At 33.2% G+C, this 72089-nt stretch overlaps 1 protein-coding gene across 1 annotated transcript; it reads right to left on the bottom strand.

Moving 5' to 3' along the window:
- Window positions 1-59330: 59330 nt before the first annotated feature.
- Window positions 59331-61727, bottom strand: LOC120122206 (transcription factor HHO6-like). The gene is made up of 5 exons (XM_039141406.1): window positions 61422-61727; window positions 61039-61157; window positions 60564-60927; window positions 60036-60112; window positions 59331-59887 (listed from the first exon to the last, which is right to left on the bottom strand). Exons 1-5 carry the CDS (start codon window positions 61633-61635, stop codon window positions 59600-59602), a joined length of 1062 nt encoding a protein of 353 aa, XP_038997337.1. The 5' UTR covers window positions 61636-61727; the 3' UTR covers window positions 59331-59599.
- Between the last annotated feature and the right edge of the window lie 10362 nt (window positions 61728-72089).

Genomic DNA, 72089 nt, shown 5'->3' with positions numbered 1-72089 from the left:
CAAGACATAAATTTTTTTAAGGTTAATGTTGAACTCCTTAGTATTTAAAACTTGAAGAATAAAAGGGACACTCCTCTACGCAAGGGCATAATCAGAAAACTCCATGAAAAACAAAAAGTTGTCGAGGCATATGAGGAATGAAAGTAGTCACAGGATGACTCAACCCAACTAGATTGGGGGTGGAAGGTGTGCTCCCTTTCACCTAGAGTGTGAAAAGGTAGGTGTGATGAGATGACTCCCAAAAAAAAGTTATAAATAACTAGGAGTATAAACTAAGCCTGACAAATAATTTGATGTCTTGACAAACCAGAAGTACTTACTTTAAGTTTTCTAATTACTTTAATGCATAGACTGATTACAATCACACACACACAATAGCAAGAAATCTTGACTAGGGAAGGTACTTTATTGATATGGCAGCCAAACATGTTGAGGCCAACTTTTTGCTGAGGGTTGAAATCTCAAACTACATGATTTTCTTAACACTGCTTTGCCATGACAATTTTAATTTTTTTCTAGCTATTATACATTGCTTGAGGATAAGCAATAGCTTAAGTTTGGGGGTGTGATAACTCCATAAAAGACCCAATTTCTAGTCTTTTCACTTAAGTTATTGCTCGTTTAAACAAAGTATGCACAACATTTTAATTTCATTTAGGTTATATTTGTATGTGGTGTATAAGTTTTGCTTCAGCAAAATTTATTTGGTTTGAATGATGCTGCTGAGGAGAAAGAGTTTGTGTGGATTGTGTATGTGCAGGAAATTTACTGAGAAGAACATTTCAGTCGCACAACGTAATTTGTAAGGGCCAATGGAATAGAGAAGTTAAGGAACGTGGAGGAGCAGATTTATCTCACTGAGGCAAGTTTTATCTGGAAAGTCCAAAGAGGATATATCGAAATCGCCTATATCACATACCAACTGTACAACTTCCTTCACGTGCAAGCAAGCCCTCAAGATTCTGAAAACAACCAGTCGCCTTTCCTTTTTTAGCATGGACAAGAAAATAACAGGTATCTAGGTGTCCTCTATAGCCACTGCCTGTAGCAGAGCGACAGTCATGTCTCGAGAGAGGCCCCGGTTTTAGGAGTCGTTCTTTCTTTGTTCTTAATTTCTTTATGTATTGGGGTTGTATTAAAATTATAATACTTGGATGACTTTTTGATAGCATCATGAACTGTTTACTTGGTGTTAATCTTTGTTTTGCCTAAACAATTATTTTCTACTTTATGAATGATAAATTATGATTCTGCTCATGATTGTTTTGTTCATTGTTTGGATATTTTACCTTGACACTATAAGAGCTTCGAGAGATTGCCCGGGGTCTTGGTGAAACATGTCTTAGTAATATAAGAGAGTCGAGAGATTTCTTTTTGTCTAGATATTGATTCATATATTCGAGATAATTCAGATAGATCTACGTGAACAATGGAATGGATCTGAGATGGTGATGTTCTAACTTGTCTACCTTAGAGATAAGGAGCGGGCTTCAATTGACTAAAAAGGATAGACGCTAAAGTAGGATAGACAACGACTATATTTTACGCTGAGAGGTATTTCTACAACAGTAGTCTGACAAACCAAGGGCAACGTTGAGGAGTATTTTCATAGAAACCGTCTAAGAATACTTAGTAATCCTATCGGGTAGTTTAAGCATGTCATAACAATTCATTATGGACTTAAAATAATTGCTTATCAATACAAAAGATTAGCATGAATGCTCTGTGATAAGTCTGAATATGTGAGGTTGTTTTTAATATATTTGAATCAAAACTTGTCCTTGTTTTGTTTATTTTACTTTGATAGTTTGCGTATTTATTTTGTCTCCACCAAACTTTTCTGCAATCATACTTTACAGCATTTTTTTATATTAATAACAGTTTTCTGTTTGACAAGATAGTAGGAATTAGCTTGTGATAAGTAGTTCTGGTTGTGGTGAAGCTTAAAAACTTTCGACCAATCCCTGAGGAGACTATAACTCACTTACCATATATTACTTGATTCGATTGTGTATACTTGCACATAATTGTTTGCCTTAGCATATACATTTACAAATGATCACATGCGCTATCTCAAATCAAAAGAACCTGACAGATGTAAATGCCACGACAATACATCTTAACTTGAACAGTAACATCGAACCTATCGAATATGCACTACTCCTTTTATTCATTGAAATCCTACCTCAATTTCTCTTAAACACTAAGCTAGATTAGGCTCTATTTTTTAGCTAAAACTCATTGCTCATGTAGATCATCCCTTAGTTTCTCTCGAACATTAAAGATCTATAGCCTAGTTTCTATTGAACACGAAGCAATATACTTAAGAAATAGACACTCTCATGCCTCATATAATCCTAAGTAATTAAGCACAATGAGAAAAAAAATAGATGAACATAAAAACATAAAAAATTCATTAAAACAAGTACTCGATCATCCAAAAAACCACACTATATAAAGCTTAGTTCATGGTGGGGTTCAAAATATCCATAAAAATATTCCAAACCTTACAGCCCAGCAAACCAAGAGAAAAATAAAGCATGAGGTTGGAGAACACTCCCAACCCGTGCTATCGGTTGCTCATTGGCCATTACGAATGTCACCTTAGCGAGTTAACTCCTATCGGATGCCTAGCATGCCACTCCTTTGAGTTTAACCATGGAGGAGACCCTTGAAAAGATTAAAGGGGAAATAAAGTTGAAAGCTTTCTAGCCGCCTTGTTTGGTTCACTCTTTCATTATCTAAAATAATCCTCTCTAGTTTTATGCCCACCTTTTCTATTTATACTATGGGAATTTTTTAGGTTTTAGTGCAAAAATTCCCCTAGTACCCTAAGTTACATTTATTTCACGTGAAAGTAGTGACAAAGGAGGTTGTGATCTCCTCCAAGGTGGTTTGTAGAAGAAAACATGTGAGTGTATACAGCTGGCAGCTCCCATAAAACTATTTTCTTCATTTTTTTTGTTTTTCTGCATACAATAGTTGTCCCATTTTGCCTCGACAATTCTCTTTGCTCACCATCTGGGAATACTGCGACAATCCTCCATGTTCTCCCTCTGCTTGTCAACCTATACATCACCAGCAATACCACAACCTTCCCCGTAATATAACACCATTTAGAAATAAAAATGCACAACAAAGCCAAACCATCAAATGCAATTAAAGGCTCATAAATGTACCTAAATGAACCTATAAGAGCTCTAAGACAGCCAATAACTTAAGTGAAAAGGCGCTAAATATAGCCTTTTTATGGAGTTATCAAGCATCCTATTTCATAAGGAGATTATAACCCAACTTGTCAAGGAAGGCATTTTTGGTAACGAAGTTTTTGAATATCAAGTTCACCCACTTTTACGGTTGGCAATATGTATCCCAATTAACAAGGGACATCTTATTATAGTTATTTGACCTTCCCCAAATAAATCGATGAGCAATTTTCTCTATCATGTCACAAATGCTTTGGGGAATTTACATTGTCTGTATAAAGTAGTTCGGGAATGGCTAAAAGGGTGGCATTGGACAAGGTGATCCGACCAGCTAATGAGAGATTGAAAGTTTTCCATCCATTTAATTTTCTATTCACCTTATCAATAATAAATTGAAAGGTATATGTAACACCCACAAACCAATTCGGGAGACCCGGTTCAATCTGAGGTGTCACACTAGAACCACCAGAGCGACCCACCAAAAAAATCCAAAAAATAATTCTATTAAAGGGCGTAAAATAGTAAAAAAATTATATTTTAAAAGTATAATTTAACAATATACATAAAATAAAATATGTTTAAGACTCAGATATAAAAATAAAATACAACCTACATACCCCCTAATCACATGTATCGTACTCCGCAACCAACACTGGTGGAACTCCTTTACTAATGTCGATAGCTGCACTGGTTCAATTCTTTTAACCTGAAATAGAGAGTAAAAGAGTGAGCTTTGGGAAGCTCAGTAATACATAACTACCAAGTGATGCTGAAGGACGTCCATATAAATGGCAAGCATAATTTTCCTTATTGATTTAGATGTCTACAGATTTTTGTGATGAGCTGATGGTTTCATTGATATTTTAGGTAGTAAACGACATGAAGCTTACAATTCAGAGGAAACGTTTAGAGGACCAGGTTCAGGAGATCAAAATAAGGTGTCTAGTGTGTTCCTACAAAACCAGTGAAAATGTATAGATCTTTTTAGATCAATAATAGTTTAAAACATATTATTAAATCCATAGTAAAAGCATCCAACCGAACACCTTTATGCAGTTCCCCATAACTGCATCCATAAGGACTTATCTTAAGCACACAGCAAAGAGCCAACCTAAGGGAATGCCTTGGGGCCTATGAGCTTACCCAAGGGTCTCCTTAGGCCCGTAAGGATTTACCAGCTTGATCAGAGTTGAACCTCCTTACTCCCAGTATCCTACCCATACAATATCCGGTAGAAATTAGATTTAATAATAAACAATATTATCTGGTTTGTGATCCAGTAAAATCTCGTAAGTGTGATAGCCCTCTACCCGTACACCATATGTAATCCCATGATTTACCCAAGGGAGTGCCTTAGGGCCTCAGAGCTTACCCAAGATAGTTTCTTAGGGCCTCGGAGCCTACCCAAGGGTCACCTTAGAGCCGTAAGGAAGTACCAGCTTGATTAGAGTTGAACCTCCTTACTCCAGCCTACCTAGATAGTGTTCCAATAAAACAGTTCAAGTAAGAACCAATATATCCCCTAATCCATAAATCATGAACGATTATATTTTCTAGTGAAAACAGTAATCAGAGAACACATACCATGTAGCTATGGTTTATAAACCAGTAAATTAGTAAATCATAAGTTTCGGTGAAACGCATTTCAAAATAGATAAAATAATCATGTAGCACATAGGGAACACACTAGATGATTCTATTATTTTCCGGAGGTACTTAGCAATTATCAAGTGGCGACCATAAAACTTCTTTAATTTAATAGGATTTTATAATCAAGATCCCTATAAAAAGGGGTTTGATAGCTAACAGATTCATCAGTCATTCATGAAGTGATTTATCAAGATCATACAATATTTCAGATATTTTTTGGAGGCAATTGAGTATCAGGAAGGCATTCAGAATCTTTTACATCATAACTATTGAAGATTTAGACATAACATGAGTGCTCCCATCATTCAGGCAAATCAGGGGCATTTTAGACATTTGATTTTTGGAGAATTCTTAGTAAATTACTCTAATAAGAGTAGAACGATGATTTGAAGTATTTAAGAATATATATTTAATTATCAAGATTTCAAGTCTAATTGAACCAAAGATTCGAACACTGTGATACTTGTCAACATTTAGACCGTGATACTTTTCTATTATTCACACTTTATTACTGACTGCACCAACTGATCTGATCAACATCAGAATCATCCTTGATTAGTTCTTGAGGAGACAAATAGTTATTCGTTGGTATTTATTTTATTTCCACGTTGTAATAGTATCCCACAATGTCCGATGACTTAGGTCGTGTTCTATAACCTTTAGAGGAGTACATCATTTAGGTTCATCGATGTTCCCATAGTCTATTCAATGACATTCACTTAATCCAAATCATAAAGGAATTTAGGTCATCTTGATATTTGGGGTTATTTTAGTCATTTTGGGGTCCAGACACATTAGTTATTTCAAAACTTGAGAATGATCCATCATTTAAATACTTCAGTGACGTGTCGCACTTCCAGTAATATAATCTTCAAATGATCATTCAAAAACAAAGGGATCGTCTTATTTAGAATTTCTAAATGTAAAAGTTTATTTTTGGGGTTTTTCAAATAGATCAGGAATTTAATCAGTGATTCCAAGGTTTAAGCTAATCAAAATTTGAGTTCTCATGTCATCTCTATTATCATAGTCATCCATAGTCCTTTTTACATTTTAAACATATTATCATCATTCCATTCAATTATGTCAGTGGCATTGCTTCCGATAAATTAGGCTTGAAAGTATTCTAGTTCCTTTAAAGTTCAGGGTATTTTGTTCATTTGATCATTGGATGTTATTTTAGTTATTTCGTAGCTCGATGACATTTCGATAATTCATTTCAATCCAAACATATGCACTTTTTCTGATAATTGGTCAATTACGTCCTTTCTGGGTTATTTTTCACCATCAGAGGAAGTCTTGGTCTTTTACAGAAGAAGAGCATTTTCGTAATTTTACTCCATAGGGCTATTTTTGGTAATTACTTGTCCAAATATTCCCGATATTTAACCTTTAAATAAATTAATCAAAATTTACATATCTTGAAGCCAATTCAATTATTAATGAATCACTGAACTTATAGTTATTTCCGATCGATCTTTCATTTTCACATGCAAGTCATCTGAGTCTTATACAACTTACTGTTTTTTACCGAAATTTTGTTCGAGTCCAATAATAATTAATTTTATGCAAAGGACCAATCATTTCATCGATGCAATTACCAATTATCAACAAGTTCCGGAAAGCATACAAAAGGCAGTAAAGTATTACCTCAGTTTTACTGCTCCATCAATATAACATTTAAACTCCATTCGATCACTCTCGAACTTGAATTCAACGTCTAATAATTCCTCGAATACATAGCAAATGAATTACGTCAAAAATTGAAATTAATTGAGAAACCAAATTGAATATGAAGATAAAACACCGAGAAACAACTTATTGAATGAGAATTTGTCAAGACAGACTTTGGATTCGAACTCAGGACGTCAAAAACATAAATTATGACTTTTCGAAAGCTTTGACTTTTTAGTCAAAGTCAATGGTCAAAGTCAACTGGTCAAAGTAAACGAGTTAAAGTCAATGGGTAAAAGTCAACGGATTGACTTGGACGAGTTGACTCAGTCAAGTTGACTTAGTTTATGTTGACTCAGTCGGGTGAAACAGACCATGTTCAGACTGATTTTACTGGACCGGTTCGGTCCGGCTATATCGATTCTAGAAGCTTCCTGGACCGGCTAGAGAGCCCCATGCGCACTGCCGGCGCATGCGATGACAACGAATGACGTTTCGGATGGCCGATCTTCCCATTTTCATCTACAAGCGTAAATTAACCAATATCAACCCCAAATTTTCAGCAAAACTACGCCTAAGTTACAGAAAAAATAATCTGAAGCTTACCTACACCGATGATGAAGGGATCAGCGACCAACCATTGATATTCGGATTGGGTTACGAGTGCCCGTGGATGGCGAACACAACTTCGACGTCAATGTGGCGTACGAAAGCCTCAACTTGTCGGAATCGAAGAAAAATAGATTTGATGGGGGTTTATTTGTCGCACATTCGAGCTCCAAATCACGATGAACGACGACGTTTCATGATGGGATAAGGGTCGGGTTTTGGTTGCCTGGAAATGATGAGTTTGATACTGGTAATGGTGCGCTCCGAATATGGCCGGTCGGTGAGGATTTTAGGGGTAGAGAGGGCGACGGTTAGGGAATTGGGGGGAATTGGGGAATTTTCAGGTATATCACAGGGTGGTTTATTTTTCATTAACTAGCAAGAATGAGATAATTCAGGGTTAAGTCCCTAAAATTCCTAGAGTTTTGAAACTGAGTTGTAAGTTTCTAGAACTTGTAATTTAGTTCTTTAAATTTACTTAAATCAATAAAATTTAGCCCCTAAATTGGGGTGTGACGGTATCTATGGGAATAAAGGTATGCTTAGATACTTCCCGATATCCTTGGTATGACAGAACCTCATATAGCCACATAGCTCATTGGCTCTATCCTGGTCTTATTCAACCTAACCTTATGTCTTGAGTAAATACTAAAGTGATAAAGCATGGTATGGAGCAGGTTAGTTTGACTTGAACTGGTCTTACAAATTAAAAGCAGATCATTAGCAAATAAAAGGTGGAATAACTGGGGTCCACCTCAGGATAACACATGGGCTCCCGCAAACCAGAATTCATAGCACAATTGATGCTTTGACTAAGTCGCTCTATACATAGAACAAATAGATAAGGGACAATGAACACCCTTGACGAATCCCTCTGGATGGCGTAAAGCACTTCGAGAGAGACTCGTCCATAGAATTTGAAACAAGGTAGAAGAGAACCTCCATAATGATATTTATGGGGTGAACTAGGCATCTTATATCCTCGAGAGAATCAATAATGAAACTTCAAATCACACGATCATAGGCTTTTTCGTGATCCACCTTAACCACCATCTACTGAGTTTTGCCACTCTTCTTAATTATCATTGAATGAACAACTTCTTGAGCGACAAGAATATTATCAGTGATATTTCAGCCAGCTATAAAGCTTGGCTAATATTTTTTTGGAAAGATCACTTTAACCCGATTAGCGATTATCTTCATGATTAGCTTGTACAGGACCGTGCAAAGGCTAATCGGCCTAAAATCAGCAAAATTCTCCAAGCTATCAACCTTAGGGATAAGGACCAGCATGGTTTTATTAAGTTCGGAGTCCATCTGATTACCACTGAAGATTCGCTTGACCCACTCGCACACTGAAGGACCAATAGTGTTCCACTGGTTTTGAAAGAATAAAGCATTTAGACCATCCACACCTAAAGACTCGAGAGGGTTCATATCAAACAGAGCAATTTAATCTCCTCTGAAGTGACCATAGCATTGAGATGAGAAATATCCTGTAGCGACAGACGAGGAAACGCTCCCCTGATCGGGAAACGTGTGTAATTGCAAACATCCTTCCGGTAGAGATTTTGAAAATAACTTGAAGCTTCATAATGAAGAGGCTCTTCCTTATAGTACAACTCTCCACTCCTGATTTTAAGGGCTTGGATATGGTTGTGCTTACGCCAGTTAAGGGCTTTACTATGGAAATACCTAGTGTTTCGGTCACCTTCAAGCAGTCACATACTTTCAGATTTCTGCTTCCAAAGCATTTCCTCGTGATCAAGAGTCTCCTCAAGGTCTGTACGAATTTCAAGCTCTTTGTCAAGAAGATAGACAAAGCTGTGAGTGTCAATATCAAAATGGATCCTGGCAAGTTGGTCTTTGAGCTTCTGTTTCTTTTGTATAATATGACCGTAAAAATCCATGTTCCAGATCTTTAGAGAATCTAACAATTTACTGATAATAGAACTAATATTCCCTTAAAATTCCACACTCCGCGGATTAAAAAATCAAAGCTAGGGTGTTTCATCCACCCAGCAGTAAAACGGAAGGGTTTCGGCAGAAATCTGACTCGGCCTATCTTGGGTCTGGATCAGGGTGGGTCTATCGTCCAACTTGAGTCTAAGAATATGGTAGAACATGGCGTCTGGGAAAAGTCTATTCCAATCATCGTTGGCCACCATACGGTCAAGTATTTCAAAAATACCCCCACAGTGCCATGTAAATCGAGGCCCTTTGAAACCGAGATCTGTAAGGTTATGCTGGTTTAAGAAAATCAATGAAATGATGACATCCAATGCCTCTATTTTCACCTCCCATCTTCTTAGAGTTAGAGGTAATAGCATTAAAGTCTCCCGCCAGGATCCAAGAGACCCTATCTGGTGTAGGACACGCACTAAGGTCGTTCCACAGGTTCACACGTTTCCACCTTTTTGGGGCTCTCATATATAGTAGTGACAAAAATGGTTTATTCTATGAAATGGTGTTAAGCTTTTAATTAAGAATATAATATTATATCGTATGAAAGGGTTAAAATGATGATTTTTCTATGTCTGAGATTTAAGCACCAATAATTGCAAGGTATTTGAACGTTATTGTTAAATAATTAAGAGTTTTTAGAACATATATTATCACTTATAATCACTCTAAGTTAATTAAAAAAGGAATATTGTTGAAACCTTAATTGGGGTCAATTATGTAGTGTTTAAAACTTTGGCACCTTTTATGAATGCTTTAAAAGATATAGGGACTAAGAGCATGTTTTGACTTAAAGTGTTCAGGATTCAGAAAACCCTTTTTCGTTTTTGTTTCCATTCTTTTTTTTTTTCCTTTTTGAAATATAAGCTCTGCACGTTTTCCTTTTTCTCTCTATTGTCGTTGTGTAACTTTTTCCATTCTTTCTTCATCGAGGCTACCGTGGGTCTTACCGTTGGCACCCCGTTATTTGTTGTGCATTCTTTTTTATTCGATGGTCTTAGTTTCTCCATCGTCACCGGTGTTACAATTTTTAGAAAAGGAAAAATTTTGGGTTTCGTTACAAACCTCACCTCCAATGTTCTTTTCCATAAACTGATCCTATTAAGTAATACCTGTGCCATAAAATATTTTTCTACATTTTTGGTAATTTTCTGGATGTCGTAGCCCGTAGAGCTGCCCAAGCGCCCTCACGCCTTGCCATGTGTATGTGTGACTGCCTAGCGTTCAAACCGTTGAACCGATATGCTTGGACCGGTCTTCTTGAAGGGTTTGTCTGAACCAGTCTGCCTAAACTGGTTGAACGAACAGTTGAGTAGACTATTAACCGAATTACACCGTTAACTGAACTGAAATAGACCATTGATTGTTGACTTTGACCATTGACTTTGAATTTTGAATTTTTTAGTTGACACCTACCTCTAAGTTTTTTGATGTCCTTAGTTTGTTTGCACAGTCCGTTTTGTTAAATTCAAACCCAAAAGCCATGTTTTGTGTCATTTATCGCTTATAGTCATAATTAAGTTAAATAAATTTTATGATTTTTGGACTCATTTTTTAGTGTGGTGTTTTAAAGGTTATTACGAGTCTCCGTATCGTTCTTTAGTAGATATTGACTACTCATATTCAGCTCAGTTCAATTTTTCACGTTCGTCTCGGGATAATCTTAAGTGTGTATTAGTGACTAAATGGTCAATTTCTGTTTTGATATATGATTTCTGTACTCATTGAGTGATGTGTTATTTTTAGGGCACCATTCTATAAGACCCAATACTATCGACCGTGGGAAGCATGGCATTTAGCAGGTGTTGATTATCTACTATAGTTGTGTCCCTTGACCTATTTAATATATTTAATATTCTATGTCATTATGTTGTATGATTCTATCTGTACACACTTTCATATTCTAATTATGTTTATATGTGATATGTTTAATTTTTTTTTGCTAAAATTGTATCATTTTTAATTTATATATTGATACACTTTCGACATCTAAATGGGATCCTCTACGGAGGGCAACATCCCTGTCCTACACTATATGAGATCCATACGGAGGGTAATATCCCCATTCTGTTCTATAGGGATCCTCTACGGAGGACAACATCCCCTTCTTGTTTCTGTTGGAGATTATCTTTGGATGGTAATATCCTCATTCTGATTTCTGTATTCTTATTTGGGTACCTCTAAAATGGGTAACATCCCCATCTTGTTTATCTACGGAGGAAGGTAATGTTATGTGAAATTTTTGTTATAAAATTTCTATAATGGATTGTTAATTACTATTGTCTGTGATTTGATTTACACATCATATTTGTCTGAAGTATCTAATATTCGTTATCAATACTTATTGCACTTGAGGATACATTGAGCTTTATAGCTCACTGTTTTAATTTATGTCTTTTTAGATCCTTCATACCTTTAGGATTACAATTGGTACTTGAAGGATCGTCTAGTAACACATTTTCTTTTCCAACTTCGTATGGACGTTTTCAGACTCTTATATTACTTTTTCTGTTAATTATTATTACAAACTTTTATGGGGATTTTGGAATATTATATTCTTACTAATTTTGTATTTTAAACTCGTATTATGTATTTATACTTATTTTCAGATGATGCATGTTAAAATATGAAATTTCATGATTTTTGTTGATCTGAGTTAAAGTGATCTATGAGATTCAATCAAAACGTCCAGGCCGGGTCTAGGGGGTTACATTTAGTGATATCACAACCTAGGTTTAACTCTCAGACTGTGTTACCCGACAAATTTATGTTGTTTTGAAAAATAATTTCTGACAAACATCGATAAAATTTCGAGTATGAGAAATATTTTCTAAAACCTGTTTAGACTGTAAATTTTTGTTAATTGATTTTAATCGTGTTAGTTTTCAAATTGAATATTATGGTTGAGACTTTAGTATCGGATCTGACTTTAGTTTATCTTTACTTTATTTCAAATTATTCAGTAGATAATATGTCGCTCTGTGAGGTTAACATTCTTCTGCGTCATCTCGTAGAAGTGTAGCGATCAGGGTCGTAGAGGCCGAACGACTGATAGGGATAGAGATTCTCTAGTTCTTGAGGCTGAGACATGTAAGGGCGTACTCAAGTGTCTGATTCTTCTGATCCAACTAAGCATATTCCTGCCACTGAGGGTAAAACTATATATGGGTGTTTTAGAAGATGTTATTATTGGTCGAGCAGTGGTTCGTTTACTTCAGAGGTCAATTAGGGTATAACATCAATTATGTTGCGTAACAAAGTAGAATATTTTAGAGGGAGCACTCGAGCATCCCATATATTGGGGAGTATTGTATTAAGGAAACCGAGCATTTTTTTGATGAGATAGATTATCTTGAGGATCAAAGATTTCAGGCAGTGGTTTAATTGTTAAAGAACGATGCCCTAAGTTGGTGGAATTCAATGAAAATGACTACTCTGAAGGATTAGTTGACCTATGAGCTTTTCCATAATGTTTTTCGGAGTTGGTTTGTGGGTAACTGTTATCTAAAAGACCAAAAACATGAATTCGTGGATCTGAAGCAGAGGATATGTCAGTTCAAGATTATGAGCTAGAACTTCTACATTTTAGTAAGTATGCCACTAGACTGATAGCTATCGAAGAAAACAAGTTCTTATTGTTTGAGAAGGCTCTGAGGGTTCTTCTAGTTCTTGTACTGGTTTTAGAAAATGTTTGAAGTATGACAATTCATGATTTGAATGTAGATCTAGACATGTCGATTCTTCTGATCGATCAAAGATTAGGGGTGTTTCTTCTACACGACGAGTTGTTCGTAATTGTTATTTTTCTAGTGGGCAACACGATGGGGAGCATCATAAGAAGTTAGAGGAATGTTTTAGATGTGGTTCTACTGAACATTTTCTGAGATCTGCAGCCTGCTTCGATATATCAGACTCCTACTTGAGCTTAAGGATCATTTTAGATAACAAGAGATCGTATTCAGAGTAGACCCACATCATATGGATTTGCATTGAGTTCTTCGAGTATGGGGAAATCTATCTATGGTAAAGGTTTTGTGAGATCAGAAGCTAGAAAGCCAGCTTTTGTTTATGATACATGATGTTTTGAGGATCATGGTGATCCAAATGCCATTGCAGGTACTTTTTTTCATTAATTATATTCATTATTTTGCTTTGCTTGATAGTGGGTTTACTCATTTGTACACTACAAGATTTGTTGCTCACAATCTTGAAATTCTGATTGAACCAACTATCTATCCTATTATTGTCCAGTCTTCTATCAATCACTCTGTAATGATTGACAAAATCTACCAAAACTATCATCTCGAGCTTTGTGAAGAGAACTTTTTGGAAAATATTATGAAACTCTCACTGGATAAGTTTGATACTGTTTTTGGTACTGATTGGTTGAAAGAACAATGGGTTAGCTTGAACTATGAACTTAAGATAGCGATTCTAAACACTATTGATGATAGTGAGGCTGTTATGATCGATGAGCGAAAAAGTGATCTGTCTAATGTGTTATCAGTCTTGATAGTTGAAAAAATGAATCAGAATGGTACTTTAGTTTACTTCTCTTATATTTTGGATTTGAGGAAGTTTACTTTTGGAATTGAACAAATTGGTACTGTAAGAGAGTTGTCAAATTATTTTTAGGAGAGTTGTCTAGTGTACTGCTTGAGAGGGGAGTAGAGTTTGGGATTAGACTATATCTTGGTATCACATCGGTGTCCATGACACCTTATCGCACGTCAACTAAGGAATTGAGATAGTTAAAGGTTCATTTGCAGTAGTTGTTGGATCGAGATTTTATTCAGTCTAGTACCTCCCTGTGGGGAGATCACATGCTCTTTGTTAAGAAAAATGATGGAACATTATGCCTATACATTAACTAGCAGAAGCTGAATAAGTTAATGATTAAAAACATATATCCATTACCCCACATTGATAATCTGTTTGATCAATTCTGGGGTGCAATTGTTTTTTGCAATTTGATCTTTGGTTTGGCTATTATCAGCTTAAGGTAAAAGATATCTTGATTTATTTGAAGTTTGATGATGATCACGAAGAGTATTTGAGGATTGTTTTACAGTTCTTGAATGAAAAGAACCTTTATGCAAAGTTTAGTAAGTGTGAATTCTGGCCTAGTGAGTTAATGTTTTTAGGACTCATTGTCTTCGCTAAGGCTATTTCTGTTGATTTGAAGAATATTGAAGCTATTCTGAACTGGAAGTACCCTAAGAGTGTGGCTGAGATCCATAGCTTCCTTCGTTTAACAGGGTATTATCGGAGGTTTGTAGAGGGGTTTTATATGATTGCAGTTCATTTGACGAAACTTATGAGGAAGCATATGCCTTTTATCTAAGGTGAAGCTAAATAGTTGATCTTTGAACAGTTTAAGTTAGTTTTAACTCAAGTCCCAATTTTAATCCAACCCGAGTCTGGAGAAGATCATACATTTTACAATGATGCTTCTCATACTAGTCTGGGTTCTATTCTGATGCATGATGGTAAAGTAATAGCTTTTATGCCTCATTAGTTGAAGTTGTATGAGTGTAACTACCCTACTCATGATCTAGAATTGCTACATCAGTATTTGCACTAAATATCTGGAAGCATTATCTTTATGGGGATAAGTGCCCTGTCTATACCGATCACAAAAAGTTTGAAATATCTATTCACTTAGAAGGATCTTAATTTGAGACAACGGTACTGGTTAGAGTTTCTGAAAGATTATGATTTTGAGATTGAATATTACCCTGAAAAAACCAATGTAGTTATTGAAGCTTTAAATCATAGACTGAGTACTGATTTGATGGCTATGTTTGCCTCTATGAACTTGTATGAGGATGGTACTTTGTTAGCTAAACTCTGAGTTAAGCCCGCATTGGCAGTTGAGATTAAGTCAAAGCAAACTCTCGATGCATCCTTGTTTTTGTTTACAAAACGAGTTAAGAAGGGTTTTTTTTTCTGAGTACACCTTTGATGAGGATATTGTATTGTTCTTCCGAGGATGTTGTTGTGTTCCAAATGATCTTGATTCGTGGAATACTATTTTGCGAGAAGCTCATGATAGTCCTTATTATATGCATCTCGGTGGGTTAAGATGTATCAGAATCTCAAAGAAATATACTATTAGTCTAATTTAAGAATGGATTTCACTAGTTATGTGGATAAGTGTTTGACCTATCAGCAAGGCTAAGCACCAGTTTTCGTCCAGTCTACTTTAAACCATTTTGTTGAGTTAATCGATCGATGGAATCGGCCAAGAGGGGGGTGAATTGGCAATAAAAATTTGGTTGAAGCTTTTGCAGAAAATTAAAAGTAGTTGCACAGCGATTTACAGTGGTTCGACTTTATCAACCAAAGTCTACGTCCACTACCTTAGCTATCCACACTAAGGATTTTCCAACAAATTCACTAATTTGTTATTTCTTTTGAGGCCAAAGAGATAACCTTACAATTCCCTCAAGAATATACCCCAATTCTTGAGAACACTCTTTTCTCAAAGAGAAGATTACAAATTTGCAAACTTACAAGAAAAACCTCACAAGGCAAATATGTTTGCACAATTCTAGAACAAAGAAAGAATACTCAAGAATAAATACAATTGAGCATAATAAGTGTTCTTGAAAGAAAAATGAATATTGAATGAAAAATAAACTTGAAATGCTCAAACTTGAGGTTTGATGCTTTCTCTTTGATTCTCTCTTGATTCTAGTTGCTTGATATTTATTGTTGTTGATCAATGGCTTCTAAGCTTGCTTAAATACACCTTGAATCACTTCTGAACGTTGGGGATCATTAATGAAGTTATTGGAGCCATTTAAGTATGAAAACAATTAATATTTCTGCTTGGAGCGTTGGGGGAATCAGTACCCCTTCATGGGGAATCGGTTCCCTAGGTGTAAAATTCAAATATTTGACCGTTGAACAGTGGGGGGAATCGATACCCCCTGGGAGGAATCGGTTCCCTCCGAGCATATTGGAATTTCTCGGAGCAAAACCATTCAGGGGGAATCGGTTCCCTCTGGACAAACTGTAATTTTTGGCTTTGAAACGGTTCGAAATACTTTGTAAAATTATTTCAATATTTTGAAATAATTTTAAGATTAAAACTTAATTTTACACTTGAGTAAGGATTAAAAATGACTTTTGAAAGATTTAGAGTAATATTTTGATATTCGAATAATTATATCGAATATACTTAGAAAATCTTTTTGGAAAATCTTAAAATCATTTATCTTAATTTGTTATATCGAAATATCAAAATGTTTTCAACAATCTCCTCCTTTTTGATATAACAAAACATTTTAGTAATTTTAAGATTTTGAAATCAAGTTTTGAAATTACTCCCCCTTACTCTAACACTTCTCCCTTTAAAAACACAAACACTTTAATATTTCTCCCCCTTTTTGTTAAATCAAAAAGACCTTTAAAAGATTTTAAACAAGTCTTTGAAAAACAATTAGCCAATTGATAACTAAATATAGCGTAAGCTGCTAAGATCATAATCAAGAGAAAAATTAGCCATTAGTTCCGTAATTCAATATTCATAAACAATGTGAAATGACAAAAATTGGTCATAATGAAATTAATATGTAAATGATGCAAAAATAAACATTAAGCTCAAAATGAAAGTGAAAATCAAACCAAATATATAAGCATGTAAGTTCAAATATCCAATTATCCAATAAATTCAAACACCCAAAATAAAACAATCCATGAACATCAAAATGTTTCACAATTAAAAGTTCTGAGATCGGGATGATAAAACCATTGACCCTAAGACCGAGTTTGATAAACAAATTACTAAGGAGACAACTATAAACTAAGGTTTCTATATTATTGGAAGGAACAATGTTTATGGAAACTCACTAAAGATGATTTGTGACAGATTAATCTTCTTTTTATGTTGGATACAATATATCCACCATATATCTATGTTCCTAAGGGAGGAGTACCTACCTCCAGATGGTCTAAACCACCAAGAGATCAAATAATGAAGGAATCTATCACGATGAGTTCTTAGGGTACTCTCACTAGCCTTAGACTTATAGGGTGAATCCATAGTCTCTTTTTCATTAAACTTGAGTTATCTAGTCCAAAATGGGTAGCGATTGTGCCGGAGTCAATAAAAATGAATTATCCTAAAAGATAGGATCGAATTCCTATAGTTTCATATCGGCGCTCATTTTAGACACATACCACATTGGAATAGAAAAATGCGGACTAATTGATGATAAACTAAAGGTTTAAGTTTAAAGAGTTTATCAAACTTCTAGGATTTAAGAGTAGGAAGATATTGGAAGTCCATATCTTCTATAGCTTGGATCGAAGGGATACGCTCTTCCCAGATTTTGTTTGACTCAAAACAAGTATGGTACATATGGTATAGATCTTGTCCACAACCAGGTACGTTGAAACAAGAGTTCATAATGGTCATATTTGGGTTATTTGGATTAGGTGGAGGAATAAGAGGTCGATTTTGGCTTGAGATACTAGACAATGTCCTAGGTCGTTTAGGATTTGACATGGTTTAAGAATCAGAATAGAATATGTAACCTGCAAATTTAAACACATGTATGCAATATAATCAAACCCAAAACTCAAATGAGTCCTCAATATTTCAAGGTTCTCTAAACCGAATCCTAAAGGGCAATGTTTTGAAAAACTATTTGGAAAATAATGTTTGAAAATCATAATACGTATAGTTTTTATGAAAACATAATTGAATCAAAAACATCAATTAAAACAAAAATTTTCGCTTTTTTTTTATTTAGAAATTTAAAGATAGTTTTGAAAATTTGAGTGTTTTTGATGAAATTGGTTGTAAAATCATCATATAACCAATGCCCGATGTAATGTTCATCTTAGAACTAATCAAAACTAGTCCTGAGTTCAAAAATCAATGAAATAGAGGATTTTGAAATATTACCTTGAAAATTTGGATTTTAAGAGAATGTGATGTTGTTTGCAAGGATTAGAAGTTGAAGAACGATCTAATTCCGACTTGTATTTGATGATTTTGGCAAAAATGGAGATTTAGAGAGAAAGAGAGGATGAATGGTGTTTAAGAAAGAAGAGAGGTTTTGAGAGAATGGGTTTTCTGGTCGTGATATATCCAGAACCCGTGGGGGTATCGATTCCCTCAAGGAGGGAATCAGTTCCCATTCAAAGGGGGAATCGATTCCCTTATGGGGGTATCGATTCCCTCTGCCAAATATTTAAAAAAATCTGTATTTTAAACATCCAATAGTGCTAAATTAATTAATCCTAGTGGTATTGGCAACTCATATTTCGAAAATTAACTATGTTCAAACTATCAAATTTGTCATTAAACATCATTTGAACAAACAATTAATTTTCATTAATAATCATAAACTCTCCCTAACTAATAACAAGAATGCAATCAAAAATATTATTTTAAGCATTTTTCATTTATTCTTAAAAGTGCTAAAAATTATTTTTAAACACTAAGTGAAGATATGTTAGTTAAACCTAATTCTCTCCTAAGTGTCAAAAAATGTTCCTTGTCTAAAGGCTTTGTAAGGATATTCTCTAATTGATGCAAAGTATCAACAAATTCTAGAACTACATCTTCCTTAGTGACATGGTCTCTAATGAAGTGATGTCTTATTTCAATGTGCTTAGTTCTAGAGTGTTGGATGGGATTTTTAGTGAGACAAATAGCACTAGTATTGTCACACTTGATATGAATGGTACCTACTTCAATTCCATAATCAAAAAGTAGATATCATGATGGATAAGATATTTTTTTTCCATTAGTTATTATTAACCATTCCTTTTGACTTATTTTCTCTGTCTATTATTCTGTATTTACATTTTTTTGCAGTAGATTATTTATTGTGTTATTTGTATTAACTTGTGTTTTTATATTGATTTCTTTTTATTTGCATTGCATGATCATGACATAATCAAAAGGTGTTGATTTGAGAGTGGTCATCAAAGTAAAAGGTTTTCATAATGAACAAAGGGTTTCATGATCAAGCAAACTATAACACAGCTAGGGAATGACATCTGGAAGAAATTCTGAAAATAGTAGAGAGAAATGCACCAAAAAATAATATCTTTGATGAAGAGCAAAAGGAGATACGAGAGATAAGAGAGAAAATGTCCAAAATGATGGATAAAATATATGTTTTGGCTAAAGGAAAAGAGACTTATGCACAAAAAGAGAAAGATCTCAATGAAGATAATCTAACAATGTCATATATACAAGGGACTGCTAATCTTAGCCAATCTGAGAAATCACGAGTAATCACCATTCGTATCAATAAGTTGTTTAAAGATACCAAAGAAATGGTGACAACAGTAGAGGTTCCCGAAGATAATAAGAAATCAAGCAATCAAAATTCATCAGTATTTAAGAGTCTTCTTCCAACGTCGGAGACTCAAGTTCAATACAAGCCAAGAAGTAGCTCTCATTTTGATTATATCCCTATATCAAATAAGGAGTTGTACGAGAATTTACTAGAAGCCCGAGAAATGGCTCCACATTATGTGAAACCTTGGCAACCTCTGTATCTAAATTGGTATGATATCAATGTTCGTTGTGAATATCATGCTGGAATTCAAGGACATTTCATTGAAAACTGTACTACCTTTAAGCATCGAGTCCAACATCTTTTGTATCATGGAATCTTAGAGTTTACGATAAAAGATCAACTTAGTTTGGTAATTGATTATATTGCTAGATTGATACCAAAAGTGTTCAAAGCTAAGGGTACCAGTAGGGGCATCCATAAGAAAAAAGATTTGCTGAAATACGAAGCTCAAATTTGTCATTTGAAGATTGAAAATGATAAACTACGTGCAGAGATGGAAGCCAATAGTAATAGTTTTCAAAGGATAAGTTTAGCCTTTAAAAATATCGATTTAGGAAACACCTCTCCGAGGAGTGGGCCACAGGGGTCACTAAACTGAAAAATGATGTTGAGCAATGGAGAAAGAATGGCAAGATGCAGGAAGTTCAAGTGAAGAAGTTTTCTTATGATTTACTGATTGCAGAAGAAAAGCGCGATATAGTCGTCATCGATTTGGGAAGATGTCAAGCCGAGAATCAGATGTTGAATGTATATATAGCCAACATATAAGCTTCATATCAGCTCCGCCAGTGTGAGATTGATGTTGATCTAGAAGCCATTAGGGCCAAGAACAATACATTAATGAAGTTTGTAGATGATTATGGAGATCTTGTACAAGGACTTCTTGACCATAAAGATTCTTTTACAAGGGAAAATGAACAATATTGTCTACAACTCCGAGAATTAACACAAAAGATGCAGGAAAAAAGGCAATGTCATGAAGAAAGTTGATGATCAAGAAAACAATGTGGCTCATAAACTGGTTGATTTAGCTGGCTTTACGAGGGAATTAAAACAGATTGACAACTCAACACCTGAGTATGAGTGGAAGCTAACTTGGCTTTTAAGAGAAATAAAGAAATTATGAGTGAAAGTTATTCTTTATATGTAAAAATTTTGTTTGATGTACCAAAACCTTTTGTGTTCAATAAAAGTTGTTTTAAGATGATTACTCTTGAATAACACATTTTGTATACATACACGCATATGTATCGCATGATTTACATTTTCATTTCTACATTTTCATATTTGCATTATCGCATTTACATTTTTTCACATCTATATGTCATACATTGCATATTATAATATCATGCCTCAATCATGAAAATGTGAGAGTAATTTGTGAAGAATATTATGACGAAAGTTTTGAAAGCAAATTAAAGTCACTATAGGTGTGTCTCTAAAACTGATTGAAAGCAATGAATGAAATATTAACACGTGTAAATAGAATCGAGAGAATCTAGGAACAACTGGTAAAGACTCAATAAGAAATGTTTGATGAAGCAAGAAGGTACCAAGTTGAGTCCAAGGAACAGATGTCCAAGTTGATGAGTATGATGGTTACAGTAATATATGGGGAGAAAACATTAGAGAACCCTATTATTCAAGAAAAGATGAAGATTTCAAGTAAGAATCTGAATGTTAGTGATATAACTAATACAATGATAACAAATGACCGATAACCTGTTGGGGAGTGTGGTAATCCACTTCAACTCCAAAAGTTGGGTATACTTTCAGAGAATGTGATAGATATCATGATAGAAAAAAGAAAAAAATGGAGGGTAAAACTTCTAACAGAAAGGTTGAGCCTGAATCAAAGAAAATAAGCATGGAAGAGGTTCAAGCACCATTAAAGAAGACTAAACATCTCGGTGATCAATCACAAGGTCTTCAGGATAGTCATGGCAAGGAGAAAATAAGGTAAAAAAGTTTATACCCAATTTGCCTTCATTTTCGCACAACAAGTTATATTCCAATTTGCTCCAAGATCAGTTGATTGCTCCACGTCTGGCTAAGCCTTTGCTGCCCCATTATCCGAGTTGGTATAATGAGAAAGTTACTTGTTAATATCACTCAGGAGCTCCAGGGCATTCCATTGAGAAGTACAATAACTTCAAACGACAAGTCCAAGATCTTTTGGCTCATAGATTTATACATATGGATTATGAAGATTAGTTTGTTTCGGTCAGACAATTGGGAGTTAACCCCCAAAATAAAGTTGATAGGGTCAAAACGAGTAAAGTGCATACGAAAGAGGACGTTAAAAGGGAAATGAGCAAAACCAAGGAAAAAAAGGTATTTAAGGCATAGATAAAGGGATCAACTCTCAATACCTCTATAATGCTAAATGATGAGAAAGAAGGTAAATGAGAGGTAGTTCGAGATTGGCCGCAAAAGATGTATTGGAAAAATACGAGCCTTAAAGTTTTTCAAGTGCCTATTTCTGATTTGTTATCCACTTTAATCAAGGGTCAATACCTTACTCCAAGGCATTTAAAAGTGAAGACTAGCCCATTTGCATATGGTTATGACCTAAATAGTGCTTGCAATTTTCATCTGGGGGCATTGAGCCATCACATTGACAAGTGCATACCATTGATGAAAGAAATTGAAAAACTCGTTGACAAGGGAGTATTGACACAAGAAATGATCGATAAATGGGGAGTAAATGAGGATAAATACCCTAGTCCAATTACACACCCAATATTCTATGAGTAATGTGGCATTCTAGATAAACAAGTGGAGGTTGTTATCTACCACTATTGTACCTTGCATTTGCAGAGTCTTGTTTGAAATTTTTTTTTCCTTTCTCAGCTTTTTGTAAGGTTATATAAATAAATTTTTGTTCCTTTAAAGATGATGAGAATTGAATCAAATTTGCAATCTTGCAGTTCTTTGAATATCAAGTGAATTAAAAACTCTTTAAGTGATTAGAGTTATAAATCTTTGACAAGGTGACAAGGTTGAAAACTGATAAAACAAGGACCCTTGAACTTACCCCAGAAGAAATACACTCAAGCACCATGCCCTTCTCTTACAAATATAGCCTTATTCTCTCACAAGGAAATGAACAAAAGGCTTGGTATTTAGATATACATAAGAGCGGACAACATGAGGCATCTCTTGTGTATGACATTGCAAAACTGACTAGACTACTCTTCTTTTGAGGACGTTTAACGATGATCTTAATCTTCACAAATGGAATGGTAGAGTGGTTGAGAACTGAATTATAAATATGAGATTGTCTGACCATCAAAAAAGACACATAGGCTATAACAGGTTCTTCTCGATGAGCTTAAGAAATTCTAATCTGAATACTCAAAAGGTTGATAGATTTGTTATTATTATATATTATACAATAAAATTGAGCTATTCCACTAAAACAATTGGTTATAGAGGAAACACAAAAGCACTAGCTTTATGAATAGATTGTATTCAAACCATGACATTGCTCGGGTATTCGATAGTTTGGTGTTTGCTCCACTGTGATTGTCAAGTCGAAGACTTTGTGATAAGATGAACCCTTCAGCTATCTTGATAAAGGTACATTACAATAAAGCTGGTTTCAACTAGCCAAAAATGGCAAATTAAATTTATTTGATGAGGAATTTTAGTAAAATGGACTAAAGGAGTTGAGAAACACATGTTATAGTCAACCTCACACAAGCATTCAGGAATTTTATATTTAGACTGATGTCTCTGTACTACCTCTCCGAAGGAAGTTTGCAAAGTTTGAACAAATGAAAGATTTCAGAGAACTAAAATAGAAGCATTCTAGAAAGTCTAGTAATTGATTATGCTAGTTGCGTCATTTTGTCCGCATCCGATTAAAATATTAAGCCAAGAAAGTGGGGCATGGTGAAATGTTCACAAGGACCAAAAAAATAACATTAAAGAGTTGTTGATTGTTTTGATACTCTCTGATCTCATGTTTATGATTTGATTCATTTGTGAACCTAAATTAAGTAATACTTAACAAAATTCTCTCATTCTTTGATTTTTTTTAAAAGAAATGAGAAAAACATTTTCAAACAAGACATCCTCAAATGTGAAAGGTCCTTAAAGCAGATGATCACCCTATTCGAAAGGGGCACATATCCCAGTGCATAGCAAAAATGCAAGAGTGTAACTAGTCAAGAAGTAGATGATCGCCTTATTCAGAAGGGGTACATATCTCAAATCATATAAAAATGCAAAACATTTTTGTTAGAAGAATTTATTACTTCTTAAATGTGTGTGGCAACATAAAGAGAAGCCATCAAGCTACTTCTGTTTAGTGACGCCAGAATGAGAATATTCAAGATTAAGATATTTGGGGCACGAAAATAGCCACGAGTACCCACATTGGCGTATTACACAAACCAGACCTCGTAAGGATCATAAGATTCAAATCAAATAGACATTAAGAGTGAGCCTTACAACTTGGAATGTTGGGGCATTTTTAAGCCTTATATCAGCAAGAAATAATGTTGGGGCATTTTGAAGGCCCATATCGTCCTGCAAAAAGATCATTGAATTAAGTAAATATTTCCAATGAGATAGAAAGGTATGAAGAATGAAAATGGTAAAACAGTGACAGTAGAGCTTATCATATATGATTATTTTGTCCATCATATAGTTGCATTATTCTGGTAATTTCACCTACATTAATGTTTGCGAGCCAAAGTGTCCCACATGTATTCCCCTTGAATTTTGGTATTCTTGTAATACAAAAGCTTGAAACATTATGCAAAGAGCTTCTCTGGTTGAAAAATTTATGCAGAAGCCACAAGAAATGATGAATGTGTTGTCAAACATTTTACAAACCAATAATTATGGTGATGAACTAATGTTGTAATCATATGGTGTTTCCATATTTTACCAAGATGAAGGTTACCTTCTACAACTCCTGAGGTTAAAAGTAAGAAATGGTGAAAGATTTCTTTCCACATAAGAGGAGTTGGAATTCTTTTAACAGCAAGAAACTAGTAGAGCCAACTAAGATTGAACGATGGGTTGTTGTTAAACCTCTCGGCATAATGTGGTATAAATAGCCTGGTTCGAGGTTTGACTAAATGTGGAGACATGAAAGGAATTAGGATAGACCCTCTATTTGATATGTTTCAAGAGTCAAATTAGAGCAGACATTGTTTTCCCAAGGTAGTCGATACTCTTTTCAAAGATAAAAGCTTTATTGGATTTCTACACAAGCTCGGGTAAAGAAAACCAATCTTATCAGGAGAAAAATTCGTTGGAGGTAAGAAGAAATTGACACATATCAATTTTTGCAAAAATACACAAAAAGTAGGAAAAGAATAAAGATTGCTTTTGCATTCATCCCTTTATGGATGAAGAAAATATGCATTCATATATGATACATGAATGTGTTATTACATCATGCATCATTTCATACATACATAATAAATTTCTCCTCATGATAATGTATGCAAGATATGTTTTGAGAAATTTTTGTTTATCTTAAGATAGTTTATAGTTTCTCTAGAAACTTCAATCATGGATTTTGGGAACATATCTCTAGGAAACTCAATATTGTTTCCTAGATTCAATCCTTGACTTCCTTGTAAAGAGAAATTAATGTTTTTTTATCCTTGACTTCCTAATAAAGAGAAGTCAACCTTTGTTATCCTTGACTTCCTCGTAAAGAGAAGTCAACGTTTGTCAATACTTGACTTCCTCGTCAAGAGAAGTCAACCTTTGTTATTTCTAACTCCATCGTAAAGAGGAGTCAATTTTTTTTACTTCCTCATAAAGTGAAGTCAATTTTTTATTATCTCTAACTCCCCAGATGAGCCAATCTTTGACTTCTTCATGAAGAGAATTCAACCTTTGTTATTTTTTATTCCCAATAGAGTCAATCCTAAACTTCCTCAAGAATATAAGTCAATTTGCAGATTTGGTCTTCCTGGCAAAGCAACGAATCAAATCAACCTCGAGTCAGATCTTTATGGAAGAGTAGTGGAACAGATTCATCTCATCCTAGATTTGGTCTTCCTGGTAAAGAAACAAATTAAATCAACTTCAATCTTAAGCATTCACGGATGGGTAGTGAAGCAAATCAATTTAAGCCTTCACAGACGGGTAGTGAAGCAAATTAATCTTAAGCCTTCACGGACTGGTAGTGAAGCAAATCAATATTAATCCTTCACGAACTGGTAGTGAAGCAAATCAATCTAATCCTTCACGAACGGGTAGTGAAGCAAATCAATCTAAGCCTGCAAGGACGGGTAGCGAAGCAAAGCAATCTAAGCCTTCATGGTCTGGTATTGAAGCAAAGTAATCTAAGCCTTCTCGGACAAGTAGTGAAGCAAATCAATTTTAAGCCTTTACAGACGAGTAGTGAAGCAAATCAATCTAAGCCTTCACGAAAGTGTAGTGAAGCAAATCAATCTTAAGATCCATTGAATAAACAGTGGAGCAGGCAAGTCTTTTAGAAATTGATCTAATTATTCGAAAAAAAGGCATAAATCCAGTCTTGTCTCCCTGAAAGAAGAGTGGAACATAATTATCTTCCCTTGGATTCTATCTCCCTGAAATAAGAATGGAGCAGATCCATTTTATAAAGATTTATCGAGTCTTATCTCCCTGAAAGAAGAGTGGAGCAAATCCATTTTCCAAAGATCTCTCGAGTCTTATCTCCCTGAAAGAAGAGTGGAACAGATTCGTCTTCCCTTGAGTCTTATCTCCCTGAAAGAAGAATGGAGCAGACTTGTTTTCCAAAATTGATCTAACTACCCGAAAAAGAGGAACAGACCAAGTATGATCTCCCCTAAAAGAAGAGTGGAGCAGATTTCCCATCAAAACATGAAGTCGACTGGATGAAAACTCATTGTCTTTTCGTCTTTGCCCTATTCTTGTTGACATAAGAATGAGCAAAGAGGGGAAACTGTTGACAGTGGTTTTCATCCCTTTTTTCTTATTATATTATTACTATATTATATTATTATTATTATTATTATTAATTCAAATTTACATTACAGGCCCAAATAAAAACCCGAGGCCTATGTTACAAAACAACCTAGACCCAATTACAAACCAGATCCAACCTGAAGCCCAGATAACCCAATATATCCAAAACCCATTTAGAGTTTTTACTCAAGGTCTCAGCACCGCTAGCCTCCTTATCCGTCCGATCAAGATGGAGATGGAGGGCCCAGATTCATCCAGAGGAAACCCTAGGGTTTCATCCCTAGGGTTATGCTAGCTGCCTCCGCCTCCAAGTGTTCCACCTAGCAGTTGCCATGAAGCCGTCGCCTCAGTGGTCGGATCCAGGAGATCTGGGTTCATTTAATGCACCCAGTCACCCCTATGCTGAGTCACCACCATAGCTCCTATCAAAATGGTGTACGATGGGGGGCTATAAAAACCATTCACATGTAAAAAGAAGAGAGACAACAACAGAAAAAAAGGACGGTAATAATTCGAACCAGAAAATCAGTAACAGAGGGAAACCAGAGAAAAACGGAGCAAACAAAAATAACCAAACCACTCGAAAATAGTAGAAAAATAAAAGAAAGAATGAGAGATCTTACTCATGTTAGTCGAAGTTCTCCAAACCGCGTGGAACCGCCATATTTTCGTAGGTATTTCCTTAGATCTACAGAGTTTGGAAGGGTTTTAGGCTAAGAGGGGCTCGGATTTGGGTTTAGGACTAAAAAGCTTCAATTTTGGGTATTTTGTCAAATTTACGGTGGCCGAAGGTGGTCACCGGCGTCGGTGTATGGCGGTCAACCTTCCCTCCGACGAGGGAATTAAGAGAGAAGTTAGAGCTTGTCTTAGAGAGAGAATCAAATTTGAAAAAAAATGAAGATTGAAGGCCTTTTAGGTTGGCTTAAAGGGTATTTATATCCCTCCTCAAACGATGTCGTTTTAGGAGGTACTATCTGCGTATTTTGAGAATGGGTAAACCCCGTATACGATCCATTTACTTTGTAAACCTTTCAATTTAGTCACTGAATTCATTCTTGTGTATTTTAATTTAGTCTTCAAATTTTATTTTATTTATATTTTAGTCACTAACAGTATTTATATGTATTTTGGGTAAAATATCCAGTTTATTCCTTGAATTTTAATATTTTTAATTTTTAATATTATTAATGGTTTATTTACAATAGTGGCCTTGAACTTTTGGAGGTAAGAAGAAATTGACACATATCAATTTTTGTAAAAATACGCAAAAAGTAGGAAAAGAATAAAGATTGCTTTTGCATTCATCCCTTTATGGATGAAGAAAATATGCATTCATATATGATACATGAATGTGTTATTACATCATGCATCATTTCATACATACATAATAAATTTCTCCTCATGATAATGTATGCAAGATATGTTTTGAGAAATTTTTGTTTATCTTAAGATAGTTTATAGTTTATAGTTTCTCTAGAAACTTCAATCATGGATTTTGGGAACATATCTCTAGGAAACTCAATATTGTTTCCTAGATTCAATCCTTGACTTCCTTGTAAAGAGAAATTAATGTTTTTTATCCTAGACTTCCTCATAAAGAGAAGTCAACCTTTGTTATCCTTGACTTCCTCGTAAAGAGAAGTCAACGTTTGTCAATACTTGACTTCCTCGTCAAGAGAAGTCAACCTTTGTTATTTCTGACTCCATCGTAAAGAGGAGTCAATTTTTTTTACTTCCTCATAAAGTGAAGTCAATTTTTTATTATCCCTAACTCCCCAGATGAGCCAATCTTTGACTTCTTCATGAAGAGAATTCAACCTTTGTTATTTTTTATTCCCAATAGAGTCAATCCTAAACTTCCTCAAGAATATAAGTCAATTTGCAGATTTGGTCTTCCTGGCAAAGCAACGAATCAAATCAACCTCGAGTCTGATCTTGATGGAAGAGTAGTGGAACAGATTCATCTCATCCTAGATTTTGTCTTCCTGGTAAAGAAACAAATTAAATCAACTTCAATCTTAAGCATTCACGGATGGGTAGTGAAGCAAATCAATTTAAGCCTTCACAGACGGGTAGTGAAGCAAATTAATCTTAAGCCTTCACGGACTGGTAGTGAAGCAAATCAATATTAATCCTTCACGAACTGGTAGTGAAGCAAATCAATCTAATCCTTCACGAATGGGTAGTGAAGCAAATCAATCTAAGCCTGCAAGGACGGGTAGCGAAGAAAAGTAATCTAAGCCTTCATGGTCTGGTATTGAAGCAAAGTAATCTAAGCCTTCTCGGACAAGTAGTGAAGCAAATCAATTTTAAGCCTTTACAGACGAGTAGTGAAGCAAATCAATCTAAGCCTTCACGAAAGTGTAGTGAAGCAAATCAATCTTAAGATCCATTGAATAAACAGTGGAGCAGGCAAGTCTTTCAGAAATTGATCTAATTATTCGAAAAAAAGGCATAAATCCAGTCTTGTGTCCCTGAAAGAAGAGTGGAACATATTTATCTTCCCTTGGATTCTATCTCCCTGAAATAAGAATGGAGCAGATCCATTTTATAAAGATTTATCGAGTCTTATCTCCCTGAAAGAAGAGTGGAGCAAATCCATTTTCCAAAGATCTCTCGAGTCTTATCTCCCTGAAAGAAGAGTGGAACAGATTCGTCTTCCCTTGAGTCTTATCTCCCTGAAAGAAGAATGGAGCAGACTTGTTTTCCAAAATTTATCTAACTACCTGAAAAAGAGGAACAGATCAAGTATGATCTCCCCTGAAAGAAGAGTGGAGCAGATTTCCCTTCAAAACATGAAGTCGACTGGATGAAAACTCATTGTCTTTTCGTGTTTGCCCTATTCTTGTTGACACAAGAATGAGCAAAGAGGGGCAACTGTTGACAGTGGTTTTCATCCCTTTTTTCTTATTATTACTATATTATATTATTATTATTATTATTATTATTATTATTATTATTATTATTATTATTATTAATTCAAATTTACATTACAGGCCCAAACAAAAACATGAGGCCCAAGTTACAAAACAACCTAGACCCAATTACAAACCAGATCCAACCTGAAGCCCAGATAACCCAATATGTCCAAAACCCGTTTAGGGTTTTTACTCAAGGTCTCAGCACCGCTAGCCTCCTTATCCGTCAAATCAAGATGGAGATGGAGGGCCCAGATTCATCCAGAGGAAACCCTAGGGTTTCATCCCTAGGGCTATGCTAGTTGCCTCCGCCTCCAAGTGTTCCACCTAGCAGTTGCCATGAAGTCGTCGCCTCAGTGGTCGGATCCAGGAGATCTGGTGAGTCACCACCATAGCTCCTATCAAAATGGTGTACGATGGGGGGCTATAAAAACCATTCACATGTAAAAAGAAGAGAGACAACAATAGAAAAAAAGGACGACAACAATTCGAACCAGAAAATCAGTAACAGAGGGAAACCAGAGAAAAACGGAGCAAGCAAAAACAACCAAACCACTCGAAAATAGTAGAAAAATAAAAGAAAGAATGAGAGATCTTACTCATGTTAGTCGAAGTTCTCCAAACCGCGTGGAACCGCCAGATTTTCGTAGGTATTTCCTTAGATCAACAGAGTTTGGAAGGGTTTTAGGCTAAGAGGGGTTCGGATTTGGGTTTAGGACTAAAAAGCTTCAATTTTGGGTATTTTGTCGAATTTACGGTGGCCGAAGGTGGTCACCGGCGTCGGTGTACGGCGGTCAACCTTCCCTCCGACGAGGGAATTAAGAGAGAAGTTAGAGCTTGTCTTAGAGAGAGAATCAAATTTGAAAAAAATGAAGATTGAAGGCCTTTTAGGTTGGCTTAAAGGGTATTTATATCCCTCCTCAAACGATGTCGTTTTAGGAGGGACTATCTGCATATTTTGAGAATGGGTAAACCCTGTCTATGATCCCTTTACTTTGTAAACCTTTCAATTTAGTCACTGAATTTATTCCTGTATATTTTAATTTTGTCTTCAAATTTTATTTTATTTATATTTTAGTCACTAACAGTATTTATATGTATTTTGGGTAAAATATCCAGTTTATTCCTTGAATTTTAATATTTTTAATTTTTAATATTATTAATGGTTTATTTACAATAGTGGCCTTGAACTTTTGGAGGTAAGAAGAAATTGACACATATCAATTTTTGCAAAAATACACAAAAAGTAGGAAAAGAATAAAGATTGCTTTTGCATTCATCCCTTTATGGATGAAGAAAATATGCATTCATATATGATACATGAATGTGTTATTACATCATGCATCATTTCATACATACATAATAAATTTCTCCTCATGATAATGTATGCAAGATATGTTTTGAGAAATTTTTGTTTATCTTAAGATAGTTTATAGTTTCTCTAGAAACTTCAATCATGGATTTTGGGAACATATCTCTAGGAAACTCAATATTGTTTCTTAGATTCAATCCTTTACTTCCTTGTAAAGAGAAATTAATGTTTTTTTATCCTTGACTTCCTAATAAAGAGAAGTCAACCTTTGTTATCCTTGACTTCCTCGTAAAAAGAAGTCAACGTTTGTCAATACTTGACTTCCTCGTCAAGAGAAGTCAACCTTTGTTATTTCTGACTCCATCGCAAAGAGGAGTCAATTTTTTTTACTTCCTCATAAAGTGAAGTCAATTTTTTATTATCCCTAACTCCCTAGATGAGCCAATCTTTGACTTCTTCATGAAGAGAATTCAACCTTTGTTATTTTTTATTCCCAATAGAGTCAATCCTAAACTTCCTCAAGAATATAAGTCAATTTGCAGATTTGGTCTTCCTGGCAAAGCAACGAATCAAATCAACCTCGAGTCTGATCTTTATGGAAGAGTAGTGGAACATATTCATCTCATCCTAGATTTGGTCTTCCTGGTAAAGAAACAAATTAAATCAACTTCAATCTTAAGCATTCACGGATGGGTAGTGAAGCAAATCAATTTAAGCCTTCACAGACGGGTAGTGAAGCAAATTAATCTTAAGCCTTCACGGACTGGTAGTGAAGCAAATCAATATTAATCCTTCACGAACTGGTAGTGAAGCAAATCAATCTAATCCTTCATGAACGGGTAGTGAAGCAAATCAATCTAAGCCTGCAAGGACGGGTAGCGAAGCAAAGCAATCTAAGCCTTCATGGTCTGGAATTGAAGCAAAGTAATCTAAGCCTTCTCGGACAAGTAGTGAAGCAAATCAATTTTAAGCCTTTACAGACGAGTAGTGAAGCAAATCAATCTAAGCCTTCACGAAAGTGTAGTGAAGCAAATAAATCTTAAGATCCATTGAATAAACAGTGGAGCAGGCAAGTCTTTCAGAAATTGATCTAATTATTCAAAAAAAAGGCATAAATCCAGTCTTGTCTCCCTGAAAGAAGAGTGGAACATATTATCTTCCCTTGGATTCTATTTCCTGAAATAAGAATGGAGCAGTTCCATTTTATAAAGATTTATCGAGTCTTATCTCCCTGAAAGAAGAGTGGAGCAAATCCATTTTCCAAAGATCTCTCGAGTCTTATCTCCCTGAAAGAAGAGTGGAACAGATTCGTCTTCCCTTGAGTCTTATCTCCCTGAAAGAAGAATGGAGCAGACTTGTTTTCCAAAATTGATCTAACTACCCGAAAAAGAGGAACATATCAAGTATGATCTCCCCTGAAAGAAGAGTGGAGCAGATTTCCCATCAAAACATGAAGTCGACTGGATGAAAACTCATTGTCTTTTCGTCTTTGCCCTATTCTTGTTGACACAAGAATGAGCAAAGAGGGGCAACTGTTGACAGTGGTTTTCATCCCTTTTTTCTTATTATATTATTATTATATTATATTATTATTATTATTATTATTATTATTATTATTATTATTATTATTATTATTAATTCAAATTTACATTACAGGCCCAAACAAAAACCCGAGGCCCAAGTTACAAAACAACCTAGACCCAATTACAAACCAGATCCAACCTCCTCCATCAAAGGGATTATCCGAAGTTCATTTGCTTGTTTCTTGAATTTGTCGACAATGACTTGCCATCTTGTTCTTGTTGTCTTTGAATGGACTCTCGAGGTTAGTAACATTTTTCTCGTCTTTGCCCCTGCCACCTTTGTCAACCCATTTTTGAAAAGTTAACTTTTGATGTACTTAATTGTGGGCACTATGTCTTCTTGATCGAATGTGACACATAGTTGTCTTGCAAATTGTCCTAATTTTCTTTTTGAGTCTTTTCTGACCATAGCCGGACCCCTGCATTTTTCATCTCTTGTATTACAACCCCTTTGTCCATTAATTCAAATTATTTATGGTTAACGAACACGTTTTTTTTTTATCAACACCTCTTTTGAATGATGCAGATGATGGAAATAAAATAAAAGAGAGAAAAATTGAAAATAGTTAGTAAGGTAAAGATAATAATAATGAAAATAAAAGGTCATACCCCATATGATATCTACCCCACATGCTTTAATTCCTACCCGGACATGATCTCTATCCCGCATGTTAATTCCACACAAATCCTAACCGTATATTTGTCTAGTTCACATGCTTTGAACATAAAGTAAAGCATGAAACAAAGCAGCCTAGGGTTTGGAATGAGATTTTGGGGTGGGCTCTAATTCTCCATAGCCTCCCGGTTTAGGTTCTAAAAAATGGGACCCGAGTTCTCCTTGTTGGTGCCCCCTTGGGCTTACCAGACCCTTAGTCCTAAGCCCATTACAAGCTTATGTGGACTAAGTTAAACTCGAGAGGAAACATTCCCTTATGCCTGCACGGTGAATAAATTCACACGAAGACATAAGGTATATGAATCCCGAAGGCTCCTTGCTAGGCCCGCACGGTGAATAAATTCACACGAAGGCGTCGCTTTCACCCCCACTTAAAAGGGTTCGGAGCTCGGGAATAGAGCTAGAGATGGAAACATTTTTAAAAATATGAAATCATTGAAAAAACGTCAGTACAACTATTTACTTGAAAAAAAATAATCAAAGATAAATAATTGGAATCGAATAAATAAATTAAAATTTAAACTTGTAATTTTCGCTAAAAAAAGACAACCGAAAATTAATCTCGGCCTGACTCACTTACTTATCCTCAGCGGAGTCGCCAAGCTCTTGTAACCGTCTTTCGGTTGGGCCCCGGAATTGGGCTTCGACTTGAAAAATATGGATTGGAGTCGCCACCGACCATTTTAAAATGAATTAAGGTGGGTTGGACACCATCTTACCTGATCTGTGTTTTTACCAGAAATGTTTCGGGAGTCGGTTATGGTCAAGGAAGGATTAGCACCCTTGAACCGCCCTTTCGGTACCAATTAATTTGCCAGTTGTCTTAGTTGCGAAAATTCGAAATTAAAATTAAAATTTAATAGACCCGATTCAAATTACTTACAATTGATTGATTCGAATACCCTTAAAAGATAAAAAATTATAAAATCGAATTAGGATAGCAAGTGTGCAAATGCGAGAATAATAAATAGAACAAGAAAAAATGAAAAATAACAAAACACGTAAAAAATAATAAAAAATAATAAAAATAAACAAAATGAATTAAATGTTAAAAAACAAAGACACGAATAAAGAGAAAATATTAATAGAGTAAAAAAATAAAAAAAAAGGTAAAAGAAATTAAAAAGGAATAAAAATAATGTGTACATATAAAGTAGTATTTACTAAAACAAATAAAATAATAAATATATAATACTAAGTAAAACAAATAAAAAATAAAGATATACATGATATTAAGAAAAAAATAATAGAAAAAAATAAAATAAAGTAAAAATATAATATATATAAATAAATAAAAACAAAAATAGAATATTAAGAAAAAAATATATATATAAAAATGTATAAAATATAATATTAAGAAAAAATATTTATACATATTAAATGAAGAAAAAATAATACATCTATATATATATATATATATAATGATATAAGATATATATATAATAAAAATAATATAATATAAATAAAAAAAGGAATATAGTAAATAAATAAAAAATATAATTAAAAATATATATAGGGGACGAAATTAATATAAAAGTAAAATTAAAGGGTAAATTTCAAGGTAAATTAAAGATTAAGTTTGACTTAGGGGAATATTAAATACTTTAAAAAATGAACATGCCTCGGGAGTAGATCTAGGTTCGAAACTTCGAAACCCACCCCTTTTTGGTCATCGCAACCCACGCTTTGGGTTATTCAAACCAAATCTCAAGAAAAATAACATGCACATGCGAGAAATGAACGAATCAATGTAAAAAAAGATGCTACCTTTTATTTCCTTTTCGAATCGTTTACAATAGCTTTGCCTTTATATTTTTTCGTGCTTTCCTCTGTATCTTGTATGTAAATCGTTGTGTTACAAATAGGGAGGATTACATGTATTTATAGTGAAAAAAACTAACTAAAATAGAATCCTAATGCAACTAGACTTCTTGCTCGGTTGTTGCACGTTTGTTGGTGTGGTTGTTGCTTTAAAAGATATGGTGGTGGAAGAGTCCTCTTAGGAGAGGAACTCTTCTAGCTCTATCTTTTAAGAAATTGGTGTCTACACATGCCTTAAAGCAGACATTTATTACTCCGACAGAAATGAAAAGACATTACAATTCTCAATATCGATTTGAATGTTTTCATTTTGAAAAACCTACCGGGAAAACATATGCAAAAATAAAGCGAATTAAAATCATAACAAACGAGTAATTAATTATTTACTTTACCAATATTTAATAAGAATAAGGATGTTCAATTATTTAAATACCTCGAGACGAGACCTTAGATTCAATATAACAGCCTTTTCTCGATGAATTTAATTAAAAGAACATGAACTTTTCCCGATCCCCAAATTTTAAAATGAATTCGATTTAATTTGTGTCACTAAATGGAATAGACTTTCATTTTAAAATTATAGAAAGTAACTTTCTTATACGTTAAGACAGTCACTTTACGACAATATTAAAATGATCGAATATTACCCTTAGTCAATTTATTTCGAATCAAGTCAAGTGATGCTTATGAGAGTATCATACAAAATTAATTAGGACTAAAATGAATTAATATGCAAGCAACATGCAAAAATAAAAATAAAAATAAAAGTAGGACTTAAAAATAAATAATCAAACTATCATGCTAAAATTAAAACAAAATAAAGTATACAAATGACTAAAATGAACATTTTCAATATTAAGTACTAAAATTACAAGGAATAAAAAATAAATAAAACATTGGACTACATTAAAATAAATTAAAATTATGTGGCTGAATTAAAATAAATGAAAACATATTTGAGTTTTGAAATATATACATGCAGAAACTTCAGGGACTATTTTCCTAAATATTCCAATTTTTAGCTTAAACTATACATATTCGAATAAAAAAGGTAAAATTACTAAATCAGTCTCTAAATATTTTTTTTTTAAATTAAACAACCACTACACATGACAAAAATGCAAAAAAATGCTAAATATACAGGGACTATACCAAAAATAACCCTAAAAATATATGACATGCATAAAAATAGGTAAATCACAAAAACAGTCCCTACATGTGACTAACATGAAAAAACACGGCTAAACTAGGGGGACTAAATAGAAAATAAACCAAAAATTATAAAGCATAAACATAAATGGGAAAAGTATGAAACAAGTCTCTACACAAGACTACTTTGCAGAAAAGACCTAAACGTTGGGGGACTTAAGAGCAATTTTACCCAAAATTTTGCTTATAAATACAACTTAAATTTTTTTAATTCATTTTAACCGATAACTAAAAAAAACTCTTTCTTTTTTCTCTCTCAAAACAATCGGTTGGCCCATTGTCGGCCTCCTCGAATCACCCTTGGCTGCTGCACACGATGGTCGAACCTGTTAAAATGAAGCAAAATAACCCCTAAACCTAGATCTACAACCCTAGACATATACCTTATGCTAAAACGACCCTAAACAAGCCCAAAAAGGCCCCTATAGGTCCCGACCATTCGACTTTCGGGCCTTTGACCGCCGTGAAGACCCCCCACACGACTTAGGTAAACTACTTGACCCTCACATTTGTTTACATGAAAATTAGTATTTATTTGCTATTTTTACTCATTTTGAACATGCAAAAATGAAAATAAAAAAGGAGTACCTTTCAAACATTTCAAAATTTCTTGTTTTTCCTTGTATTGCTTTTGAAATCAAAGGGGCAGAACCCCTGTTACATTGTGGTTTGGGTATATATAAGCCTCGAGTTTTACATATTTTGTTTTGTTTTTTGCTTTGAAATCATTACAAATGATATTATTTTTACGTGTGGATTTGTATTTGGGGTTGCTTATGTGTTGATCTGGGCTTCTGACACTGCAGACTTTGGATTAGTGGCAACGACGGTGGCCAGGGAGTGGGTATCTATGGCGGCAACGGAAGAACCTCATCGGGGTTATTGGAGCTCTCCCAGATCCAATGAATGGGATTTGGCAGCGGCGGTTGAGATGAAGTTTTAGGGTTAAAACCTTAAACTATAGGCGATCTGGGCAATTGGATCTCTCCCAGATCTAACGGCTAGGATGATACGGCACCAGGAGATAAAGGTGAAACCCTAGCAGGCTTGGGTCTCCTCTGGGTTAGGTGGTTGGGCTCTGAGTTTGGGTTAAATGTTTGGGTTATGTAATTAGGGTCAGACTCTTTTGGGCTTGGGGCTTGTATAAGCCTGCGAAAATTAAAAATGTAATAATACTAATAAAAATGATGATATTAATAATAATAATAATAAAATTAATAACATAATAATAATATAATAATATTATTTAACGAGACGAAAACCACTGTCGACAACTGCCCCTCTTTGCCCATTCTTATACTTACAAGAATAGGGCAAAGACGAAGAGATAATGAGTTTTCGTCCTATCAACTTCATGCTTTAAAATAGGATGAGGGATCTGTTTCGCTTTTTTTTTAGCGAAAATCATATCTTGGGATGTTGATTCATTCCACTGTCACTCAGGGAAGATTAAATAGAGGCAGACTTGTTCCACTGTTACTCTGGGGATATCAAATCTTGGAAGAGAGGGATATGTTCCACTTCTTCTTGAGGGAAAATGAGATCTGGGGACGTTGATTCATTCCACTTTCACTCAGAGAAGATTTAATCGAAGCAGACTTGTTCCACTCTTACTTAGGAAATATCAAATCCTAGAAGAGAGGGATCTGTTTCGCTTCTTGTTGAGGGAAAATCAGATCTGATGACGTTGATTCATTCCAGTGTCACTCAGGGAAGATTGAATCGAGGCAAACTTGTTCCACTATTACTTAGGGAATATCAAATCTTGGAAGATAGAGATATGTTCCGCTTCTCCTTTAGGGAAAATCAGATCTGGGAACGTTGATTCATTTCACTCACTTTAAGGAAGATTGAATCGAGTTTGATTCGTTTTTTCTTGTCTTCAAGAATATTAAATCTGAAAATTAAACATTAACTCTTGTTAGTATGTGTTTGAGGATTCGAAAACATCATACCTGAAAGTCTTGGGAGGATAATCTTTGAAAAGTGATTTCTCCTGTGGGAGCTTGTTTTGCCACCATAAAACATGGAAATCTGAATTGGTTACTTTTATGTTGGGTCCCTACATCTCGACCCTTTCCTTTTGGAGAACCTGTAAGTTCTCAACTGTATTTCTCATTATCATGTATTTTATGTCATAATCATATCTTCTTTTCAAACAAGAACTTTCTCTTGCCGTCGACCTTGTAATTTTGTCGAATTTGGGGCACGAAAAATCAACAGCAGTTTACCCTGACTGATAACTCTGGTTGGACACTCATTAGTTGAACATGACTCTAATTTTTTTACTCTTGAACCTAGGCGCTTCTCATGACTATCTACTTGATCGGTGACAAAACCTCTTGGATGATCCCAACTTCCTGAGCCTTTATGTGTATCCCAAGGTTTTAACTTCCTATAGCCCAACATCACATAAGCCTCATGCTAAAGCAATTTTTCAGTTTCGAAATACTTGCACATTTCAAAACTTTTTGTACAATAATACACGATTATCTCATATTCCCCGAGTTAATCTATATGTTTTTATTTTCAATTAGGATGCTTGCAATGTGGTTTAAACAAGAAAAAAAACCTATTTTTATTTATAAATAAAGAGTTTTTTGGGTAAGTACATGGAAAACTTTTAACTGGAACAATCAAAAGAAAATATAGTAGGTATCCTCAGATATCAATAGTACAAATGCTTTTGAATTGGCACGTCGCAGAATGACCCAAGTGTAGCTTCTATCAAAGGGATCTTAAGGATTGTGACAATGCACATGGGTGTGAAGTTCCCCCTGTAATACCAAATTCCCTGAATGTTGGATGCCATAAACCAGTATTTGAATCTCATTTACTTTATGGTTATCCAAGCATTTTCGATTTTTAGTCCTAACCCTGACCACCACTTCAAGTCCTCAAAACCAATTCAGAACCTCCACCATGCACGAATTTTGAATTTACACAATTCTTAAGCCGCCCTTTGCTGGTTTTCAACATGATACCTCCTTTGGTTTCAAGACACCCTTTGCTAGTTGGATTAGAGATTATGGAAGTCATTAACTCCATATAATTTTAGAAGAGGATGAGTTATGTCTTAAAGATCCAAGAACTGGTTGTTAAAGTATTAAAGATGTGTTTGAATATGTCAACCAACTATTGGTTTTATTTATGAAGCTATTGATAGAGAAAAATTGAAAATTCAAAGAGATTTTTGCTATTACTATAAATATTGAGAAATAATTGATAGGCAATGGAGTAATCAACTCCATGATGATTTATATTTTGCTGGTACGTTATAAATTTTTAAATTTAAATTGTGATATCTTGTTTAGATATTTATTATATTATTTTTATATAGGATATTTTCTAAATCCACAATTTTTATACAGAGGAAATTCCACATGTGAAGTGATTCGTGAAACAATGAATGAAGTTAGAAATGTCATACAAATGATAGAACTCAACTTGAATGATTAAATTTTGGCAATGAACCAGGTATGTATTTTATATACTTAAATTGTTTGAGAAAACTTATAAATTATCATGTTTTAATTACTAATTCATTTAATTTTTAGTTGTTGCAATATCAAGATAAAATGGATTCTTTTGGAACACCATTAGCTCAAGCTGCAATTTTGAAGACTAACCTTGATAAACAAAAAAATATTATAGGTTTTGTAGATTAAGAAGATATATTTATAAAAACTTTATGAATTATATTTTCATATTTATGTTTTTTTTGCAACTTAATGATGGATTGATTATGAAAATAACTTCAACGAATCATTATCTAAGTTTTGAGTTAAAACTTTATTTTCAAATTATGAGTGCAATTGGAGATCCATACAAAGAAGAGAAATAGACAACATAAAAAACTTTAAAAATTGATTATGTCTATTATAATATGTGGTTGGAGCTGAGACGCATGCAAAGAAAAAGTACACAAGGGCTATAAATGTGTTTTAATCTAATCAATCTTGAAAATATTTTTAAAGAAGATGATCTACTAAATGCATAGATTAAAGAAAGAGAGGATGATATGCTTGATAATGAACAAAATTTCTCATGGTTGTTTAAGGAGTTACTTAATGAAACTGATGAAGTAACTGAACGTGAATATATGAATTATAGTTCACCTACTCTATCTAATGAGGAAAATGTTCAACTATCAACATCAAATGGTGGTGGTGGTGGTGATGATGATGTCAGTGGATGATCATGGTGGTGATAATAAAGGCATATACCAATCAAAATATGGACACATTTATTCTAATACTTTTTATGGAGATAAAGGTACACCTAGATATGTTTATGATGATAATTCAATTTTTTATAAAACAAATACATCATAAAATAGAAGAGATGAGGATGATAAAACTCATAGGAGGATAAGTGAACAAATGTACGGCAAATGATGACAAAAAAAATCTGTAACTTGGATTTTGTTCAAGGTAAGGTGGATAATATACATTTGGTTGGTTAGAATGAGAACATTGAAATGATTCACAATTTCATTATTATTTGTAGTTGTACATGAACTATATGATTGTGAACCTGCAAATGAATCATAAAAGTATTCTCTCATTCTACTATGATTTGTATCATCCTTATCTCTTATATTTTTGTGATGCATTTGTTCTAAATGAACCTGAATTATCAGTATAAGGAAATTTGGATGTACCTTGATCTCAATGAAAAGTATTAGAATAAAGGTGTCCATATTTTGGTTGTCACATACCTTCATTATAACCACCATGATCATCATCACCATCACCATCATCATCAAAACTTGATGTCGATAGTTGAAAATTTTCCTCATTAGATAGACAAATGAATTATAATTCATATCATATCTTCACTATGAGTTTCTTTATCAGTTTCATTAAGTAACTCCTTAGGAAACCATAAGAAACTTTGTTCACTATCAAGCGTAGCATCCTCTTTTTCTTCAATCCATGCATTTAGTATACCATCTTCTTCAAAAATATTTTTAAGATTAATTGGATTAAAATCCATTTATAACACTTGTGCACTTTTTCTTTACGTGTGTCTCAGCTTCAACCTCGTATTATAATGGACATAAACCAATTTTTAAAGTTTATATGTTTGAGTCTATTTCTTTTCTTTGTATAAATCAAACTAAACGTACTCTAATTACGCTCACAACTTGAAGATAAAGTTGTTTGACTCAAAACTTTAACAGCGATGCATTGGAGTAGAGGTGCATAATTTCCATAATTAATCCATCATTCAGTTAAAAAAACATAAATACTAAAATATAATTCATAAACTATGTATAAATATATCTTCATTAACTATAAAACTATAGAGGATAAATTTGTTTTGTTTACTAGGGTTAGTCTTCAAAATCGAAGCTTGAGTTAATGGTCCAAAAGAATCCATTATATCTTAATATAACAATAACTAAAAAATAAATGAATTAGTAATTAAAACATGATAATTTATAATTTTTTCAAAAAGTTTAAGTATATAAAATACATATTTGATTTATTGCTAAAATTTGATCATTTATGTTGGGTTCCATCATTTGTATGACATTTCTAACCTCATCCATAGTTTCATGAATAACTTAACTTGTGGAATTACCTCCGTACAAAAAATTCGGATTTAGGAAATATCCTACATAAAAATAGTATAATAAATACCTAAACAAGATATCACAATTTAAATTTAAAATTTTTATAAGCTACCAACAAAATGTAAATCATTACGAAATTTATTACTCCATCGCCTATCAATTGTTTCCCATATTTCTGGTAATATCAACAATCTCTTTGAATTATGAATTTTACTTTATCCATAGCTTAATAAAACTCATAGTTGGTTTTTCATCACCATAACACATCCTTAATACTTTAACTAATGATTCTTGGATCTTTAAGACATCACCCATCCTTTTCCAAAATTGTGTGGAGTTAATGACTTTCATCATCTCTAATCCAGTTTGTTTTCTTGCACATGTGGACCTTTTTCCATTCTAAAGAAGTCATCATTTCTTTGAGTATTTGTTTGATTCTAAAAAATGCTCTCCAAAGCAATGAAATTGGTAGCAGATCTAGTGATCACATGTCATAAGAGTTCTATACCTTTGGTATACCTCTTCATATAATCAATCGTTCATGTATGATTGTATATAAAAGAAGTGAGCTTTTTGCTTGATTTAAGACATTTTACACACCTTTTTTGTTACCAATTTCTTCCAAAATAAGATCCAAGTAATAAGCAGAACATGTTGACCTATACAGGTGTCTTCTTTTTTACATTAACATTTTACAACTCACTTTGATTGCTGTTCCATTGTTCGTAACAAATTGAACAATAAATTCTTCACCAATTTCATCCTAATTTTACCCATTATATCAAAATAACTCAACAGTACTAGAGGTAACATTGCTAGCATCAATTGATTTTTTTTAAATATGGTACCTCTAGAACTACAAATCAATAAATTGATTATATGTTGATTTCTAGTCCCTTTCCGCCCATCACACATAATGGTCACACCTCTTTCTTCCTAGATAGGCTTAAAGTCATTCACCAATTCTTGCATTTTTTATACTCTTCATCCAAAATGCACTCATGTCCCCTCATAAGCTGAATGACCCTAGCTGATTTTTCAACTTCAGCTACAACTTGAACTATAGGCTATAGAAATGGTAAGTCTACGATTTGTGTCGGTCAAGCTTCATGCGATATTAACTTTGAAATTGCTTTACTTATCTTTTATCTTGCATTTTTCAAAAAAATTGCAGCAAGTTTTGGTTGCTTCGAACTCTTTGATTTTTCAAGAACAATATCCATATTGGCTAATCTAGCTCCAAGAGAGTCAAAATTACTCCACTGATGATCCCTCTCACTTCTTCTTGAATCAATGGTACTGAATCATCTTCTAATGTATCAAGTCAAAGAAGTACTACCTCTTCCAGTTTTATTAACTAAATCTTGACCAATTATTGTTGTTTGATGTTATCTTTCTTCCCACTTAATTTGGATCTTATATTTTCTTGTCTTGCAATAATTAACTCCTCATCATCAGAATCATTATCACCATAGTTTTCATTATCTCCTAATCTTATTCTTTCATCCAATTACTCTTTCCACTTTTGCTTCAAATCTTTTTCATTATGACATTCCTTAAGTTGTTAAGCAATGTTTTTACAAACTCTAGCTGAGAAAGGTGCTACATTTCCTTTTTTTCCCCGACCAAATGCTCTTTCAATCTTGTTATTCCTCATTTGATAATTTTTTTTACAAAATTTACATCTGACATTTATTACGATGGCCTTCAACAGGTTCTCCCCACCTTCATCTGTAATCATCATTAGGAGCTTCACCTTATTTTCTTATTGAACTTGGCATTTTTTATAGTTGCATGTAAATCATTTATTGTTCATTATATGAGATCAAATAAGCTAATAAAATATTCAAAAAATAGAATAATCATAAAAAAAATAAAAAAAAAAACTAAAAAAATAAAGAAAATCATAAGACTTATAATTAACACCACAAAATGATTCACAAAAATACCCAATAAACAAGTTTATAATTAAATACCTCTAGTATTATTTTATCTTTTATTTAGTTCTTTCTATTTTAATTAATAATACAAATGATACAAAAAAATAAAAAAATATAATTAACACCAAAAAACATTTAAAATATAAAACAAATATTTAGTGACAAAATATGAATGTAACTAATTATTAATTAAATATTTAAAATATTTATTTCATAACAATCTTAAATTAACTAGTAAGATAAAATTTTATTTTTAGACTAAATGAGAAACAAAAAATAATAATATATCTTTTACTTCAATATTGAGTTGAGACGAAAAGAAGAAAAATGATCTCTTGAAATGGTAGAGAAAAAGATTGAAAATTTTAGAAGAAACTCTCCGTTGAAATTGTGGAAAAAATGATATGAAAAGTTTGAAACTTAAAATTTTATCTCTTCCTCCCGTTTGTTCTTTCTATGTTTTTGTACTTTTTTTCTTTTTCTTTTTTAATATTTTGATTTTAAAATATATTTTTAATAAAATTTTACCACTTACAAACAAAATGTATACTATTTGCTTTAGTACTACACTTACACACTTCTGTCAATTCTTTTCTTTTCTTTTCTTTATTTTTAATATTATTCATTTATTCTTTATATTTTAGATTCGATAAGGTTTTATAGTTTTGTAATTAAAAGCTAAAATACATATAATATTATAGTAAAATAAATGTACTATGGATACTGTATATAGTAGAATAAGAGGAGATATTTTTCGTCTTTTTTAAATTTGATTTAAAAATATATTATTATAAAGTTAATTTCTCTTTAATACAAAATTTTTATAATAATAAATAAACATATAATTATGGTTATTAACATTAATTTAAGAATTTAATTTAAAATTAATAAAGTCAAAAAAAATTTAAGTATAAGAGATGATTCAATTTAAACTTGTCATAACCATTTTTAGGTGAAACAATTATTTATTGTTTTAAAAACGGCTACGACTTTAATTTGGAAAATTTGGTGTTAATTCGAATTAAATGGATAAAAGTCACCATCGACCTTTGGGTTAGGTAGGTCGAATACCAAAAAACGTCTTTTAAAAATAATTTTAAGAAAAATCATTTTTTAAGACAAAAGGTAGTCTGTGTTTACCAAAGATTGGATTAAAACAGGTTCGAGAGTCGGTTACACGTGAGGAAGGATTAGCACCCCCACAACACCCAAAATTGGTACTGAATCGCTTACACATTGTCTTAATGGTGGAAATCATGAATCGAATACAAAGTTAAACTACGATCCGTTTATTGAAATTTAATTAGAAAGGAATTCAAAGGACTGAAATGAAAACAAATAAATATTACAAACCAAAATAAAAATGAGCTAAAATAAGTATTTAAACTTATAAGAACCAAAATGGAGAAAAACATAAACTTAGAGGATTAAAATAGCAAAAACAAAAATTTAAAGGGCTAAAAAGGCACAAACGGAAACTTAAAAGGCTAAAAAAAAAGTTAAAAGGCTAAATTACTATTAACAGAAATTGGAAATGACTAAATAATAATTACAAAATAAACCAGAGCCCAAATTACAAATATGAAATAATACAGGCACAAAATGTAAATAACCCATAAATAACATTTAAGACTGAAATAAACAGAAACATAAATGACTAAATAATAATTAACCCTTAATGGCAAACAATAACTAAAATAGAATAATTACAAACCACACACCCAAATTCGAATAAGACTAGAAAATGTTTAAAAACACAAAAGAAGACGAAATTACAACTTAAATAAAACATAAGATCAAATTAAAAAAGAAATAAAGTTAAATTAATGATCTAAATAGAAAGTTTATAATATAAGGATTACCTCATTCGTAGATATCTTGTGCGCGAAAATGCTCCCCAAGTCACCCTAAAATGACACCGTTTCACACATGTTATATAAGCTTGAAGCCAAGCAAAAATTTTCCTCAGCCTTCATTTGTTTCATTCCTTCATTTGAAGGAGAGAGAGAGCCCGATAGAATTTGAAGAACTTCCACCGAAGTTCTCATATCTCCAGAATCCAGTGGAAGGCCATCGTGTCGACCAGCGATGACCACCGTCGGTGACGAAAAATGGAGAAAACAGACAGTCTGAAGAGCCTCTTCGCCTTGATTATGGATTCGGTCTCCTTTTGACCGAAAGGGGTCCCTAGAATCGTAGATCTAGGGAAAACTAATCGACTTCTTTGACTTCGATGAACCTTAAAGGGACTACGAACGTCGATAGAGTAAATCCTCTCTTTTTTCTTGATTTTTATCTTTTTTATTTTCTTTTTATTTTTTGGTTGTTCGAATTCCTTCCCCGAATACTCTCTATCCCTTTTTTCGAAATTGCCTTTTTATCCTTGCAGGTTGATATCCCCTCTTTTGTTTGCTACCAACCAGGAGATAAGGTAATGGTCCCTCCCTCTGCTTTAGTAGTTGAAATCCCATATTTTTCGGGATATAGGATGGCTGCTTTGGTGGGTTAGATGGAGTAGTGGTGGAGAAGTTTGAATGATATGTTGTAGTTGGTGATGCTTCACGTGATTAGCTGCAAAACATATGTAAAAACTAATACTTAATAATAATAAAAATAATAATAATTAATAATATTTTTTTAAACCCGGATAAAAACGGGTGTCTATAGCTATCCCTCTTTGCACATTCTTATGTTAACAAGAATAGGGCAAAGAAGAAAAAGACAAACAATTTTTGTCCTATTTTTTTTTTAGATTTGTTGTTTGTTGTTGGGGACGACACTGCTCATACGTGATGAAGAGTTCGGGCTGTCTAAGGGTGACACGACTCTTACGTGATGAGGAGATATGGTTAGGGGATGCACTGCGTAGAAATGATGAAGAGTTCTTGGTTATCTTTAGGAAGGGTGATAACTCGGTTCCTACGCGATGAGGACGGCTGGTTATCAAAGGTTGACACGGCTCATACGTGATAAGGAGATTAGGTCGGGTGATGACACGGCTCATACGTGATGAACAGTTCTGGCCATCTAAGGGTGATAACACGGTTCCTACGTGATGAGGACGGTTGGTTATCTAGGACGAAATTACAACTTAAATAAAACATAAGATCAAATTAAAAAAGAAATAAAGTTGCATTGATGATCTAAATAGAAAGTTTATAATATAAGGATTACCTCATTTGTAGATATCCTATGCGTGAAAATGCTCCCCAAGTCACCCTGAAACGACACAATTTCACACATGTTATACAAGCTTGAAGCCAAGCAAAAATTTTCCTCAGCCTTCATTTGTTTCATTCCTTCATTTGAAGGAGAGAGAGAGCCCGATAGAATTTGAAGAACTTCCACCGGAGTTCTCATATCTCCAGAATTCAGTGGAAGGCCATTGTGTCTACCAGCGATGACCACGGTCCGCTGGTGACGGAAAATGGAGAAAACAAACAGTTTGAAGAGCCTCTTCGCCTTGGTTATAGATCCGGTCTCCTTTTGACCAAAAAGGGTCCCTAGAATCGTAGATCTAGGGAAAACTAATCAGCTTCTTTGATTCGATGAACCTTAAAGGGACTACGAACGTCGATAGGGTAAATCCTCTCATTTTTCTTGATTTTTATCTTTTGTATTTTCTTTTTTTTGGCTGTTCGAATCCCTTCCCCGAATACTCTCTATCCTTTTTTTCAAAACTGCCTTTTTATCCTTGCAGGTTGATATCCCCTCCTTTGTTTGCTGCCAACCAAGAGATAAGGTAATGGTCCCTCCCTCTGCTTTAGTAGTTGAAATCCCAGATTTTTCGGGATATAGGATGGCTGCTTTGGTTGGTTAGGTGGAGTAGTTTGAATGATATGTTGTAGTTGGTGATGTTTCATGTGATTAGCTGCAAAACATATGTAAAAAATAATAATTAATAATAAAAATAAAAATAATTAATAATACATTTTTTAAATCCGGACAAAAACGGATGTCTTCAAAACTAAAACTAATTAAATCTTAAAATTATTTAATTTTAAAATAACATGAATAAATAATTTAATTAATTCAAATTTAACTAACTAATTTTAAACATAACTATTATGGTATTATTAATGATATATATAATCTATTTTTAAAGATTAAATAAAAACATTTCATCTATGTAATTTTTATATTTCGGATAATTTAAAGTTTGTTGCGGTATTATGGTGTTGCGGCGCAATGTATAGCATGTTGCGGCGTTACGTAACGATTTTAGATCGCAAAAGTCATGATACAATTTCCTTATTGTGTTGAGTCGATATAGTGTCGCAGTAACTTTCAAAATCGTCGTGATGGGATAGTTACACTGCGTTGCAGTCGCAATTTAATACCATGGACGTTAGTAGAAATCAAGATGGTGGCTAGAAGATCAATCCAAAAACTAGCTAGTCTGAAGAATTGTAATTTGGCTTGAGAGTTGAGACCAATCTTGAGGGCAATATCATTGTGAAACATTAGCTCCCAATAGGAAGAACTTACGAAGACTAAAACCAAAGGAGAAAAAGGGAAAAGATCCTGCGAAGTAGATGAAGTGGCTAGTATGGTGATCTTGGGGCTTTGAGGAAATCAAATTCTTGATGGGAGAAAGTTTTACGAATCTTTATATGTGTTAAAACATTGCGTACATGTTGTATATTATATACCTATTTAATAAATTCTTCATCTTACGCTTACAATAGAGGTGTCTACAATTTTGTTTTGATTCGTCTCATACATATCAACCCTATATATAATTGTATTTATGCAAGACAATATTTCAAATTCCATGTTAAAGTATCACAACAACTTGTTCCTTATGAGATGTAAACCTTGAGATTATTTTACTCAAAACACTAACATTAAAAATGTTTATCTCAAAACAAAATTTTCATCTTCTTTAAAATTCTTTCGCTCAAAACACAAAAATTGAGAAATGCTTCTATTGAAGCACAAGTTCCATCTCATTCGATATACGAAGTTTATTTTCAGTTTCACTCGAGACAACAATAAATTTCAAAGCAGAAAATAAAATTAGATGAAATTTTGTCTCTGAATTATTCTCTTTTGCATCCCAATGGACAAAAGAGATAGCTAAATTACTTTTGTTAAATATTAAATTATTGAAGCACAAGGTAATATTTTTAACAAAGAGCGTTGTAGGGTGCTCATACGTAATTGAATCATGTACCCGAATCTTATGAATATTTGATCACGCTTAGACTTAAAAATCGTCTTTAAAAGAAGTTATAGAAATTTACTTTTGGAAAAGGATTTTATGTGTTCGACTCTACTTAGTCAAAAATGATCGAATGGGACTATAAGTTTTATCTTTAAAAAATATAACTTTTAAATAAATTTGAATTTACGCATGTTTTCTCAAAAATAAGTCAAGAATCGTTCTGGTAAGCTTAAGGATAGTTAATATGGATAAAAGTTTTAGATATAGATCTTTAAACATAGAAGAAGAAAAATAATAATAAGGGTCTCTTTGTTTCCTTGTAATTATTTTTTGTAAAATGTTTGCTTTATTTTTTAGTTTGGTTGACAGAAAATAAATGACTAATGTCATTCATTTTCAACAGAATTTTTTTATATTTTCTGAAAAATGATTTATTGTTTGAGTTTACTTAGTCATATTTGAACTTTTCACTTCGAAACATAAATAATTAAAATATTATTATTTTATATATTTAATATTAATATATTATTCAGTATCATTTTAATCAACATATTATTATTAAATTATATTTATTGATAAATTTAATAATATAAAATTATATTTCTTAATATTATAATAATATTCAATTATATTAGTAGAATATATAATATTATATTTTATTTTAATAATATATAAACTATATTTCTTAATGTTGTAATAATATATTCAATTATGGCATCACATTGCTCCGTCGACCTGGCTATCAAATTTCTTTCTTCTTGACTTGGAATGTTGGATCCTACAGAATCACAGTTTTGTCTCCTACCAAAACAACTGGTCTTGCCATCGGTGCCACCTTTTCGTCTCTCTTACTTGACAGCTTTGAAAACGAAGGAACGATTTTTTTTTTCTCAGAACAAACGCAACTCTTTCTATTGTTGTTGTTTGGGCAAAACATTTTTTTGATAACTCTAATCCAAGGCTAGATTCAGCTCAACGCCTTCCGCAGACTATTCAATGGATGAAACCAACTTTGGGTTGGGTTTGTTTAAACACATACGGAGTCGTTTCCGATGAACTGTGCCGGAGCTCTGGAGGATGAGTGCTGCGAGATTGCGATGGAACATGGCTCCTTGGTTTCAACCGTTTGACTGGCCTTTGCTCCATCCTTCAAGCCGAGCTCTGGGTCATGTTTTTGTTTTGTCTCAGACTTGCATGGGATAATGGCTTTAGACACGTTCTCCTATAATCTGATTGTCTTGAAGCGGTTCGGCTTGTCAATGAAGCTCATTATGGAAATTGCTCCTTGGTTCGATCAATAAACAAATTCCGAGGTAGTCAATGGATAACACGAGTTGAATGGATACGGCGAGAAGCCAACAAGGCTGCGGATGCCCTCGCCCGATGCTGAGCTGCCAAACTCGCTGGTTTACATGTATTTCGTACCCCCCCCCCCCAACACAAAGTCAGTCTTAAGGATCCTCATGTTGACTCCAGGGCCCCCCTTATATAAGGACTTGATGCATTTTGGTGAAAATTTCAATAAAAAAATATAATTTTATAACAAAATAATGTTATTTAATTATTAAATATTTAAAATATATTTATTTTAATATAATATTCTTATTTTAATATTCTTATATTATTATTTTAAGAAGTAATTAATATAATTGATAATATATTATTTTTATTTTAATTAATAATTAATATTATTTGTAATAAATTTTTAAATAAAGTATATTAACCTTAATATTTTATTTATAAACTTGTAGATATAATACTTTAAAATAGTATTCACATAAATAATATTAAACAAAAATATTCTAATATTTTCTAAAAATAACATTATTTCTTATATTTGGTATTTATAATAAATAATTTTTAAAATTTTTACCAACAAGTGGAAAATGATTTACACAACATCATCTAAATACCGTAAAATGATTTTTGAAAAATATTTTCTAGAAAATTAAATTCATTTTACGAAAATCATTTTTCAAAATCTGTTTTCCACGCGAAACAAATGGACCATAAATGTGGTCAATAAATTATATTGAAATGGTTTTTTGAGTTACTGACTTTTAAAGTTATCAAACATTCACTAAGGAGTTGTTTGTTTGCCTCTTAATGGAACTATTCAATGCTGAATGTTGAACCGTTCAACATTCAATGCTGAATGTTGAGCTGTTCAACATTCAACGTGTTTGTTTCACACCTCTGAATGATTTAGTGCTGACTGATTCAGCAAAACAATGTCGAATGATTCAGCACAGAAGTACATTCTGAATGATTCAGAGTCATTATCAAACAGCATGTCACATTCAGAGCTAATTCATACAGAGCCTCTGAATCATTCAGTGCTTAATCATTCTGAAGTAAACAAACAACCCCTAAGTTTTTTATTTGAATATAAAATAATTTTCATGTTGTTAGATTTCATTTACAGTCATTAAATTAAGGCAGTGATATGATATGTTAAACCAATGGATAGTATCTTATTTAGTCCTCAATTATAACTATTTTTTTTGGCTATTTTCTAACATATCTGAGCAATAATTCTAAAACTATTTTAAAAAGTTAAAAATTATAAAATATTTTTTAGAAATTACAGTTATAACTTTTTAAAATCATAAAACTCTTTAATATATATATATAAAGCCTAATAATCACAACCTGTAAATAAAAAAATACTGACGTAGTAACAAAAAGTTTTATGTGACATCAGGTCGAGGATACAAACTCTATGAAACTCTTCTCCCTTTGAATTGTACCAGAAAAACATGACTGATATGATGACTTCATTGATTTTTTGTATTAACACTTGCAAACAAAAGAAGCTACAATCATAGAGATGAACAATCTGGTGTCGTTGACATTTGTATTGAGGTACATGAATTCTTTTACAAAGGCTACTCCGTAGTGGAATGCAGTGTCAATCAGCTTGTGTTCAGAACTGCCAGTTGTGGTTGAGTAAAAGATAGCTGAGATGGTTATCGGGTTTTACTTGGCACCCAAGATTGAAGATGACATGGATGGATGAGACTAATCCATAAGCTAATCATGCAGTAGATAAGTTTTGAATACATATATGACTAATCCATAAGCTAATGATCATGCAGGCAGTGGAGGAGCTCGTTAGGTTGGATGAATTTTGAGAACGAGATTGAACGGGTTACCGTTTGGCGTTGGCTAGAAAATGGGATTAGTGAATGAGGATAATTCTCCGGTATTTTCATGGTCTCGGATCAATTTTCAAATTATCGATGGATAGGAAGGTGCGAGAATAAATAGAATCGATTTGTTTTGATTCAGAAACTAAATGGAGGTGACTGTGTCTGATTGAAGCAGGTTCTCCATCTGTTGCATCTACTCGAGTTTGCTTTGCTTAAGGGGTATTTAGACTCGCCATTGGATTCACTTGGTGATGTTCGAGTCGTTCCATCTTTGTAGCACAGGAGATGTGTATCGCTGAGTAGGGTTTTTATTTCTTTATTTTGATGCGTTGTAATCCTGCTTGCATATCTTCATGCCTCGTGGAAGAGTTATATCTAATCTTTGCTGTCTTGTGAGGGTACGGTAAGTTTTCAAGGTGTTTTTAGAGTTTGGAGAAGGTATTTGCAGCCATAAGCTTCTTGGGTTTGATTGGTTTATATTACTGATGAGGATCTAAGGTTATGGGGTGGTCAAGTGTAGAGGTTTTAGCATTGTCTCCAGGTCGATTGTTTAGTGTCTCCTGTTAGGCATGGGGTCTTATCAGCGTTGTGATTGTTTTTATTAGAGGTGTTTTAGCGTTTTATTTTGTTTTTTTTTTATGTAGCCTTGTTAACTACACTCTTATGATATTTTAAACATTAATAAATAATTGTCGTGCTAAAAAGTTATATGTGATAGCATTTCTTTCATTTACTGGATTTTTCAATACATTTTTATGAGTAAACTATACCAGTGATAAGTTTTCGTTTTGTCCATTAAAGTTCAAAACAAACTGGTCACTAATGGTATTGACTGTACAAAATAGTCAACGTTATCGATTTGTAATAAAATGGTCGTCATCTTCTTAAATAATGACATGACTATGTTAAAAAAATAAATAATATTTAGTTTTACCCCTAAACTATAACTAAAACATTAAATAAGACATTAAATTTGAATTGTATTGTATAACTTGTATCAGGCTCTAGTGTTTGTTTTTGGAAGGGTGTCGTACATATGTTTTGCTTCAGTTTTTGTGGAGAGTTTCAGTGTTTAGGGACTTTCCTTTTGGCGTTACCTCGTGTCCTCTTCCGTGTATCTTTCGGGTTGAATGTACTATTTTCCTCCACCAAGATTTAGAGAAATTTTTAACGAGGCATTCTTCCGATTTTAGTTAATAAAATTCTTGCTAAAAAAAACAGTGATTTTATATTTAATTTACCCCTATTCTAATTTCAATTTTCCCCAAATACCTCACTATCTTCGCTATATTCGAACCACCTTCCTTACAAAATAAAAAATCGTTGAGATTTAAAATTCATTTTTTTATTTTATTTATATATATCTTTATTTTCATTTTTTAGGATGAGAGGTTGAGATTGTTTGCAAGAATACAACAAACAATAAAGTGCAGTATTATTAAGATAAATGGAGTCGAATGCATCTAATTTACTTAATCAAAGAGATCCAGAGATACAGAAAGAAGCAAACAAAACAATAGAGCTTCAAAACTTGATAAAGAAGCTGGAAATGGATAAGCATGCCTGGTAAAAAGTGGCACCTGAGAGCGAAACGATTGTTGTGTCTCAAATCAACAAGTTGAAAACACTATGAGAACAAGTAGCTTCCAACAATGGAGTCGATGATGCAGAATCATCGTGTGAAGTTGGATATCAATAAGACGAAAAAAGAACAAAAATAACAATAGTTTACAAACGTTGTGATACTCCAAGTGTTTGCGTTTTAGACTCTACAAGGTTGTTATATGGTTAAGCTAGCAAACAACTATAATGCTAATTAGTATCACATCACATTAACCATTAAGTCAAATGTTTTCGTCTTTCGGTCGTTTTGAGTCAAATTATTTAATTAATTTTATGTGCTTAGTGATGACATTTGTATGTTGGTATTTTATGCCTTATTGTATAGTTCATGGTTGTCTTGTTAGTTTAAAGTTTGCTATGGAAACTATTGCTAGTTTCAAACTTGTAGTTGCCCACATGATTCTTCCTGTCAGACCACCAATGGTATGCTATGTTGCTTGTTAATCACTTGAGTAAGCAGGAAAAGAATAGAACATATCCATAAATATAATCATAGCTACTCTTATTGTTAGATGTTGTTATCTTGAATCTCCATTGTTTTTATTCGTTGCTTTTTGTATCTTTTGGTCTCTTTGATTAAGTAAAATAGATGCATTTGACACAATTTGTTTTAACAATACTGCAATGTGTCGTTTGTTATGTTCTTGCAATAACAATCTCAACTTCCCATCTTGAAAAAAAAAACTAAAATTGAGAAAGTATATATAAAAAATGAAAAAGAAATATTTTTTTAAAACTCTACCATTTTTATTTTGTAAGGAAGGCGGTTTGAATAAAGTGAAGGTGGTGGGGTATTTGGAAAAAATTGAAAGAAAGTTTCGGGGTAAAGTAAATATAAAATCATTGTTCAATGACTTATTTGATGTTTTAGTTATAGTTTAGGGGTAAAAATAAATATTAACCATTTTTTAACAGTGTCACGTCATCATTTTAACGGAGATGTTGGTAGAGTGAATATTTTGTTACAAATCGGTAACATTAGTGAGAATTTTTTTACAGATCGATAATGTTAGTGACCAATTTATAATTTTTGAAACTTCAATAGGAAAACAAAAACTTACTTAAACATTAATGACCACAGATGTAGTTTACCCTTTTTTATTATTTATCTTCATTTTTTTTGCTGGACAAATTTAATTTAATTGATGAAACCTAAAAACCTATATGTCATAGGTAATTTGTGTATTGCTCTTTCAATACAAATACGATATGAATTTATAGAATCATTGATGTGCACAGAAAAGAAGAAGAAGAATCAGTGAGGATTTGATTTGAATGAATCTTCAACTTTTCTATGCATTGGAAATCAAACGAGCTACATGAGTTGAGGCAGCATTACAGCAACAAGTTCAGTTTAACCCGAGGTTATTTCAGGCAATTCATTACACGAGTAGCATAGAATAATTAAGCTTTTATTTTCTCATGCCACTATGAAAGCACTTGATGAACCGGTGAAATGCCGATTTGATCCTAAAAGTCCCTTTGAAGCACCAAAATTTCTCATTCTGTATACTCTTGGCGTGGCAAATGGCGGGATTGTCCATCCCATTCTTGCCTTACGTCGGGGACTTAGCTTTGAAGGTTTTGTCCCCTTAAAGCCAAGGCATCAAAAACTCTGACACCTAATGAGTTAAACAGCTAGTAAATTGTTTGAACTCAAACCGATCAATCTAGATTAATTTGATTTTAATTCTTGTTCTAGTCGAGACTTTAACAAATTGAGTTAAATCACACCCAACTCATTCAGTAAGTTGATGAGCAATTCATTCATTATTATTTTTTTATATTTTTTAGTAATTATCATAAAAGTATTTCATTAAAAATAATTAATAATTACTACTTACTATTTTTTTAATAAACAAAAGGAAAGACATTAAATTATTTTAAAAATTATAAATTTAATAGATCTTACGTATAATTAAAAAAATTAAGTAAAAATTCAAATGATTTTAATAACTAACTAGTTGAGTCAAGCAATAAAATTTTTTAACGAGCACAAATAAAGTTTGACGAACGAGTGAAATCGAGCAATAAATATTTTTAACGAACATGAATTAGCATTACACAACTCAATAAACATCCCTATCAAAAATCATAGAGGTGTAACATCTTATTTTAATAGTTTACAGTCTTTTCTCAATTGAAAGTTCTTTTTCAAACATGTAGCTTGGTTCATGCAATTATTTTTTTATTAAATGTTTAAATAAGAATTAATTTTTGTAGAGATTGATATCGCTTAAGTAATGTCTTATGTTCAAGTCTTTGTGTATGTAGAAAATATTCACTGGAAGACTCACCTACCAAAATCAAATATAAAACTCGGATTGATCTAGATTAGTCATAATCAAACCTTCAAACTGGAGAGAGAAAAAAACTCAACTTTTCAAAACATGCTCAAATAAAGGCCTACACGCATCTTAAAGTGTGGCGATGAACACACGTGAACAAATTTAAGGATAATCACGAATTTTCCCTCGACTTTTATAAATTTTCAATTTGACCCTTACTCTTTTTTTTTTCCTTTTTTTTTTTGCTTGAATATGGCGCCTGATCACCATTGCTCTTCGTCCTTTGTATTTTCGACACCCCAGTCCAAAATCTTAACTTCTGCACCTAACCAACGATGTCAAAGAGAAAGGAGGAGAGATGAAGAAGAAAGATTAGATGAAACCAAAACTATTCAAAAGAAATGTTTAAATTGTTTTATTTGACAAACTTAGAGTTATCCACCAAAATCATATTAGTACATAGCCTTAGAACATTCCAGATACCATAATTAGCTAAAGTCAAGTACTTATCATGACAGATTAAAGCAACTAATTTCGTTTAAACAGCTTTAAATGCTAACAACTACAATGCTTGCAAATTGTAAACAATGTATTAAATTTCTCATCCAAATTCAATCTAAATCTAAAGGTAAAAGGAAGTTTAATTCACGAAGACAATTTATTGTATTATTATCAAATCAAATAGGTAAGACAGACATGAAATTGGAAACATTGTAAGAAAATGATTGGCCTCCCTGCATGTAAACTACCTTAAAAGGATGCTCATTAAAGAATTTGGTTTAGTACAGATGCTTCGACAAACTTGAGAAACTCATACAGAGGGGATAAAGGTTTATACATTTGCATTGGATTTTAGGGTTTCGAATTTCAATTTCAATGAATTTGAGCAATTGATTTTCAAATCGATTTTTTCCATGGCATGGGTATCAAAATGGAATAATCATCTAGTTCAGTGCCAAAATTTAAATTAACCTTAAGAAACATTACATGGTATCATTTAAAGTTATTCTCTGATTATGACATTTTTTTTGTAAAATAATATCTTTACAACGATTTATCTTATACATTTTACTTTATATTACATCGATAATTGAACTGAATGTTGCTTCCTTGGGCATGGACAAGGTAAATAATCTTAATGATTATTAGAACCCAGTAAAAAACACATTGAGATTAATTAGGTGGTTAGAATATAAAGGAATTTGGCTTTAAGTTGATGTTGTTGGGGTTTGTTTTATTGACCAAATACTATTCTTTCCAGTTAAAACTTTCATCATGGTGCTTTCTATAGGATCATAATCTATGGCTGGTCCTTGAAGGAATCTTTTATATGAACAGTTTCCATTTAGTGGGATCGAATGAAAATGCAGGCCATATAGATCAAATATATATGATTTAATCAACCAGTAAATTTAATTACAACATCCATTGGTATAATAAATACATAAAATATCAACAATTAGTTGGTCAAATAGGATGAGATACTAAATTTTTAAACAAGATCATATGTTTGGATTCTGACATTTACGAATAGAACAAACTTAATTAAGATGATTGTCCTCGTAATAAGTCTACATAAAACAAGATTTGAAATCATCCATCAACCTATCAAATAGGTGTGATTAAACTTAAAAAAAAATTAAATCATATAGGTTGAGATTCTTAAATCAAATACGAACTAATGTACGAAAGTGGAGCTCTCATTGTGAACCAATTATTTTTGGTCATGAGAGGGTCTCTTTTGTCATCATCCTCCAGATAAACATTGCGAGTGATTGTGTTTTATTAGTGGGATATGACTGGCACTGTGGCTTTGCCAAAGATTAAAGGGAAAAAGAAAAATGTCTTTGAACAATTTGACTAATTAATAGCTTTTAAGGAGACCACATTATCACATCATCATCAAACTTTGCATGCATAAGTTGATAGGTTATTCAATCAATGCCTTCACAAATCTACATAGTTTTTGCGTAATCATCTTCCATCTCTCTCTCTCTCTCTCTTCCCGGATAATTTTAAGTTACTGTATTGGTAAGTTTTATACAAAAAGTACCGTAATAGGTAAAAAAAAGAAGTGGTTGTTTTTATTTATTTGAGATAAATATTTTTACGAGACCATAAGACAAATAAGGCGGTGAGAAGCCTAAAATCTTGTTTCCAAGATAAGTTGGGATCTTCTAATGTCTTCTTGTGTTAACTAAACACTGTTATCCATAATCCTAAACATTGAAACACTGGCAATTAATAAATGTATGTATGCCTAAATTCTTTACTAATTTAGTACCATAATCACCTTAAAGGTATCAATAATTGCATAAATACATCATATTTAACACTGATAACTAAATTATAAGACAAATAAGGTGAGAAGCCTAAAATCTTGTTTCCAATATAAGTTGGGATCTTCTAATGTCTTCTTGTGTTAACTAAACACTGTTATCCATATCCTAAACATTGAAACACTGGCAATTAATAAATGTATGTATGCCTAAATTCTTTACTAATTTAGTACCATAATCACCTTAAAGGTATCAATAATTGCATAAATACATCATATTTAACACTGATAACTAAATTAATATATACAACCTAATAGATCGCTGCAGTACTTGATAATACGACTATGTAGTATTGGATATGGGTTAAGAGGGTTTCTCATTATTAATGGAGGACATAGGATTTAATGTTAGAGTAAATTTATAAAATTTTATGATTAAAACAGATTATCAATAAAAATACATAAAATGTACGAGAATTTAAAATTTTCAAAGGACGACAACCCCAGTGGCGGAATATAAGCAGAGCTAGTGGGGTCATGGAATCCACAAAATTTTAAAAATTATAATATAGACCCTTCAAATTTTCAAAAAAATTAATTTGGACTCCCAAATTTTTTAAAAAACCATATTAAATTTTAGAATTTTTTAATGTTCTTCATTAAGTCTCCTCCCATATTTTTTAAAAAGTTCTTATTAAGCTTCTCAAATTTTTAAATATTTTAGTTACACCCTAATATTTTTGTAAAAAATACAAATTAAACCCTTCAATTTTTTTTTGAAAATTTCAAATTAAACTTCCAAATATTATAAAGTTTTAAGTTACCTCTCAAACTCTATCACCAAGTTTCGCCACTGGCTCCCTCAATCCATTATTGCTCATAAGACTTAATTTGAATTAATCAATCAATAGATTAAATATAAGTAGTTAAAGAAATAACTAAAGTGAGATATAAAACATAATACAAAGATGATAAAACAAAGAAACGAATGCATCAAAATCTATCAAACACTAAAGCGTATAAAAGTATGATGCAAACTCAAACCTAAATGCCTATTACAATAGTAATATCTCTTATCAATTGTGGGGTGCCACCAATGTCATTTTTTTTTAGTTTTGGCTTCTCCTAGGTGTATAGCGTTCCCCAAGTTTCACCATTCTTCTTTACAAAACAGTGTGTTTTGTGAAAAAGGACAGATACTTTGAATTAAAACTTCATGAGGACCACACAGGTGAATGATTAGTCTGTGGTTCAAGTTAGGCGTAGTAAAGATGCAGAAAAATACTCATCAAAACAAAAGCGAATTTCAAATACAATTTCTTGGAGATTCTGGGCATTTCTATAACCCAAGTCCGGTAGAAAAAGCCCTAGTAAACAGAGTTTTAATGTAAAAGCCAAGTAATATGGAAATGGTGCAGTGCTCGTGTTTCTCCCAATGGCGAAAGCATACGGATAATATATAACTGGAATTCTTGTACTGGTTCCGCAAGAAAACTGAAAAAAAACTTAAGATCGAAGGAAAACTAATCCTGCAAAGTTTTCACGGCCCCTCTCATTTCTCAAGATCCTTCTCCTTTTATGTATATAATATATTGATAGTATATTGTGATTTTTATGATTGCAAACTCCTTCCATGTATACTTTATATATCTGCAAAATTCATAGTGGATAAACTCTCTATACATCATGTTTCCCGGGTTTTCGAATATGGCCTTTACAGCTATAACTTTCGGATTTTGCATCTTCGTCATCTTCCATGTTGTCACCTCCTGGAGTGGAGTTCCCTCCGGTGTCTATGGCTAGCTCGAGAGGTCCTTGAGGAGAACCCGACTGGGAACTGCTTCCCTTAGACGACTCTCCATACTGATCTTGGGACATCCACAGACCACTCCCCGAAACAACGACTGATTGTTTTGCAGGGCTGGTTGTGGAAGCCGGAAATCTTCTTGTGTGAAGTCGGTATTTCTGGGAAGTTACAGGAAATGATCCCATCAAATACTCATCCATAAAAAAATACTTCGTATAACCATTAATCTCTGGAAAATATTAAGAAGCTTAACATTTTTTTCACAGATCAGAACTGCCTAGGAGAAAATTGAATCCAAGAACCGACCTGCAAATGACTCTTAACTTCATCGTTGGTCAAGTCATCTACTCGCATAAGTTCCCTAATCTGCTTCGGAGTGGCCACTGCAAAAGAATCAATAAATTTTATTCAGAAACTTAGACGTGAAAGAACCAAAAAAAATGAATCTCCATGAAAAGATAACGTTTCAATCCAACGATACCAACAGAAAGGCTAATAATGCAGAATAACTCGTTCTGTAACCATCTTTTATCCTCCATGGTCTCAAGCCAAATGAATTATACATAATTATACATATATCTCTTAGACCGATTTAATCTACACTTTCCATCTCTAAAGCAAAATCAGATTGAATGATAAGGACCGGAAAATAGGTGCAAAGAGGTTACGTTTCTTGCAAAAGCAATCCTCTCACTGACCAAACATTTTAAACCTTACCTAAGATGACTATGACAATAAGCAACCAACTCAGGACAAGAAAATGAAGATCTAAGAACAACAGAATACAAATTGTCACTATCTACATACATTACCAATTGAACATCATTCATTCACCTTGAGATCCTCCTAATTGTTGCAAGGCATTGACAAACCGGCAATGTAACTCAGGTGACCAGCACCTCCTTTGCTTCCTAGCAGTTTGCTGCTGATGCTTTTGGGACAACGGCTGCAGTACAGACCGAAAACTTGACCGAGCATTGGGAGCAGAAGAAGAAACTGCCTTGCTACAACTTGTCATTGATCCCGTAGAGCATGATTCATCTCTCGGATTCTTGATTCCAGGAGTCAAAAGCGTTAGTGGTATCTCCTCTCTCTCTTCCTTCTTCACTGCAAAGCCCAAATTTGCCTTGAATGGCATTAATGATGTCGCTCCTCCCCTGTTTTTACATGATTGAGATGAATCTCCAATGTTTCTCAGCTGTAAACCAAAAAACCAATATTCAATCTTTGGCAATTTTATTTCATTATAAACTACACTTCTTAAGTTTAAATGTGGTTTAATTATCTTCTGTTTTTTACTTTGAAGTACCTTAGTATCTAGTTTTCTATCAACAGAACGATAATAATCATCATCAACAGTGTTCCAAAAAACTGGCTCAACGTTTCTGGGCAAACATTGCACTAACTCCTCTTTGAAAGCTGCAATGGCTGAAATCAAACAGAAAACCAAAACCGCATTCAATAAATTGATTGCAATGTAAAAAAAAAAAACCAAAACACAAGTTACAGAGTCTATCGATTTTAACCAAAACGATAAAAAAAAATCCCAAAAACAAAGCTGAAGGCAAACGTTTTTCCGATTAAAACTCACAATCGAGAGCAGGGGTTTTATTTTCGTTCCAAAAAGGAAATCAAAAGAGAACCCATTAATAAGAGAAAAAGGTGTGATTTAAATTGATTGAAGAAACGAACCATCGTTGAGGAGGAGCATGCAAAGAGGAAGTTCACATTTAAAAGCATCGATCTTTCTCATTTCTTCTTCCAATCGTTTAACAAAAGCATCGAGTTTTGAAATCCTCTCAGGAACGTTTCCGATTAATGAAAGCTCCTTGAGGAAACTAATGATCGTTTTGGGTACAAAAGTGGGTATAAATTCCAAGCTCAGTTCAGGTGGAACCGAACCCATTTTCGATCCTTGTTTGTTTCCTCCCAAAAAAATCTTCCCTTTACTTCCTATGGGTTCTTTTCTTTTCGTGCCCTTTGGGTTATCTGTTGAAGCAGAGAGGAGAGTAGGTGCAATTAGAACAGAAGTGGTGAGATCTATGAATTAATATATTATATATAGAAAGGGTAAAGAGAGCGATTTCTTAATTTTTTTTATTTATAAATAATATTATGTATCTGAAGAGTGAGCAAGAAATGTGCTGTTTGGAGAGAGAGAATCAGAAAATAAATAAATTTGGTTTTCTTGGTGAGAAAATAGGAATAGAAATTAAGAAGGCGAAGATTCTGTTTGCGGTTTTTGGGTTATAAGGTCACTTACGGCTCATCGCATATACAAGCTTGCTCACATTTTTCCTTTTATTATTGTGATATTATTAAATATTATAAAGCCTTTTAAGTATATATTAAATAATATTTTATATTATGTATGTATATCTTGTCAAAAATATATTTTATTCTATTTTTAATATTGAAATATATTACTTTTTTTATTTGTTGTTGTAGTCATCCTCAAAAGCTATTTATGAAAATAGTATTATTTTGGGCGTTATTATATTAAAAATCCATCCTTAGCAGATTTAATAGAAAAATAGCTCTTAAAGTGCATACATAGGATTAACTCGCGTCCTACTTAGTGCGCGAACATGTCTCGCGTTTCACAAGATGCGAGATATCAAGTACTTTTCAGATTATTTAATTTAATATAATTGTTTAATACCTCATGTTTCTCAGAACGCGAGGTCCACGAAATATTGAGAAATTATCATTCGTAGAAGTTTTGAAATTTAAATTTTGAAAAGATATCCTGAACCTCACGCTTCATATAACGCAAGATACCATTTACCTTGCTTCGAAGGCAATGCGATGACCACTATAAAAAGGCCCCCACCTGAATTCCTCACACCATCACCCAAAAAAAAACTCTCTTAATTATTCTCTCCCTCGTATTATTATGGCGAGACTACTGAGGGATGATATTTCACATGTATGCACCTATTAGTGGGAAAATCCAACGATAATTTTCATTTATTAATTTGCTTTAAATTTTTAATTATTTTGAATACTTTATTTATTTCTTTATTTTTTTGATTTATTTATTTCAAATTTATTTATTCATTTATTTCAAATTTATTCATTTATTTATTTTTGATTTATTTATTTAGTTCAAATTATTTATTTATTTATTTATTTATTTGAAGGGATATGAATGTTCGCTGATGTGTTTTATCAATCGTTTCCGGCCCCCTAATAATGATATTATTCCATACTTGCACAAAGCCGATTTTGGTTACGTTGGCACCGTAATTGGTGGTACGAAGTTGCATCCTTCATTGATAAAAGCATTGCTAGAACGGTGGAGACTAGAGACACACGTTTTATTTTCTTTGTGGGGAGGCGACTATTACCCTTAAAGATGTCGCATACCATCTTGGGCTGCCTGTTAATGGAAATCTTATTACCAGTATGGATCATGGGGACTGGCCAAACTTGTGTCAGAAGCTGCTCGAACTTACTCCGATAGAGGATGATTTGGATGGAGGGAACATCTCTATTAAATTTTTTAAATCTATGTTTATTTATTTTAATTTGTTTATTTATAATATTTAAATGTTTTAGTTTATGTTATTGTAATTTTTTTGACGATAATTTTTTAATATATTTTCACCTTTTTTAATTTTACAACAATTTTCTCGTGCTCATATTTTACAAGTTATTGGGGGATCTTGATGCCTGATAAATCCCGAAATAAAGTGCATATGATGTTATTGGATCATCTACGCGATTTTCTGGCAGCTAAAAATAAGAGTTGGGGATCGACAATGTTGACATTTTTTGTTCCGGGAGCTATGTAAAGATGTTAATCTGAATAACCAAGCAATTGGAGGTTGTAAATAATTATATTTTATTATATGAATGATATGTGGATCATCACACTTAGTCACTCCCACTTACCAAAAAGTCTGAGTCATCTTAGATTGTCGATGATAAGATGACATATGAGGTAATCGATTTTATTTTTGTAAATTAAATATCACATTTTTATTCGAGTTCTTTTCTAACATAGTTTAAAAAAATTGTGTAGTTCATGTGGACGACATACAGTAACGATGCTATTAGAGCTTATACTCCGGATGAGATACATCACAATTCACACATTTGGATGTCGGTGGTTTCGTTGATAGTCCATGAGATCATCGAGTGGCATCCTGTTGATCGCGTGTTGCAGTAATTTGGCCATGTTCAAACAATTGTGACACCAACAACAACCTTGGACAATGCCTTACATCATATAACGTGACATGAGAAGACGAATGTTAATTAGGAGGTTTATCATGTGGATTGGGTGATGCAATGGATATCGAGGTTTGTTAGGCATCCCGTTTTTGAACCCATCTTGGCCTATGGTGTTTCAGATGATTACATGTTTTAGTATGAGCAAAATGAGATACCGCATATACCGACCGAGGATGAGTGAGCGCGAGAAATTTATAGGTCTCCCCCAAATCGTCCGCCCACACAATATCTCTCGACGTAACGTGGTGCAAGTCAAAGTAGACGAAAACACACTTAAGTCTCATCATCGGGAATGACACAAACGCTTACAAATCATCAGACACCACTAACGACATCTACATTCACCCACTTGACTCAGTCAATATTTCAGCAGATGACGACTCCGTCATCATTTCAACATATGACGCCACCGACGGAAGGTTTTTTCACTGACACATTCCGTTCCTATCCGACGATCATTGTTTATTCTTATTGCCCTCATGCACCAGTTAAACCATATTATCCGTCACCTCCATCTGTTCGACCATTGGCAACAGACTTCAAATTCAGCAATGTTGAGCAGATATCGCCGCAGAGCATGTCCTACACCAATCTTGGTCCTAGTGTCAGTGGTGATACTGGCCATGTATATGAGGGTGATGATGATGATGATGGTGATGATCAGAGTGATGATGAGGCCTCCAATATAGATTGATTTGTAGAAATCCTCGTCGGACTCGTCGTCCACTACAGTGCAGTATGGTTGGACATAGACATCATTAGTTGTTTAAATTTATAATTTTTTTAGCTAGTCGAACTGTATTTTCTTTTTTTAGTTAATCGAACTCTGATTTCTTTTTTGTTTAAAAAATAATATTTGAACATAATGTTCTAGTTTTTTTAAATTGTTTAAATTATTAATCAACTTTAAATTGTTGATTGGTTTAAGTTATCCTTGAACAATATGATAATTAGTTGTTCGGTTTGATGCATAAACAACTTGAGAATCATCATACTCACAAAAAAATTATTTTAATACTAATTTAAAAACGTAATAAAAAATTACAAGAGCTGTTTAAAGCTCTCTCTCCCGACGTTCATGGGCAATACGTAGCAGAACTGACTCTTCGTCCTCATAGTCTTGTGATAACCGAGTTAAGCCTTCTTTGCTTGTTGAATACAGTTCTTCCTAAAATGTTATAGTCATCTCGATGTTCCTACCACCAACACGTGTGTAAGCCTTAAACATCTTCCAGAGGTTGCTTGAATTCGATAAGATCAACATGTAATGTCTTTTCAGAACCTATAATTCCCACGAGAACTTTAGCTTGCAACGAAGACATCTGTCATGTTATGGATTTTTTTAAGCTCTGTTGAAATCAAATCGTACAACTCATATTTCTTAATCTTGGCATTAAAGGAAATGTAGAAATAAGTTCCAGAATGGAACATAGTAGCATAAAAGTTTGTCATTAATATTGTTTTACTAAGGTACTTTATCCAAAATGGACACCTATTTAGTGCTTAAATTATACATTATTTTGTGATTAATCACTCTTTGATTAGTTATTTTAAGTCTTTTTCATTCATTTTCGATATAGGACAGTAAATTCCAGAAATATTGCTAAAACTGAAGAAATTGTGCAATTTTTTATTTTCTGGATTCATGACTGGATTGGTGGGCATGACTTCGCTGACATGGCATCGAATCAGTAACTTCTAGAAGGTCCAGTCAGCAGATTTCATGGAGAAGGAGACTCAGTCGAATTTTTGAAATCAAATTAGGATTTTTTTTTTATTTTTAGTAATTATCTTTTTAATTTTGAATGTGAATTCTTAGGGCTTTTAAGGAATATAAATATCTCATTGGGGTAATTCTCAAATCATCATTTGCTCTTGAACTCTTTGTTACTTTCTTTATTTTGTTTTTATAAAAGTTTTATTTTTCCATTTTATTTTCTTTACAAGTTTAGTTTATTTTCTTTAAAATGCTAAGTATGGTTTCTATCATGCTTAGCTAAGTTTTCCATAGCCAAAGACTTAAGAAATGACTCAATTCTCAATCGTGAGAATTGAAAAGTGCATCATACCCTTTAGGGTTATATTTTCAGTTTTCAGAAATCAAGGATCAATAATCGACCATCCTTTTATAGTCAAATCGATTTCATTTCAAAAAGTGCAAGTTGAAATTGATTTTCAGTTTCGATTATCATTTGGAAGGAATGATCGGCCTATGGAACATTTGACTTCCTGTGAACACACTTAACGGCGGTTTGTTAAGGGAAACTGAAATCATGTTAGATTCTCGATTGATATGGTACAATTTGAGTCGGGTTTTTCTAGAATTTAAAGGCATTTAAATGGTAAGTGATTGTCACGATTAATTCACAAAGAGTTGAGATCTAAAAATTGATTTTAGATTCTCGATTCAATTGAAAGAAAAACAAGTTATAGGGTTGGGCCCTGTAGACTGTAACTGGCGTGATCCCGGAGGTAAAATCCTATTTAATGATCGATTTAAATAAAGGCAAAAGCTTTAGCCCAAGGTTGATTTTTATCAATTGGATTTTTACTTTAATTTTCTTAATTTACTTACTTTACTTTCTCATTTTTCTTTCAAATCTTAATTTTACCTCAACTGTCAAAACCCCCTTATTCATCTTCTTTACAAATCACGCCAAAGTCAAATCAAGAATGAGGAACTTATCAATCTCCTAGTCCCTGTGGATTGACCTTTACTGTCATTATTCTACTTAATTCATTTCTTTTATTTGAGATTAAGGAACATTTTATTTTAACATCAAAATGACACACAGTCAAAATTGACGCCATTGTCGGGGACTACGGTAAAACACTGATTTAATTTTCTTTTTTTTATTTATGGCCATGCAAAATCCGGACACATTAGAAGAATTTGATCAGAAATTGAAGCACGAGCCAAACAAATTCACGGTCAAACATTTCGAGAAAAAAGAAAAAAAATGACAAGAGCAAGCGAATTTCGAAGACTTAATTGATGCCACATACGAAGAATCAATAGATTCTACACAAAATCCAACAATAAGAGATTTGACTTCCACACCTACCGTCGATCGAACAAACGATGCACCAATGGACAACCAAACCATCCGCGAACTAGCCACAGTAGATGTGGTACAACAATCACTCTACATCGCCTTTCCTCAAGACAAAACACTGTTTTAACTCAAGACGAGATTGATACATCTACTTTCCATGACCTTCCTAGAGAAAGTCTGCATAAGCATTTGGCATAATTTCATTTGGTCTGTTCAAGCATGAAACTTCAGGGAGTATTTGAAGACCAAATTAAATTACGAGCATTTCCATTTTCTTTGTTTGGCATTGCAAAAGAATGAATATTTTATTTGCCTCCAAATTCAATAAATACTTGGACTGATTTAAATCGTACTTTTCTTGACAGGTTTTTCCCAATAGCAAATGCAAGCGAACTAAGGTGAAGAATTCTTGGACTTAAACAAAAGCACGAGGAATCGCTTTACGAATACTGGGAGCAATTAAGAAGCTATGTGTGAGTTGTCTGGAACGACCGAGCAAATGCTTCTACAATATTTATACAAAGGTTTGCTTCCCATGGAAATGAAAATGATCGACGCTGCTAGCGGAAGATCTCTCGTCAATATGACCACAAACTAAGCGAGGGAGTTAATTTCAACTATGTCAGCTAACTCTGAACAATTTGGCACCACGAGTGAACCTAGCCGACGAGTTCACGAGGTAAACATCGTTTCACTTAAAAATAGAATCGATAAATTAAATATACCACCACATCAAGATAAGAATGATATCACATTACACTAATGTGTAAGATATTCACATTATTTAAAAATACATTTATATAAATTTTAAATTTTAAATATTATATACTTTCTATCTATTAAAATTATGAGTAAAACACTATTATGAGTCAAATTAAACTAATTTAATTGAAAAAAAAATAAGAATTGTTATTTTAAAGTAGAATAAATGTTATTATAATTTTTTTTCATGTTTTCATGTCATATTGAATAAAGTAATCAAAATTTTTACTTGGAAATGCAGGCTAATAAATTTGTATACAACTTGTTGAACGATATTTTGATATATCAAAAAGTAATTAATGTTTTTAATAAATTTCAGATTATATTCGATTCGATCATTCGAATATATAAAATATTTTGAAGTCAAAAACTCCATTTTGCTCCTTACTTTATTGGAAAATTGGGTTATATACTGGAAATTATTTTTGAAACAAATTTTACTAAGGGTTTCAGACTTTAATCGAGTCAAAAAACTATTGTTAAACCCAGTAGTACTGATACTAAAAGAATAATACTAATATTGTTCATGTTGTATATATAGTATCAATGCTAAAAGCTTAAAAATGTATAACAATATCGATACTCCTTTTGTTTTATAAATTCTAGTAAGCTATTTTGGTAATGATACTATGTCAGTATCGATACTCTAAGTGGAAATATCAATACTTCCCTTATGTTTCTGATAGTGTCAAATTGCAATATAACATTTTGGTTCCGATACTCATCCAGTATTTATACTACTTACAATAGTAGTATCGATACTCCTTTGATGCAATACCGATACCTCTATTTCCCCAACGATTATATTTTTCTAATTAATGCAGGGAGTATCGATACTCCAACCATGAGTAACGATACTTAAGGCGTATGAGCAACATTTATCACAGTAAACTTTATCCCAACGATCTATTAACTCCCACAACAATCCAAATGGCTAGAATTGAATGATATAAAAACAAGATTCCAAGTCATATGTGAGGACTAGAGATCAAAGAGAAAGTTAAAGCAATCACATATAGTAAAAAAGATTCAAGTCAAGAACAATTTTATACTTCTTTGTTTCTATTCTCTCAAGTGTTCTATTTGTTCTGAATTGTGCAAACACACTCCTTTTAAGGGATTTGACAAAGTTTACTAGTTTGTAATTTCTTCCTGGGAAGAGTTGTATACTTAAGACTTTAGAGTATAAATCTAAGTGTGTTGTAAGGTTACAACTTTTCCTAAAAGGTTTGAACAAATTAATGAATTTGTTGAAATCTTTAATGTGGACGCTAAGGTAGTGGATGTAGACTTCATTGAAGAAGTTGAACCTCTCTAAAATTGTTTCTGTCAATTTTTCATTTTCTTGCAAACAGATTTCATCAATATTTTAATTACCAATTCACCCCCTCTTGGCGATTTTATTGGTTCGATAGACTCAACGATTGATATCATATCTAGAGTCATTGAAAGGTTTAATCACCTCTTGAGAATATCTAGAAGAGTTCAATTATCTTTCAAGTCTTCAATGGTATCTACTTTCAATCTTTGACATTGTTAGTGATTCTTAGTCCGTCAACAAGCCTTCATACTTCAATATAATAAACTAAGCCTTTTAGAAAAATAGGATGAAACTCTTTATTCAAGAAAACAATTTTGGATCATAGAGCGTCATGATGAGAAGTAATATTACTCCAATTAGAGATATGAATGGAATAAAGAAAAAAAGAACAATGTTCCAGCTTAATGCTAAGGCCATGCACATTCTATTTTGTGCATTTGACCCGTTTGAATACCTGAGAGTGTCATCTTGTTCCAATGCTAAAGAAATTTGGGATAATATTAAAGTTACGCATGAAAGAATAAATGAGGTAAAAGAAACTAAAATTAGTCTTCTCAATCATAATTAGGAAAACTTCAAGATGAGAGTAGATAAAGATATCAAAACTGTGATCGATAGAGTTTTGGTTACTGTAAATGAGTTCGTGCACATATTCCTAGGAGACCAGTCGAGGAGCATTATCCTCGTCAACAGTTCCAGATCAGCTGAGGCACTAGAGTACGTCTTGAGTTATTCTTAGAGGGCATGTACTATTGTAGACCTCTTTTTGTATTCAGTCGTAACTCAGTTTGATTCAAACTCAGTATTTGTATTTTGATGTTTTGGGAGCTCCCCATATTTTGTAAACCCATATTACTATTTTTATTTCATTTTACTATGGTTGATTTTATATGATGTTTTACAGTTTTTTAAAAGAAAATTTTTTGGGTTACCCATTTCGGCGGTCTGCGTGACATTCTAATCCATTAGTCTTCGGGTCGAACTGGATTCTGGTGTTACAGACTTTCCCTATAAGGTCAAGGCCAAGGTCCGTAGCTATAAAAGAAGCATCAATAGTGATGTATTGCCTTATGAGATAGGGACAAATACTTTCAGTATGGGTTCTGGCTTCATTATGGAAACACTCCACATTAGAATAGAAAATGCGAACCAAATGATAATAGACAACATGTTTGACTTTGAAAGTGATATCTAATTTCCAAGCTTTGAGGAGAGACATTTGAAATTTAGGGCAATCATGGCTGGAAAGGTGGACAAACGCTCACTCCTAAGGGGGTAAAACTCAAAGCTCTTGATGTAACACTCATAGATGTTTTGCCGACCTAGTTTATTGAAACACGAATTTTGGATAGTTAGGTCATCTGGGTTCGTATTTGGTTTAGGAATGGGATTGGAATGAGGATTGGCTCGGGGAGGTGAAATGACTCGAGAAGAACAAGGGCGTTCGGACATTTTGAAAATGAGATAAGAAGCATGCAAAATAGAACAATAAACATGTATGCTTGATCAATTTTCAAATCGTGTGTGTGTAATTTATACGACAAAATCTAAAAATAAATTATGAATATATATATATATACGAGAATCACAAAATGTTTTGGGAAGGTATATAAAAAAGTGAGTATAGTATGTATATAAATAAAATATACATGTAAATATAATAGAGATAACGAAAACAATGTTAAAAACATGTATATATGAAAAATATAACAGACAAATATATATTAATGAAAACCAAGATGAATGTTTATATATATAAACATATTGACACACAAACACATTAATGAAAACCAAGATGAATGTTTATATATATAAACATATTGACACACAAACACATTAATGAAAACCAACACGACAAGAAAATATACCTTTAATGATATACGAACGATGACACACGCTAATTTATAACTTGCAAAAAATGTATCATAAAAAATGTCATATTTCTTAAAATTTGAACAATTTATGACTTACAATAATGTGTGTCATATTTAATAGTCATAATCCAAAAAATTTGCAAAAACACGGAGTACACTTTTTAATTGTGTGTCATCTCTAAAAGTCATCTTTTAATTTCCCCCATAATTTTCATTTTCCCGCTTCTTCCCCCCTCGATAATCTGTTCAAGCCTAATGTTTTCCACTCCTTTCATTCTCTCCTTTTCTCTCCTTCTTTTCATCCCGATTCTCTTCTTCTTGTTAGGCCCGAATTTGAATCCCCAGCCTCTGCCGTCCATTTTTGCCTCCGATGAACTCGACGATCTCCGTCTCTTCCACCGCGCCACCGTCTCTCCCTTCGCCTCATCCTCACAATGATCCCACTATCTTGTTTACTAATGCCGGTACGATTTATTTTCTTTGGTTTTTTGTTTTGTTGCATTTACAACTTTAAACAGACGAATTGACCATCTTCTTCTTCTTCTTCTTGTTTTTTTTTGTAAGTTTCCTCTTTGTTTTGGCTCTGATTCTTAGCTTGAAAGCATACATGAGTAGGTTCCAAACATAATTTCCTTAATTCATTTGAAGGTTTCAAAAAAACAGAACGGGAGAAAGAGAAAACAGCTGGTGCCGTCTTCAGGCCCTGCAAATAGCTCAGGGACAGCAAACACAGCTGGACCCTCCCCTAGTTCAACACCTTCTACACCATCAACACATGCTCCTGGAGATGTGATTTCAATGCCCACTCTTTCTCATAGCGGGAGTTCTCCCAAGCCTATGATGATGTTTGGCGCTGATGGTGCCAGCACACTTGCATCACCTTCGAATCAGTTGGTGAGTTTTAATTATTTTCCAATGTTTGTGGAGGAACTAAAAATTCCTTGCATAATTTCTCATTGGAACTCCATTTTGGCAGTGGGGTGATAAAGATTTTGAATTGCAGGCTGAAATGGATCGGTTTGTGGAGGATGGGTCTCTTGATGATAACGTTGAGTCTTTTTTATCCCATGATGATACAGATCCTAGGGATGTTGTTGGCCGATGTATG

Source organism: Hibiscus syriacus, unplaced genomic scaffold (assembly GCF_006381635.1).
Source record: "Hibiscus syriacus cultivar Baekdansim isolate YM2019G1 unplaced genomic scaffold, ASM638163v2 tig00110384_pilon, whole genome shotgun sequence".
Taxonomy (NCBI): Eukaryota; Viridiplantae; Streptophyta; class Magnoliopsida; order Malvales; family Malvaceae; genus Hibiscus; species Hibiscus syriacus.
The sequence above is the reverse complement of the archived record's forward strand: the minus strand, read 5'-3'. Positions and strand labels throughout refer to the sequence as shown.

Coding starts and splice junctions, on each gene's coding strand:
- LOC120122206 (XM_039141406.1), bottom strand. CDS start 61,635: ATGGGTTCGGTTCCACCTGAACTGAGCTTGGAATTTATACCCACTTTT. Junction 61,158..61,421: donor CATGCTCCTCCTCAACGATG/GTTCGTTTCTTC, acceptor GTTTGATTTCAG/CCATTGCAGCTTTCAAAGAG. Junction 60,928..61,038: donor ATAGAAAACTAGATACTAAG/GTACTTCAAAGT, acceptor TTTGGTTTACAG/CTGAGAAACATTGGAGATTC.